Source organism: Anomaloglossus baeobatrachus, chromosome 4, assembly GCF_048569485.1.
Source record: "Anomaloglossus baeobatrachus isolate aAnoBae1 chromosome 4, aAnoBae1.hap1, whole genome shotgun sequence".
In the NCBI taxonomy this organism is placed as follows: Eukaryota; Metazoa; Chordata; class Amphibia; order Anura; family Aromobatidae; genus Anomaloglossus; species Anomaloglossus baeobatrachus.
The window spans coordinates 278,021,583-278,093,442 of NC_134356.1; the positions used below are offsets into that span (position 1 = coordinate 278,021,583).

General features: G+C 47.5%; 2 protein-coding genes across 3 annotated transcripts; one reads left to right on the forward strand and one right to left on the reverse strand.

Moving 5' to 3' along the window:
- Positions 1-6,543: 6,543 nt before the first annotated feature.
- Positions 6,544-31,852, reverse strand: LLPH (LLP homolog, long-term synaptic facilitation factor). 2 transcript variants are annotated; one of them, XM_075344868.1, is made up of 3 exons: positions 31,716-31,852; positions 28,122-28,333; positions 6,544-7,530 (listed from the first exon to the last, which is right to left on the reverse strand). In XM_075344868.1, the coding sequence occupies exons 2-3, from the start codon at positions 28,321-28,323 to the stop codon at positions 7,367-7,369; spliced, it is 366 nt and encodes a 121-aa protein (XP_075200983.1). In that variant the 5' UTR covers positions 28,324-28,333; positions 31,716-31,852; the 3' UTR covers positions 6,544-7,366. The 2 variants fall into 2 exon arrangements, with proteins under 2 accessions (XP_075200983.1, XP_075200981.1); XM_075344866.1 differs by having other exon boundaries at positions 28,122-28,330; positions 31,716-31,849.
- Positions 31,853-32,119: 267 nt separating this feature from the next.
- On the forward strand, positions 32,120-47,502 carry TMBIM4 (transmembrane BAX inhibitor motif containing 4). The gene is made up of 7 exons (XM_075344865.1): positions 32,120-32,378; positions 32,968-33,076; positions 33,789-33,894; positions 37,125-37,158; positions 37,246-37,363; positions 41,385-41,430; positions 47,206-47,502. Exons 1-7 carry the CDS (start codon positions 32,285-32,287, stop codon positions 47,407-47,409), a joined length of 711 nt encoding a protein of 236 aa, XP_075200980.1. The 5' UTR covers positions 32,120-32,284; the 3' UTR covers positions 47,410-47,502.
- Positions 47,503-71,860: the final 24,358 nt, after the last annotated feature.

The following is a 71,860-nucleotide window of genomic DNA, read 5'->3' on the forward strand; positions in this document are numbered from 1 at the left end:
GTATCATTTTGCTATTCTTCTGTTTTAATATCTGTTTGTTCCTCATGTTACATGCACAGCACTGTGGCCTTTCATCTCAAACATACTGAATCCGAAAAAAAATTTCTAGCTGTTGTTCATTACTCTCATTCTTCAATTTAATTGTACTTATGTTTGAAGCATTGTCCATTACAATAGGAAGAACCTGTTCTTTTTTTTAGTTCGTAATCTTGCAGAATTTTTTCCACTAAGGCCTGGAGAAACTGGTCGGTGTGATAAGCTTTAGTATCTGTTACTGCCAGTGTCTTACTAACAATTTCTTTGTCACAAACATATCGAACATTGATGGCAAAATAATTCAGTGAAATGCAGTGACTCTGGCATCCCAGCAAAGGTAATGGGTGAAAAGATAGGACATTCAGACACAGCGTTTTGTGAGGATCCATTTTTGGGCTCAAAAACAGATCCTCACAAAGAATCAGCATGTCAATTTGTGACGTTTTTCTAATCTGCTTTTGCTATTAGAAACATTATCTATGAGCTCAAAAACCTTTCAGGTGATGCGTTTTTTTTTAACCCCTTCACGACCGCGGGCCGTAAAATTACGTCCTATTTTAACGTGACTTAACGACCAGGGACGTAATTTTACGGCCTAAACTTCATTTGATTGCCGTGGCCATAGCAACGGCTTTCAAATGATGTCCCCTGCTGTTTCTTACAGCAGGGGACCTTTGCTTGACCCCAGGGGGGGCGGCATCGCCACCCCCTATCGACGATCGATGTGATTGGCTGTTCAAATCTGAACCGCCAACCACATCGATCGCACTAATTTCGGCAAAAATAATGCCCGAATTAGTGCGATCCTGTGAGATCCAGCTATGAGATGCCGCAGCTGCTGCAGCATATCATAGGTGGACCTCAAACATGCCGCCCCCAGCCCCTGCAGCACTGATTGGAGCGATCGTGCTATGACGCGCAATCGCTCCAATCAGTGTGCAGTGGGGCGGTCTGATCTGGAGGTGGCCGCCCTCCCCAGGCCTGTGTTGGTTTGGGAAGCCCTCCCCCAGCATGTTTGCGGCGTGCACTGGCTGGTACTTGTAGTACCACACAACGCTGCTGCCGCCGCCCGATCGCCGCTCCTGCCCCACTTGAGTATTGCGCGCCTGATAGCCCCTGCGCGCTCCTGTGATGGCCCTGCCCCCTGCCGATGTGTCCCCCCGATCTGCTCCCCGCCACGATCTGCCCCTCTGCTGCGATCTGCCCCCCTGCCACAATGTGCCCCCCTGCTGCAATCTGCTTCCTGCTGCGATCTGTCCTCTGCCATGATGTGCCCCACTGCTGCGATCTGCCTCCTGCCTCCATCTGCCCCCTGCTGCCATCTGCCTCCCTGCTGCGATATGCCCCCTGCCGCTGCGAGCCCTCCCCCAACATGTCTGCAGCGTGCAGTGGCTGGTACTTGTGGTACCACGCCGCCGCTGCTGCTGCCGCCGCTGCTGCTGCACGTGAGTACTGTGCTCACTTTGCAGCCCGTGCGCGCTCCCGTGGTGCCCCTGCGCGCTGCCGTGATAGCCCCTGCCGTGCCCCCCCCGCGATCTGCTCCCCCCAACCCCCCCCCCTCCCCCATTATCTCTGTTCTGCTTCTGCAGCTCCCTCTCCGGTCTCCCCCTCTGCTCTACCCCCTCCCCCTCTGCTCCCCCCCTCTGCTCTCAGCCCCCCCTCTGCTCTCACCCCCCCCCCTCTCCCCCTCTGCTCTCCCCCGACGTCCTCTTACCTGTCTTCACCGGCCTGATCACATCTGCGTCCATCGCTGGGTCCTTCCTGGGCATTCTGCTGATCTGCCTGCTGCTCCTGTAAAGCTGTCCATCTCTCTGCCATCTGTTCCTCTGCAGCTCTTCTGGTCAGTGATCCTCCTGCTAGTCCTGTGGGTACTGTGAGTATAACTTTTTTTTTTTTTTCCGTATCCCCTGTCCATTTTTACACCTCATCCGTCCGTGCGTCCCGCCAAGCGCTGATCAGGGATGCAGATAACGGATCGGCATCCCTGCTCAATTTTTGGCGTGACTTTTTTTTCCGTATCCCCGACGCTTTTTGTATCGCATCCGTCCGTGCGTCCCGCCAAGCGCTGATCAGGGATGCAGATAACGGATCGGCATCCATGGTCAATTTTTGGCGTGACTTTTTTCCGTATCCCCGACGCTTTTTGTATCGCATCCGTCCGTGCGTCCCGCCAAGCGCTGATCAGGGATGCACATAACGGATCGGCATCCATGGTCAATTTTTGGCGTGACTTTTTTCCGTATTCACGACGCTTTTTGTATCGCATCCGTCCGTGCGTCCCGCCGAGCGCTGATTAGGGATGCAGATAACGGATCGGCATCCCTGCTCAATTTTTGGCGTGACTTTTTTCCGTATTTGCGACGCTTTTTGTATCACATCCGTCCGTGCATCCCGCCAAGCGCTGATCAGGGATGCACATAACGTATCTGCATCCATGGTCAATTTTTGGCGTGACTTTTTTTTTTTTTACGTATCCCCGACGCTTTTTTTATCGCATCCGACCGTGCGTCCTGCAGCGACCGATCAGTGCACTGCGTCTGTGCGTTTGAAAAGTCAAATGGCGCTCCTTCTCTTCTGAGCCCCGCCATGCGCTCAAACAATTACTTTCCACCACATATGAGGTATCTGCGTACTCAGGAGAAATTGCACAATACGTTTTATGGTGCATTTTTTCCTGTTACCCTTGTGAAAAAAAAAGCTACCTAGTTGAAGCAACCGTTTTGTGGTAAAAAAAAATAAATTTCTTTTCACGGCTCAACGCTATAAACTTCTGTGAAGCCCCCAGGTGTTCAAAGTGCTCACCAAACATCTAGAAAAATTATTTGAGGGCTCTAGTTTCCAAAATGGTGTCACTTGTGGGGGAGCTCCACTGTTTAGGCACCATAGGGGGTCTCCAAACGTGACATGGCGTCCGCTAATGATTGCAACCAATTTTGCTGTCAAATGGCGCTCCTTCTCTTCTGAACCCCGCCATGCACCCAAACAATTACTTTCCACCACATATGAGGTATCTGCGTACTCAGGAGAAAATGCACAATACATTTTATGGTGCATTTTTTCCTGATAGCCTTGTGAAAAAAAAAGCTACCAAGTTGAAGCAACCGTTTTGTTGTAAAAAAAATTTTTTTTCTTTTCACGGCTCAACGCTATAAACTTCTGTGAAGCCCCCAGGTGTTCAAAGTGCTCACCAAACATCTAGAAAAATTATTTGAGGGCTCTAGTTTCCAAAATGGGGTCACTTGTGGGGGAGCTCCATTGTTTAGGCACCTCAGGGGGTCTTCAAACCCGACATGGCGTCCGCTAACAGGTGCAGCTAATTTTGCACTCAAAAATTCAAATGGCGCTCCTTGCCTTCCGAGCACTGCTGTGTGTCCAAACATTTGATTTCCACCACATATGAGGTATCTGCGTACTCAGGAGAAAATGCACAATACATTTTATGGTGCATTTTTTCCTGTTACCCTTGTGAAAAAAAAAGCTACCTAGTTGAAGCAACCGTTTTGTTGTAAAAAAAATTTTTTTTCTTTTCACGGCTCAACGCTATAAACTTCTGTGAAGCCCCCAGGTGTTCAAAGTGCTCACCAAACATCTAGAACAATTATTTGAGGGCTCTAGTTTCCAAAATGGGGTCACTTGTGGGGGAGCTCCATTGTTTAGGCACCTCAGGGGGTCTTCAAACCCGACATGGCGTCCGCTAATGAGTGCAGCTAATTTTGCGTTCAAAAATTCAAATGGCGCTCCTTCCCTTCCGAGCTCTGCCGTGCGCCCAAACAATTGATTTTTACCACATATGGGGTATCAGCGTACTCAGGAGAACATGCACAATAAATTGTATTGTGTACTTTCTCTTTTCTCCCTTGTAAAAATGAAAATTTTATGGCTAAAGTAACATTTTTGTGTTAAAAAGTAAAATTTTCATTTTTTCCTTCCACATTGCTTTGGTTCCTGTGAAGCACCTAAAGGGTTAATAAACTTATTGGATGTGGTTTTGAGCAGTGTGAGGGGTGTAGTTTTTAGAATGGGGTCACTTTTGGGTATTTTCTGTCACCTAGGCCTCTCAAAGTCACCTCAAATGTAATGTGGTCCCTAAAAAAAATTATTTTGTAAATTTTGTTGGAAAAATGAGAAATTGCTGATGACCTTTGACCCCTTCTAACTTCCTAACGGAAAAAAAATTTGTTTCGAAAATTGCGCTGATGTAAAGTACACAAGTGGGAAATGTTATTTAGTAACTATTTTGTGTGACATATCTCTCAGATTTATGGGCATAAATTTTCAAAGTTTGAAAATTGCGAAATTTTCAAAATTTTCGCCAAATTTCCTAAATTTTCACAAATAAACGCAAAAAATATCGGCCTAAATTTACAACTGACATGAAGTACAATATGTCACGAAAAAACAATCTCAGAATCGCCAGGATCCGTTGAAGCGTTCCAGAGTTATAACCTGTCAAAGTGACACTGGTCAGAATTGCAAAAAATGGCCCGGTCATTAGGGTGTTTTAGTGGCCGGGGGTGAAGGGGTTAAAAAGCTGATCTGCTTTTGCAGCTGAAAAACGTATCCTCAAAAAATGCAGCAAAAACGCTGTGTGTGAATGCAGCCTTAGATCAGGAATAGAACAGCCATTTATAGGACATTTCATAACTTTCCCAAATTCCTAAGAAAAAATATTCAACACATTCTGCTTTGAACTACTGTACCCAATTTATTATATAATTTTAGGAGTCTGAGTCGGTCCATTTTATACCGACTCAGACTCCACCAAAATGAACACAGACTGACTCCACAGCCCTGCTCATAAGTTAGTGTTCAAGGTCTGTGCACGGACACTAGGTATCCGGTATGGACACAAACTTTACAGTTTGGGTTCACCCATCACTACACTCAATCTTTTCAAAAAGAATAGCTGCAGTATTCTGTTTTCAAACAGCTAAGTCACAGAATCACATTACACAGTGCACAGAAAATCCATTTTTTTTTTTTGCTTGTAAAGTGCAAGAGAGCATTATAGGTCTGTCAAATCAGTAGCATATAATAGAAAAGTTACTTCCTATAAAAAAAAAATAATAAATAAAAAAAAAAAAAACAGGACCTACATGAAAATTTGAACACTGCCTGAGTAACGCCACTCATCTCTGTAGAATGGTCTTGGTATCAGAATGTGAGGTTCTGCTGTTAGATCTATACAGGCTGCTCTTTGTACACAAAAGGATTTTATATGATAGCTCAAAACAGAAGTCTGGTTTTGTAGATTAATATATTATAATATTTATAGTTGTAACTATCAAAAAACCCTTAAGTACCCAGCGGCGGTAGCTTTGAAATTAGACAGGATATAAAAAGGCCATAATTTGCACTCCCCTCTAGTGCCCCCTGAAGAAGACCGATTGAAACGCGCGTCAGGCTATAGCGGTACACGGGATATATGAACATTTTTAAGGTATAGTGCCCCCATACTATTGTTACATACTAGATCTGTTTTCATCTATTTTGCATGCTTTAAGCTTGGGGAACACCTTCTTAGGCCCCTTTCACACGTCAGTGATTCTGGTACGTTTGTGCTTTTTTTTTATATGTACCAGAATCACTGACATACGCAGACCCATTATAATCAATGGGTCTGCTCACACATCATTGATTTTTCACTGAACGTGTCTCCGTGCAGCATGCACTCTTGGCCGTGATTCTGCACGGAGACATGTCAGTGTTTGTCTGGCATCACTGATGACCCACGGACCACACTATGGTGTGATCCGTGTGTGATCAGTGAACTACGTACCAGAATATCATGGAAATATTAAAAATGTTCTACTTACCTTGCCTGCGATTCGCTGTGCCTGCTCCGCTCTCGGCAGCTCCTGCCTGGCTTATGAATATTCATGAAAGCAGGAACTACCGACCAGGAAGTAGGTGCTGAGAGCGGTGGGCGGATGCTGCAGAGCCGAGGAGATCAGCACCATGGACAGCAGCAGTGAAGGCAGGTGAGTAATGTCCATGTGCAATCACGGATTGCACATGGACAACCCACGTGTGCCATGAATCACGGAACACGGAGGGACATGTGCGTGTTTTACACATCAGTGAAGAACGTTAGTGGTTTTTCACTGACGTGTGAAACGGGCCTTACTAATATAAACATCTAGTTATATATGACTAACATAGTCACAGCACTAAGCACTTTGTTATATATAACTATTTATTATTATATGGTCATTGCACTAGGCACCTTATAACCTGTTAATCCGCTGCTAACATTTGGGAGCTTGATCCAGTCCAGTCTTTATTCCTTATATTTATTCACATAATGTTTTTAATGATTTAAAGATTAAATAAAATTTATATTTTATATTATGAATTTGTCACTATTCTCTTTTATTTGAATCTCTCTGGGTTCTTAAGGGTTTTTTGATAGTTATGAATGCATTACAGTGGCATTATACAGAATATTTTGATTACTCTTTATGATTTATAGTTGTTTGGAAAAAATAGGCATTGCATATGACAAGATATCCTAGCTTGAATTTATTTTTGTTGCAAAAGCTTTGCAAAGATTAAAGAGCAATTGTGTGAAATTACACTCAAATCGACATAAGGGCTTGTTCAAATATTGAATTCTTGCCATAGAAAAAAAAATGCAGCGTTTTACAGTACCACCAATGTGAATGAGATTTCTGAAATTTATTTTTTCTTGCAGATTTAAAAATTTTTTTTCCCAACTGTAGCATGTGAAATCAATTCTGTGTTTTTTCGCCCATTCATGTGAATGGGAGAAATAAATGCAAGTAAAAACGCATCAATACCGCTTGCTAGAAAACATATCCAATGTGTATATTTTAGGCAGCGTTTTTCCTGCCAACACACTTTCTGCAAAACGATTTACTGCAAATACTCAATGTGTGTACACACCATAACTATATATTTTATATACATACACATATTGTAAACTTGTTATTTGCTGTCCCGCGATTGTGATTCTTGAATGAAGACGAGACGTGTGGGACTACTACTCTACCGAGCCAGATCAGGTCAAAAATTAAATACATTTTTTAGGAAACTTCACAGCAAAATGTCTTTACAGAGTAAATACAAAGCACCCTTGGCCTGTTTTATTTTGTATTGTCAGACAACCTGTTCACATTCAGACAAAAGTCATTGATGAAGTGGTAAAGCTAAAAAGAAATTAGGTTTTTGTAGAAAAAGGGTTTTACTGTAAAAAGGAAAAATTAAATCCTTAAAAGAATTGACACATTTCGTCTCCATTTCCAGTGTCGCAGATATCTTCTCATGGGATATTATATACATACACGTCGTGAGAAAACTAGATCTGATTCTACCACGCCAGTCCTTTTGGGGTTTTAGATTTCCCTTTTTTTCCACGTTGCGTTTTCAGCTTCTTTCTTTGCCTCGGGTGCATCCATACAGGGTACTGCCCGTGCTCATCTCGGAGAGTTTTCTTGTTTCGTTTTCCATCGGTTTCCATCTTCATAGTGTCACCTGAATGAGTGCCATAAAGAGTGGGCAAGACGGATAAGGGAGAAAAAAAAAAAAAAAGATATTCGTCACAACATACAAAATATTTCAAGTCTTTCTCAAATAAAAATGTCATTTTCTTTATACCAACCTCCAGCTTTTATATTAGGATTTTCCTAATTAAACTCAAAATAGATATAAAATGTCATTATGGGACACTCAGTGATCCTACTAGCACAAACGCTAGTCTCTCCTCGGGAGCACATTCACTCCATACCGTTGTGTAAGGAAAACGGCATCAGCCATGCACCATGTGTAAGCTCCAAAAGTGTTGAGAGAGGCAAACACCAGGCCGCCAATCAGTTACAGGTGGGGGTTACTATTGGATGGGGACACTTACTATATGGAAGCCCAATGTGAGGACTATACCAATGAGGAAGCATAAAGGGGGGTAATATTACTGTATGGGGGTACTCGTAAAGGGAATCTGTCAACAGGCTTTTGCTATCTCATCTGAGAGCAGCATGCTGTAGGCAAAGAGATCCTGATTCCAATGATGTATTACTTAGATTACTGGGTGCAGCCATTTGGAGACAGAATTTTTAGATTTAGCCATGTAGAAGGGCTGAGAGAGCTGCCCCCGTCCACACCAGGCTCTCAATAGAGATTGACGCCTCTCTGTCATTGTACAATCAGAGGAGGGGTTTTTCCCAACGCGAAATGATAAGTCCTGCTGCTCAAACAAAAACAACAGATGGACCTTGACAAGACAGGCATGCCTGAACTTTGTTAACCCTTGTAGCTTGCAGGCTTCAGCTTACAGAGCAAAAACGTGCTGACAGATTCCCTTTAATATGTGAGGCACTACAGTTGGTTAGAGGACTATGCAAATTGTAACGGGAATGTAAATGACTTGTCAAAGAAAACACCACCTGTAGGTAACTGGTTTCATCAATGCTGTATTCACACATATGGTCTACAAAGTGCCTGAGTAGAACTTGTATCTACCACTACATAATCACTGTATGGCGATTTTTATTAATGATCTGAATGGTAATATTATTCAGTAACCACTATATCATGGTAATAGGTTGCCAAGGTATGGCGGTAGTTGTTGCTTATATAACAGTATTCGTTATAATATGGGTATTGGTATAGTGGTGTCAGTATGGTGGTATTTGGGCTTCATTTGGTCGTACTATAAGGTATTTTTTGGCCATTCTATAGCAATTTCAAGGCAGTATTGATCTTGCCATGTTGGGTTTTGTTCAGTAAAGGCATGGCGATAATATTGGTTACTTAGTGGTATTATTTGGTGACTATATTATATGGAGCCGAGTCATTATACAGAGAAAGAAAAATATCTTCGTTATGTTGGCGGAGTTTGGATTATTTTTTGATAAGATATCCTTATGGATCAAAGCAATACCCATTCATGTGAGCAGCATTCTGGTGGTAGTGGTGTTGAGGGCATCATGTCTTTGTAACAGGGCACCTTGGTATGGGCAATTAGGAGAAAAAAAGTGGCCTAGCTTGTTTTGTTTTTTTGAAGGAAAGAAAGTCACCACATGCGGTGCTATTTTTCCCGGTAGATACCACAGAACCTTTGAGGTTGATGGGCCCCCGAAGCAGATGTGAACATAGCCTTACGCTGTAATCAAAACATCTTGCCTTTTGTGGTAAAAAACAAATCAGATTTCCTTTCGACTTCTTTTGTAAAAGCCTCATAAAAACTAATTGGTATTCCACATTATATCATACTACACGGTACTTCACTAACTAGAAGAGACATGACTAAAGATGATGCAGTGTTAGTTTTGCAATTTACAACCCAGTACAATGCCCAGAAAATGTCAGATGAAATCCTCCAGAGGGGCAGAAGAATCAACGCACTCACAGCATGCCCCGGACCCACACAGGAAAATAAATCTGTCTTCAGTGGAGATGAAAACTGATACCATAAAAACAAAAGTCTTGAAGTAGACACAATGGAGTGTGTGCCAGGATCCCACATCACCTCCCGTCTGTACACAATCATGTGTGTTCACTTCAAAACAAAGGATTCCTTGCTGAAAAGGAAATGTATCACAGATACCATAGCTTTAAAGTCTGATCACACCAGCTGACCCCGGCCATTAAAATGCTTTTACAACTCTGCCAATATTCACATCTTTACTTTCCGTTTTTAACCCCCTCTGCACGTTCCAGATACTCGGATACTAAATTCAGGTACTTGGCTTAAATAGGGCCCATCAAGAGGAATTACATAATAGAAAAACAAGTGTCAAATGTTAGAGAATTGTATTTGGATACAGACTTTACAGATGCCAGGATCTTTATTTTTGATGTTTTAGTACTACGGCGCCATCTTATGGTTGACTGTTCTATAAACTCCGCATAGTAAGGGTTGGCACCCAAGGGCATATATTCTCTCATGTGACTAGAGTAATGACACTCGGCTCAAACTCTGATCAGAGATTAGCCGAGTGTCAGTTTATTGTGATCAGATTCTCTCAAACACAAGAATCAGAGCACTGGTGAGGAGAAGATGGAGACATTAAAGGGAACCTGTCACCACTTTTGTTTGTCCTGTAAGCTGCGGCCACCACCACCGGGCTCTTATATACACAGCATTCTAACATGCTGTGTATAAGAGCCCAGGCCGGGGGTATAACATAAAAAACACTTTATAATACTTACCTAACGGTCGCACTGTGGGCCTTATGGGCGTCTCCGTTCTCCGATGCCGGCACCTCCTCTTTTGGCCATCTTCGTCCTCTTTCTGAAGCCTGGGTGCATGACGCGGCTACGTTATGCACACTCGCCGGTCCTGCTCAGGCGCACTACAATACTTTGATCTCCCCTGCCCAGAACCTGAATGCCGACGTGGGTGTATGACGTCGGACCCGTCATGCACCGAGGCTAGAGAAGAAGGAGCACAAAGATGGCCAAAAGAGGAGGCGCCAGGACCAGAGACGCTCATAAAGGCCCACAGCGCGACCGTTAGGAAAGTATTATAAAGTGTTTTTTATGTTATACCCCCGGCCTGGGCTCTTATATACAGCATGTTAGAATGCTGCATATAAGAGCCCAGTGGTGGTGGCCACAGCTTGAGTAGGCCAAAAAAGTGGTGACAAGTTCCCTTTAATGTCTCCATCTTCTCCATTGTTTGTCTCGGCATATATCAGACTGAACTCAGATGACATTATCGAATGAGCATGCAGCGATACGTTTCTCATGCTGAATCAATATGAGGAAAAAAGCGCAAATCGGCACAGCCCCATAGTGTAACACTGGTCCAAGTGCTATCTGACAAAACATCAAATATCACTCGGCCTTGATATACGCTCATGTGAGCGAGCCCTAAGGGTCAGCACACATGGCGAGTAATATGGAGCGAGTGGAATACGATTAAAAAAAAAAAAAAATTGCATTCCACCCGCACGTTACTCTATGGACCCGCTCCCATTAATGATTTTTTTTTCTCAGCCCTAATGGGACAGAGAAAACAATTGCAGCATGTGGCGGGTGGTATTCGATCCTGTTTCACTCGCACCCATTCAAGTCTATGGGGTGAGAGAAACATCGCATTGCACTTGCATTACACTGGTGTGTGATGAGAATCTCGCATCAGCAGGAAGAAGGGAATTTTGTTTACTTACCGTAAATTCCTTTTCTTCTAGCTCCTATTGGGAGACCCAGACAATTGGGTGTATAGCTTCTGCCTCTGGAGGCCACACAAAGTAATTACACTTTAAAAAGTGTAACCCCTCCCCTCTGCTATACACCCTCCCGTGCATCACGGGCTCCTCAGTTTTGGTGCAAAAGCAGGAAGGAGGAAACTTATAAATTGGTCTAAGGTAAATTCAATCCGAAGGATGTTCGGAGAACTGAACCATTAACCAAAAGAACAATTGAACATGAACAACATGTGTACACAAAAGAACAACAGCCCGAAGGGAACAGGGGCGGGTGCTGGGTCTCCCAATAGGAGCTAGAAGAAAAGGAATTTACGGTAAACAAAATTCCCTTCTTCTTTGTCGCTCCATTGGGAGACCCAGACAATTGGGATGTCCAAAAGCAATCCCTGGGTGGGTAACAGAATACCTCGATAAAAAGAGCCGGAAACCGGCCCCCTCTTACAGGTGGGCAATTGCCGCCTGAAGGACTCGCCTACCTAGGCTAGCCTCTGCCGAAGCATAGGCATGCACCTGATAGTGTTTTGTGAAGGTGTGCAGACTCGACCAGGTAGCCGCCTGACACACCTGCTGAGCCGTAGCCTGGTGCCGCAAAGCCCAGGACGCGCCTACGGCCCTGGTAGAATGGGCTTTAAGCCCTGAAGGAATCTGAAGCCCCGATGAACGGTAGGCTTCAAGAATCGGTTCCTTGATCCACCTAGCCAAGGTTGACTTGGAAGCCTGAGACCCCTTACGCTGGCCAGCGACAAGGACAAAGAGCGCATCCGAACGGCGCAGGGGCGCCGTGCGAGAAATGTAGATTCTGAGTGCTCTCACGAGGTCTAACAAGTGCAAATCCTTTTCACATTGGTGAACTGGATGAGGGCAAAAAGAAGGCAAGGAGATATCCTGATTGAGATGAAAAGGGGATACCACCTTGGGGAGAAATTCCGGGACCGGACGCAGGACCACCTTATCCTGGTGAAAGACCAGGAAGGGGACTTTGCATGACAGTGCTGCTAGCTCAGACACTCTCCTAAGTGAAGTGACTGCCACTAGGAAGGCCACTTTCTGTGAAAGGCGAGATAGAGAGATCTCCCGCATCGGCTCGAAAGGTGGCTTCTGGAGAGCCGTCAGCACCTTGTTAAGATCCCAGGGTTCTAGCGGACGCTTGTAAGGTGGGACTATGTGGCAAACTCCCTGCAGGAATGTGCGGACCTGCGAGAGTCTGGCTAGACGCTTTTGAAAAAACACTGAAAGCGCCGACACTTGTCCCTTGAGAGAGGCGAGAGACAAACCCTTGTCCAATCCTGATTGAAGAAAGGAAAGAAAAGTGGGCAATGCAAACGGCCAGGGAGCAAAACCCCTATCCGAGCACCAGGCTAAGAAGATCTTCCAAGTCCTGTGGTAGATCTTGGCGGACGTTGATTTCCTGGCCTGTCTCATGGTGGCAATGACATCTTGAGATAACCCTGATGACGCTAGGAGCCAAGACTCAATGGCCACACAGTCAGGTTGAGGGCCGCAGAATTCAGATGGAAAAATGGCCCTTGAGACAGCAAGTCTGGTCGGTCTGGGAGTGCCCACGGTTGCCCCACCGTGAGGTGCCACAGATCCGGGTACCACGACCTCCTCGGCCAGTCTGGAGCGACGAGGATGGCGCGGCTGCAGTCGGACCTGATCTTGCGTAACACTCTGGGCAGTAGTGCCAGAGGGGGAAATACATAGGGTAGTCGAAACTGCGACCAGTCCTGAACTAACGCATCTGCCGCCAGCGCCCTGTGCTCCTAAAACCGTGCCATGAATGCCGGGACTTTGTTGTTGTGCCGAGACGCCATTAGATCGACGTCCGGCGTTCCCCAGCGGCAACAGATCTCTTGAAACACGTCCGGGTGAAGAGACCATTCCCCTGCGTCCATGCCCTGGCGACTGAGAAAGTCTGCTTCCCAGTTTTCTACGCCCGGGATGTGAACTGCGGAGATGGTGGAGGCTGTGGCTTCCGCCCACAGCAGAATCCGCCGAACTTCTTGGAATGCTTGACGACTGCGTGTGCCGCCCTGGTGGTTGATGTATGCGACCGCCGTGGCGTTGTCTGATTGTATTCGGATCTGTCTGCCCTCCAGCCACCGCTGGAACGCCTGTAGGGCTAGATACACTGCCCTTATCTCCAGAACATTGATCTTCAGGGAGGACTCCGTCGGAGTCCAGGTTCCCTGAGCCCTGTGGTGGAGGAAGACCGCTCCCCACCCTGACAGGCTCGCGTCTGTCGTGACCACAGCCCAGGATGGGGGCAGGAAGGATTTTCCCTTCGACAAAGAAGTGGGAAGAAGCCACCACTGAAGGGAGGTTTTGGCTGCTCTTGACAGGGAAACGTTCCTGTCTAGTGACGTCGACCTCTTGTCCCATTTGCGGAGAATGTCCCACTGAAGTGGACGCAGATGAAACTGCGCAAAGGGAACTGCTTCCATTGCTGCCACCATCTTCCCTAGGAAGTGCATAAGGCATCTCAAAGAGTGTGACTGACCCTGAAGAAGAGATTGGACCCCTGTCTGTAGTGAACGCTGTTTGTCCAGCGGAAGCTTCACTATCGCTGACAGAGTATGAAACTCCATCCCGAGGTAAGTCAGGGATTGGGTCGGTGTCAATTTTGACTTTGGGAAATTGATGATCCACCCGAACCTCTGGAGAGTCTCCAGGGCAATGGTCAGGCTGTGCTGGCAAGCCACCCAGGAGGGTGCCTTGACTAGGAAATCGTCTAAGTAAGGGATCACCGAGTGGCCCTGAGAGTGTAGGACCGCCACCACTGTTGCCATAATCTTGGTGAAGACCCGTGGGGCTGTCGCCAAGCCGAAAGGCAGTGCCACGAACTGAAGGTGTTCGTCCCCAATGGCGAAACGCAAGAAGCGTTGATGTTCGGGTGCGATCGGCACATGGAGATAAGCATCCTTGATGTCTATTGATGCTAGGAAGTCTCCTTGTGACATTGAGGCGATGACCGAGCGGAGAGATTCCATCCGAAACCTTCTGGTGCTGACATGCTTGTTGAGCAGTTTGAGGTCTAGAACGGGACGGAAAGATCCGTCCTTTTTTGGCACCACGAACAAGTTGGAGTAGAAGCCGTGACCATGTTCCTGAGGGGGAACGGGAATCACCACTCCTTCTGCCTTCAGAGCATTCACCGCCTGAAAAAGTGCAGCGGCTCGCTCTGGGGGCGGAGATGTTGTGAAGAAACGAGTTGGAGGACGAGAGCTGAACTCTATCCTGTAACCGTGAGACAGAATGTCTCTCACCCATCGGTCTTGGACATGTGGCCACCAGGCGTCGCAAAAGCGGGAGAGCCTGCCACCGACCGAGGATGCGGTTTGGGGAGGCCGAGAGTCATGAAGAGGCCGCCTTGGTGGCGGTGCCTCCGGCGGTCTTTTTAGGCCGTGACTTAGACCGCCATGCAGAAGGGTTCCTCTGGCCCTTCTCCGACCTGTTTGACGTGGAGGAATGTGACTTGGCCGAAGGCCGAAAGGACTGAAACCTCGATTGAAACTTTCGCTGTTTTGTTTAGACTGGGGTAAGGACGAGTCCTTTCCCTTGGATTGTTTAATAATTTCGTCCAATTGCTCGCCAAACAAACGGTCGCCAGAAAATGGCAAACCGGTTAAGAATTTCTTGGAGGCAGAGTCTGCCTTCCATTCACGTAGCCACATGGCTCTGCGGACTGCCACCGAATTGGCGGATGCTACCGCTGAACGGCTCACCGAGTCCAGGACGGCGTTCATGGCGTAGGACGAAAAAGCCGACGCCTGAGAAGTCAGAGACACAACCTGCGGAGTAGCGGTGCGTGTGACCGTAGTAATCTCAGACAGACAAGCTGAGATAGCTTGGAGCGCCCACACTGCCGCGAATGCCGGAGCAAAAGATGCTCCTATGGCTTCATAGATGGATTTCATCATGAGCTCTATCTGCCTGTCAGTGGCATCCTTGAGCGATGAGCCATCTGCCACTGAAACCACAGATCTGGCCGCCAGCCTAGAGACTGGAGGATCCACTTTTGGACACTGAGCCCAACCCTTCACTACTTCCGGGGGGGAAGGGATAACGTGTGTCATTAAGGCGCTTAGTAAAACGCTTGTCCGGGTATGCTCTGTGCTTCTGGACAGCATCCCTGAAATTAGAGTGATCGAAAAAGGCACTCCATGTACGTTTGGGAAACCGAAACTGGCGTTTCTCCTGCTGTGAAGCCGCCTCCTCTACAGTTGGAGTTGGAGGAGAAATTTCTAGCACCTGGTTGATGGACGCTATAAGGTCATTTACTATGGCGTCCCCTTCAGATGTATCTAGATTGAGAGCACCGTCAGGGTCTGAGCCCTGAGCTGCGCCTTCCTCTTCATCCTCTAGAGAGTCCTCATGCTGAGACCCTGAGCAGCGTGATGAAGTGGAGGAAGGTCCCCAGCGAGCCCGCTTCACCGGTCTGGGACTGCGGTCCGAGTCGGAGTCCTCACCGTGGGACCTATGTGTCACCTCAGGAGCAGATTGCTGCGCCAACTGAGGGGGACCTGGGGACGAAGAACGCACAGTGCCCTGCATCTGTGTTGTTGGTCTGGACTGCAAGGCTTCTAGTATCTTAGCAGACCATTTGTCCATAGCCTGAGCCATGGACTGTGAAAGCGACTCAGACAGTTTGTCAGCCAAAACTGCAAACTCTGTCCCTGTCACCTGGACAGTGGGAACCGGTGTCTCTACCTGAGCCGGGGGTCCCACCAGTGCCTGAGGCTCCGGCTGAGTGAGTGTCACAGGGGCCGAGCATTGCACACAATGAGGGTAGGTGGAACCTGCAGGTAGCATAGCCGCACATGAGGTACAGGTTGCAAAATAAGCCTGTGCCTTGGTACCCTTGCTCTTTGCGGACGACATGTTGTTGTCCTCCAAGAGATAAGTAAGGGATCACCGTGATCACTGAGGGATATATATAGCCTCAAGTTAACAGTACAGCCGAACCAGCAAATGTATACACAAAGAAGGGAATTTTGTTTACTTACCGTAAATTCCTTTTCTTCTAGCTCCAATTGGGAGACCCAGACAATTGGGTGTATAGCTATGCCTCCGGAGGCCACACAAAGTATTACACTAAAAGTGTAACGCCCCTCCCCTTCAGCCTATACACCCCCCGTGCTGCCACGGGCTCATTAGTTTTGGTGCAAAAGCCCGAAGGAGGAAAAAATTATAAACTGGTTTAAAGTAAATTCAATCCGAAGGAATATCGGAGAACTGAAACCATTTAACATGAACAACATGTGTATACAAAAACAGGGGCGGGTGCTGGGTCTCCCAATTGGAGCTAGAAGAAAAGGAATTTACGGTAAGTAAACAAAATTCCCTTCTTCTTTGTCGCTCCTTATTGGGAGACCCAGACAATTGGGACGTCCAAAAGCAGTCCCTGGGTGGGTAAATAATACCTCATAATAGAGCCGTAACGGCTCCGTCCTACAGGTGGGCAACTGCCGCCTGAAGGACTCGCCTACCTAGGCTGGCATCTGCCGAAGCATAGGTATGCACCTGATAGTGTTTCGTGAAAGTGTGCAGGCTCGACCAGGTAGCTGCCTGACACACCTGCTGAGCCGTAGCCTGGTGTCGCAAGGCCCAGGACGCTCCCACGGCCCTGGTAGAATGGGCCTTCAGTCCTGAGGGAACCGGAAGCCCCGAGGAACGGTAAGCTTCGAGAATTGGTTCCTTGATCCACCGAGCCAGGGTTGATTCCACGTCCTGTGGTAGATCTTGGCGGACGTTGGTTTCCTAGCCTGTCTCATAGTGGCAATGACCTCTTGAGATAATCCTGAAGACGCTAGGATCCAGGACTCAATGGCCACACAGTCAGGTTGAGGGCCGCAGAATTCAGATGGAAAAACGGCCCTTGAGACAGCAAATCTGGTCGGTCTGGCAGTGCCCACGGTTCGCCGACCGTGAGATGCCACAGATCCGGGTACCACGACCTCCTCGGCCAGTCTGGAGCGACGAGGATGACGCGGCGGCAGTTGGCCCTGATCTTGCGTAACACTCTGGGCAACAGTGCCAGAGGAGGAAACACATAAGGAAGCCGAAACTGCGACCAATCCTGAACTAAGGCGTCTGCCGCCAGAGCTCTGTGATCTTGAGATCGAGCCATGAATGTTGGGACCTTGTTGTTGTGCCGTGACGCCATTAGGTCGACGTCCGGCATCCCCCAGCGGCAACAGATCTCCTGAAACACACCCGGGTGAAGGGACCATTCCCCTGCGTCCATGCCCTGGCGACTGAGAAAGTCTGCTTCCCAGTTTTCTACGCCCGGGATGTGAACTGCGGATATGGTGGATGCTGTGGCTTCCACCCACAGCAGAATCCGCCGGACTTCCTGGAAGGCTTGCCGACTGCGTGTCCCACCTTGGTGGTTGATGTAAGCCACCGCTGTGGAGTTGTCCGACTGAATTCGGATCTGCTTGCCTTCCAGCCACTGCTGGAACGCTTTTAGGGCAAGATACACTGCCCTGATCTCCAGAACATTGATCTGAAGTGAGGACTCTTGCTGAGTCCACGTACCCTGAGCCCTGTGGTGGAGAAAAACTGCTCCCCACCCTGACAGACTCGCGTCTGTCGTGACCACCGCCCAGGATGGGGGTAGGAAGGATTTCCCCTTCGATAATGAGGTGGGAAGAAGCCACCACCGAAGGGAAGCTTTGGTTGCCTGAGAGAGGGAGACGTTCCTGTCTAGGGACGTCGGCATCCTGTCCCACTTGCGTAGGATGTCCCATTGAAGTGGACGCAGGTGAAACTGCGCGAAAGGGACTGCTTCCATTGCTGCCACCATCTTCCCCAGGAAGTGCATGAGGCGCCTCAAGGGGTGTGACCGACCTTGAAGGAGAGATTGCACCCCTGTCTGTAGTGAACGCTGTTTGTCCAGCGGAAGCTTCACTATCGCTGGAAGAGTATGAAACTCCATGCCAAGATATGTCAGCGATTGGACCGGTGTCAGATTTGACTTTGGAAAATTGATGATCCACCCGAAACTCTGGAGAATTTCCAGAGTAACGTTGATGCTGTGTTGGCATGCCTCTTGAGAGGGTGCCTTGACCAGCAGATCGTCTAAGTAAGGTATCACTGAGTGACCCTGAGAGTGGAGGACCGCAACTACTGTAGCCATGACCTTGGTGAAAACCCTTGGGGCTGTCGCCAGGCCGAACGGCAGTGCCGCGAACTGAAGGAGTTCGTCTCCTATGGCGAAGCGCAAGAAGCGCTGATGCTCTGGAGCAATTGGTACGTGGAGATAAGCATCCTTGATATCGATCGATGCTAGGAAATCTCCTTGGGACATTGAGGCGATGACGGAGCGGAGGGATTCCATCTGGAACCGCCTGGTCCTTACGTGTTTGTTGAGCAGTTTTAGGTCCAAAACAGGACGGAAGGACCCGTCCTTCTTTGGAACCACAAACAGGTTGGAGTAGAAACCGTGACCCTGTTGCTGAAGAGGAACCGGGACCACCACTCCTTCTGCCTTCAGAATGCCCACCGCCTGTAGAAGAGCCTCGGCTCGCTCGGGAGGCGGAGATGTTCTGAAGAATCGAGTCGGAGGACGAGAGCTGAACTCTATCCTGTAACCGTGAGACAAAATGTCTCTCACCCAACGGTCTTTTACTTGTGGCAGCCAGGTGTCGCAAAAGCGGGAGAGCCTGCCACAGACCGAGGATGCGGTGTGAGGAGGCCGTAAGTCATGAGGAAGCCGCCTTAGTAGCGGCACCTCCGGCGGTCTTTTTAGGGCGTGATTTAGACCGCCATGCGTCGGAGTTCCTCTGATCCTTCTGCGGCCTTTTGGACGAGGAGAATTGGGACCTGCCCGCACCCCGAAAGGACCGAAACCTCGACTGTCCCCTCCTCTGTTGGGGTGTTTTTGGTTTGGCCTGGGGTAAGGATGTTTCCTTTCCCTTGGATTGTTTGATGATTTCATCCAATCTCTCACCAAACAAACGGTCGCCAGAAAATGGCAATCCAGTTAAGCACTTTTTGGAAGCCGAATCTGCCTTCCATTCCCGCAGCCACAAGGCCCTGCGTATTGCCACCGAATTGTCGGCTGCAACCGCCGTACGGCTCGCAGAGTCCAGGACAGCATTAATAGCGTAGGACGCAAATGCCGACGTTTGAGAGGTTATGGACGCCACCTGCGGCGCAGACGTACGTGTGAGTGCGTCAATTTGCGCCTGACCAGCTGAGATAGCTTGGAGTGCCCATACGGCTGCGAATGCTGGAGCAAAAGACGCGCCGATAGCTTCATAGATGGATTTCAACCAGAGCTCCATCTGTCTGTCAGTGGCATCCTTGAGTGAAGCTCCATCTTCCACTGCAACTATGGATCTAGCCGCCAGTCTGGAGATTGGAGGATCCACCTTGGGACACCGAGTCCAGCCCTTGACCACGTCAGGGGGGAAAGGGTAACGTGTATCCTTAAGGCGCTTGGAAAAACGCTTATCTGGACAAGCTCGGTGTTTCTGGACTGCCTCTCTGAAGTCAGAGTGGTCCAGAAACATACTCTTTGTACGCTTGGGAAACCTGAAACGGAATTTCTCCTGCTGAGAGGCTGACTCCTCCACTGGAGGAGCTGAGGGAGAAATATCCAACATTTCATTGATGGACGCAATAAGATCATTCACTATGGCGTCCCCATCAGGAGTATCAAGGTTGAGAGCGGCTTCAGGATCAGAATCCTGATCAGCTACCTCCGCTTCATCATACAGAGAGTCCTCTCGCTGAGACCCTGAACATTGTGATGATGTCGAGGGGATATCATAGCGAGCTCGCTTAATCGGTCTGGGGCTGCGGTCCGTGTCAGAGACCTCACCCTGGGATCCATGAGACACCCCGGGAGGACATTGCTGTTCCAACTGAGGGGGACCAAAGGGCAATGATTCCACAGTGCCCCTGGCTTGAGATGCCGGCCTGGACTGCAAGGCTTCTAATATCTTAGCCATAGTCTCAGAAAGTCTTTCAGTAAAAACTGCAAACTCCGTCCCTGTCACCTGGACAGTGTTAACAGGTGGTTCTCCCTGGGCCACCCTTAGCAGAGGCTCCGGCTGAGAAAGTGCCACAGGGGCCGAGCATTGCACAGAATGAGGGTCAGTGGAACCTGCCGGCAGTATAGCCGTACATGCTGCACAGGCAGCATAGTAAGTCTGTGCTTTGGCACCCTTGCTATTTGTGGACGACATGCTGTTGTCTCCTCTGAGCAATACAGGAGGGTATATAGACAAAAATCAACAGTGCACCATACAGTGTAAAGTATAGTCTATAATCATATAACCTATAAGTACACTTCTGCACTAGTGGGGCCAGCACCGCAGGTGCTGCTTACCGCCTGCGCAAAGCGGTTGTGTGGGCACCAGAAATCCTGCCTGGGTCTCCCTGAGCTTGTCTCTCCTCTCCAGCGTTAGCAGAGCTGAGAGGAATGGCTGCCGGCGTCCTGAGGAGAGGAGGGAGCCGTGGGCGTGACCCAGAAAAGTGCGGGAACTGGTGCCCCACTGTGCAGAGTGAGGGGGGTGGAGTATGCAAAGCATGCTCCAGCCCTCAGTGCTGCCGTCCTGTACAGCGTCCCGCCCTTCCCCTGATTGGCAGGGCTGGGGGCGGGAAGAAAACGAGACTAGGCCGCAAAAGCCGGGGACTCGAGTTATAAGCGCGGCCGCCGTATAAGCGCGGTCGGCGCAGAAGTCCCCGGCGCACTAACAGTCCCAGCCGCGCCGCAGTGATAACCATGGCAGCGGCGGTCAGCGCGGCAGTCCCCCTACACGAACACACTCAGCGATGCTGAAGTGTGTAATGGCACAAACGCAGTCAGCGCTGCTGTCCCCGGTGCACTAGCACACCCAGCAATGCTGGAGTGTTGCTGTGCGCGGTCCCCACGGGGACACAGAGTACCTCAAAGTAGCAGGGCCATGTCCCTGAACGATACTCGGCTCCTATCCAGCATGGTCCTCAGGAGCTGTGGATGGAGCACGGTCTCCTGTGCCTGGAGACCGAAAGGATCCCACTTCACCCAGAGCCCTAATTGAGCGATGGGGAAGGAAAGCAGCATGTGGGCTCCAGCCTCCGTACCCGCAATGGATACCTCAACCTTAACAACACCGCCGACAAGAGTGGGGTGAGAAGGGAGCATGCTGGGGGCCCTGTTATGGGCCCTCTTTTCTTCCATCCGACATAGTCAGCAGCTGCTGCTGACTAAGCTGTGGAGCTATGCGTGCATGTCTGACCTCCTTCGCACAAAGCATAAAAACTGATGAGCCCGTGGCAGCACGGGGGGTGTATAGGCTGAAGGGGAGGGGCATTACACTTTTAGTGTAATACTTTGTGTGGCCTCCGGAGGCATAGCTATACACCCAATTGTCTGGGTCTCCCAATAAGGAGCGACAAAGATAGAGATATATATATATATATATATATATATATATATATATATATATATATATATATATATACACAGTTCGGCACTCTGGGGGGTCCAGCACCGGCAGACCGGTGTGGCTTACCAACCGCTCTGTGTGGCCACCAGATTCCCTGCCCCGGGTCTCCCTCAGCTGCAGCCAGAAGTTCTCCACCGCAGAATGTGCTGAAAAAATGGCTGACGGCGTTCTCAGAGGAGAAGGGAGGCGTGGGCGTAGTCACAAAAGTGCGGGAATCTGGTGCCCCAGCGTGAGTAGTGAGGGGTGCGGAGGACAGCTCAGTGTACTCCAGCCCTCACTGTCGGCGTCATACCGACCGTCCCGCCCTTTTCCCTGACTGGCAGGCCTGGGGGCGGGAGAATACTATACTAGGCCGCAAAAGCCGGGGACTAAAGTTAAAACCGCGGCCGGCCGGCAGTGCACGGTCGGCGCGGTAGTCCCGGACCCATACCCACGCCGCAGTCGCTGCAGCGTCTGGGCCCAAGGTGCTTTATGCGCCGTCCCAACGGGGACACAGAGTACCTGTGGATGCAGGGCCATGTCCCTGACGATACTCCGTCTCCTGTCCGGCAGATTCCCCCAGGGGCTGCGGAGGGAGACCGGTCCCAGTGTCTGGATGACCGGATAGGATCCCACTTCCCCAGAGCCCCTAAGGGATGGGGAAGGAAAGCGGCATGTGGCTCCAGCCTGTGTACCCGCAATGGGTACCTCAACCTTAACAACACCGCCGACTTGAGTGGGGTGAGAAGGGAGCATGCCGGGGGCCCCATAGGGGCCCTCTTTTCTTCCATCCGATAAAGTCAGCAGCTGCTGCTGACTAAAACGTGGAGCTTGCGTGAATGTGTGCCTCCTTCAACACAAAGCAAAAAACTGAGGGGCCCGTGATGCACGGGAGGGTGTATAGCAGAGGGGAGGGGTTACACTTTTTAAAGTGTAATTACTTTGTGTGGCCTCCAGAGGCAGAAGCTATACACCCAATTGTCTGGGTCTCCCAATCGAGCGACAAAGAAACAGAGGAGATATGGAGAAAAATCTCTCCCTCTCCTCCACAGCGCCGACCCTCCTCTCCACAACGGTGTTCTGATCGCACTGTGCTGCAAGCGTGAGCCGAGCGTCATGCAAGAACTTGCACAAATCCCCGTGTGGCCTCAGCCTTAGGCTATGTGCGCACGTTGCGTACAGTCACTGCAGAAATTTCTGCAGCGATCTGAAGAGCACATGTGCGCTTTAAATCGCTGCAGAAATGTCCGTAGTGAAAAAAAAAAAAAAGCCGATTCCATGCGCTCTGCCTGCAGCTCCTGCCGTAAACAGAGCAGGAGCTGCCGGCAAAGCGCAGGAAAGAAGTGACATGTCACTTCTTAGAACGCAGCGCTTCGGCAGTAGCCGAAGCGCTGCGCTCTAAAACGCCACGTGCGCACGGCCCCTGCACAATCTCCATAGACTGTGCAGGGGACGCAGGACGCATGCAGTTACGCTGCGCTACAAAGCGCAGCGTAACTGCATGTATTTACGCAATGTGCGCACATAGACTTAAGCTTCCATCCCAGTGATGTCCAAATGTACATGCCAGTCTGTCATCCTGCTGTAAGGGGTTATGCTCCCTGCTCCGAACCACTGCACAATATTCTCAAAGAAGATCCAAAACAAAGTTTCCCATCTTCGCTTGTACTATATGTCAAGGGAATCTGTTACATTGCGAGTTTTTCCCATTGACCTTCATTGCACACACTATTCGGAATGAATACTCTAGTATTAGACAGTACTCGTTATGAGTATAGTGAGTACGAATACTTAGGTACTCGCTCAACTCTAGCAGTGGATCCTCCTCTTCCTTCTTTACCATACAACTTTATGTATAGGCAAAGTGTTAGACACCTGACCGGAAAAGGAAGATCACTTCCAAATTTAACCAAGTAGCATATTGAAATAAGTCAATTACAATATGGTGTTAAAGGACAGAAAAGAACATCTGAAATTTCCCCATTCTGCAGCTTACAGCACTGAATAACAGAGGGCATAGTGCAGTCATTTAGCGGATAACTCAGGTACCCGGGGTACCTAGAAATAGAGATGCTGTAAGAAAGCAAAGGCTGTTCAAGACGTATAGGCGTGAGCAGGCTGCAATGCGGAAGAAGCCAAAAGAAGAAAGTATAAAAAGGAACAGTCCTCTAACACCACTACACTGCAGAGTTTCTCTTTTTTTTTTTTTTTTTTAATATATTTAGGTTTTAGTTAACACTTGAGCAAGCACCCAATTTTTCTCCCAGGGAGCCAATGCCAGATACAATTGGAAATCCCTTTGTGAAATTTCGGGAGAGCATGATAAATTGGAGTGATGGGATAATCCACTTTTAAATAATCATATATTCTTTGCGGAAAAAATGCCCTCCACGAGTCCCTCATCTAGGAGTTTGTCTATTTTGGTCTTGTAGAACTAGTGTTCATTTTGAAATATAGAGGAGGAGTCTAGAACAACAACAGCACCCCCCCCCCCCCCTTTATCGGCCTCCCTGATAATCAATTGGGAATTGGATTGTAATTCCTTCAAAGCCAGGATTTCAGAAGGATTGAGGTTGTTATTTTTAATACTCGCTGTTTTATCCAAAGCAATACCGTGTTTCCCTGAAAATAGGACCTCCCCCGAAAATAAGATCTCCCAGGAGTTTACAGGGAAGCTTTAATATAAGACATCCCCTGAAAATAAGACCTAGCCGCGGTCAATAATGAAGTGTCATGCAGCGGTGAAAGAGTTAAAGACACTGCAGGACACTTCATTATATGCAGCGGACACCCCCAGAAAAGAGAAGACAGAAGAAAGAAGAAGACCCCCGATCATACTCACCAGACACCGACCGGGAGCAGGTGAGTGCATCAAGGTCCTGCAGCGGAACACACACACATCAGATCACACTTACTCACACACACACACACTACAGTTCGCATCCACACACTCAACATCCGGCGATAACGCTTGCTTCTCGGCGGCGATACTGTGCGTGCAGTGACCTTCCAGGACCTGCCGGAGGATCACATGGCCGGAATCATGTGGTATGTTGTGAGAGTGTGCGCGCGCGTATGTGTGATAGTGTGCGTGTGTGTGTGTGTGTGTGTGTGTGTGTGTGTGTGTGTGTGTGTGTTCTGATGTCTGCCAGATGCAGGGGAGGCATGCAGCACACATGCTGGGAGATCACAGGAGGATCTGGGAGCCATACGGACGCCCTGGGCTGGTAAGTATGACGATCCTGGGATGGGGGGGGGGGGGGGGGGGTTCTGCTTTTTGTGGAGGTAAACTTACCCCCAACCATGTCTCATCGAGAATAAGACACCCCCTGAAAATAAGACCTATATTTTTTTTTTTGCCCTGAAAAAAGTGCTAAGAGTGTCTTATTTTCGGGGAAACAGGGTAAGTGGTTAGTAAAAAAAATATTAATACTCCCAAAAGCTGGTTATCATGCATGGGCTTTTTTTGTTATATAGTTACATAGTTACTTAGGATGAAAAAAAGACCTAGGTCCATCTAGTTCAACCTTCCTCCACCAATTCTACATTTGGTCACTAAGTCATTTATAACCAACAATGTTGTGTGTACTGAGGAAATCATCCAGCCCTTTTTTAAAAGCTGTTATAGTATCTGCCATTACTACTTCTTGTGGTAGGGCATTCCACAGTCTGACTGCTCTAACTGTAAAGAACCCTTTCCTATTTAGCTGCCTAAATCGCTTTTCTTCCACTCGCAGTGAGTGCCCCCTGGTCCTTAGTACTGTCTTTGGAAGAAAAGTCATGTGCCAGTCCTTTGTATTGACCACACGTGTATTTATACATATAGATGAGATCTCCTCTGAGACGTCTTTTTTTCTAAGCTAAACATATCTAACTTTTTCAACCTGTCCTCATATGGGAAGCCTTCCATTCCTTGTAGTAGTCTAGTTAGCCACCTTTGAACTGACTTTAACTTCTGAATGTCTTTTTTAAAATGTGGAGCCCAAAACTGGATCCCGTATTCCAGATGTGGCCTTACAAGTGATTTATAGAGGGGTAACAATACGTTGGGATCTAATCTCTCTTTTTATACACCCTAAAATCTTGTTTGCTTTAGCAGCTGCTGCTTGACATTGAGTGCTGCTGCTCAGCTTATTTGTAATGAGAATACCCAAGTCCTTCTCCTGTTCTGTAGTCACGAGTTTACTTTCATTTAATGTATACGCAGTTATAGGATTACTCCATCCTAGGTGCATTACTTTACATTTATCAACATTAAATCTCATTTGCCAAGTATTTGCCCATTCTGACATCCTATCCAGATCTTTTTGTAATATTGTACTATCAAGATCAGTTTTTAATATCCTACATAGTTTGGTGTCATCAGCAAAGACTGACACTTTACTATTAATCCCATCCACAAGGTCATTAATAAAGAGATTAAAAAGAATTGGTCCTAGCACAGATCCCTGCGGCACCCCACTGCTGACTTTAGCCCATTTAGAGAATGTACCATTTATGACTACTCTTTGTTTCCTATCTTTTAGCCAATTCCTTACCCAGTTACATATAGTTTCCCCCAGTCCTTGCTTCTGGAGCTTTAGTATAAGGCTATTATGTGGTACAGTATCAAATGCCGTTGCAAAGTCCAAATAAATCACATCAGCTGCATTACCAATATCCAGGTTTGCACTTACCCCCTCATAGAACCCCAACAGGTTGGTTAGACATGACTTCTCTTTCATGAATCCATGCTGTCTGTCAGTTATTATATTATTTTCTGCAATATATTTTTGCATGTCATCCCTTAAAATGCCCTCAAAAACTTTGCATACTACTGATGTCAGGCTTACTGGACGGTAGTTGCCTGGATCTACCCTCTTACCTTTCTTAAATATCGGTACATCAGCAATCATGAGGCACCAACCCTGTTACAAGTGAGTCTAAAAAGATGAGATACAGCGGTCTGTCAATTATGGAGCTCAATTCCCTCAATATTCGTGGATGAATGCCATCTGGCCCTGGGGATTTGTCAATGTTTAATTTACTCAGATGCAGGCGTACTTCTTGTGTTATAATTAATTATATCGGGTGGTGAACTTTGATTTTTCACTTGTTGAATGATCCCTGGTACAGTCAGTTCCTTGGTGAACACAGATGAGAAATGCCTATTTAATATCTCAGTCTTTTGTTTGTCCTCTATAACTAACTTGTTATTATATTTTAAGGGGCCAATACTATCCTTTGTTTTCCTTTTGGCATTAATGTATTTATAAAAGATTTTGGGATTTATTTTAAGGTCATTAGCGATTTTTGTTTCAGGAGCTAATTTTGCTTGCTTGATTTCTTTTTTGCATTTCCTATTGATATCTTTATACTCCTGAAATGCTATATCTGTATTCTCAGCCTTTAAGATTTTAAACGCCCTTTGTTTTTGTTTTATTATACTTTGTTCTCGTTTTTTGCGAGACAAGATGTAGTTGTCAGTAATATCATTTTTGTTTATGTTCAACTTTTTGATGGCATTTTATTCCACTTTATTTCTGCAATATGATGAAAAATCATTTTTTGATGCATTTTTTTTAAAAAAACTGTTCACTGAAGGGGTTAAATAGTGTGACAGTTTTATAGATCAGGTTGGGCCGGATGCGGCGATACCAAATACGTGTACATTTTTTGTTTATTTTTGTTTTTATATAAATAAATGTGTTTTTGGGTATATTTTTTTTGTCTTTTATTTTTACATTTTGCAGGGTTTTTTTTTTTTTTTTTATCTTTTCTTTGCATTTTACCTGGTCCCTATATTGGACTTTCAGTTTCACCTTTCTAAGTCTTATCACTGGTATAATGCATTACCATGCAGCAGCAATGCATTATACTGACAGTGTCAGGGTGCACTGCAGAATGCCTATCACATCCAGCTGCAGGTTGGATCTCACAAGCCACCATAGATTTCAGACCCCGGAGAGGTAAGAGAAGCAGCTCTCTGTACCTCTGAAACTTCTATGTGCTGTGATCACTATTGACCACAGCAGACAGACGATCGCAAAAGGGTTAACATCACCAGGACCTGATCCAATCAGATCCTGGTGATGTCTCCGGGCAGAACTATTGTTCTGCACCGGAAATCAGATGATGGCAGCATGCAGGGGGTCGCGATCCCCTCCTAAATGCAGACCGTTGATAAACATCAGTTCTGCACAAAGCCCAGCAGATGCGGACGTTTATCTACCATCGGCGGGCCTGAAGCGGTTAATGCCCACAGCAGGGGCAGACATACCATTGACACAACCGCAGAAGGGCCCAAAAAGTAAAGGGGCCCATTACCACCTCCAAAGCAGCACATAAATGGGTACATTATGATGTGATAATGGCTGCAAATGGCCCACATACGATTCTTGCACAGGGGCCTTCTGTTTCCCGCCCCCGGGCCACAGCGTCCATGTGCACTAGATTTTTGCAACTCTCATATTTTAGGCAATGCAGCAAAAAGGTTGACAAAGGAGACTCTCACCTTCTGCGGCTTCCACAGTAGCCTTCTCCTTCACTTTCTCAGCTGTCACAACCGTTGTTATGTCTTTCACATCCTCCATCAGCACGTCTACATTTGCTTTTGCTAAAACATTTTTCAAGCGGGCTAGTTCTTTTGGGGCATTTTTTTTCCGCTTCTCGGCCCGCATCTTCCTCTTCCACTTGCTTCTTAAACTTTTAGCCATTTTATCTCTGCTGGCAATAATGGAAAACTGATTGTTACTGTATTGAACATTGTCATTTTAGACTACTAAGTAGTGAAGGTTCAGGAGATGCTGTAACGGGAAAAAGAGCACACAATAGAGTGACCTTCATAGAGAAGAAAAACCAGTGTTGCTCACCTAGAAAGTAATAGGGTAACCACCATAAGACACAGTTGCTGCTGCCCCTCTCTTGTCTGGAGAGCGAGGTTGAAACTAGACTTTTCTGGACATTGTAGTTCTTGTGTGGTATTACAATACTTCTATATTTTCCACGCCCCTCTTTTCACTTGACAGTTAATCTATGTCTATTACAGATACGTACGTACCATCATCTCTTATTTTCTCTTCATTGAGCCTGTGTGTTTCTTCCAAACTACTCCACACAGGTAGGCAAGCCTCACATTACTTTCATTCCTCCTATCAGCTACATATATCATTTTATATACGCCTCCTTCTCTTTAACCCCTAATCCCCCTTTCCCACCCTTCACTATGTAATTTGCTACATACAAAAAATATTTTTCCGAATAAATTGTAATTTTCAATTAATATGCGACAAATTGTCTAAATCTTCATCACTCTGTATATGTGAAATTTTATTTCATGACGGACAGTCAATTTTTTTTGTTAATTCTCTATATACTTGTATGTGTTTTTGCATTTACTAGTTCATCTGATGAAGGTCAGCTTGATGACCGAAACGTTACTGAACAGTTTACTGTGAAATACAAAAATAATTTTTTCTTTTCAATTCTAACATTGGAGTGCCTGGCTTAAATTATTTTTGTCTGTACAGGGTTGGACCCTCCCAGAGCACACATTCTTTTTCACAGAAGTGCCGTGTTATCTTTTTTTTTTTTTATAATCACTATGTGACTGTACTCTCTTATTCCTCAAAGTGTGTGAATTTGAATACATACCGCCACATGATGGTGAAGCGTACGTGCATTGGACAATACAATTATATTGAGTGATTCCAGATAAGTCTAGTTGGAATGTGGCCGGAAACACGCTAATCGCATACCTGCGGTCACATTGCCCCCTGCTCCCGACACTGGAGAATCCTCACTGAGGATTCACAAGTCTGCAGTCACAGAGACTAACAGCAGACTTGTAGCTTAAGGATGGACAACTCCTTTAAACATTTATTTTTCCCCTTCAGGCTGTTTTCGGAGCTAACTCACTCCAAACTTGGTCTGAAAAAAGATGAATTGTGAACATACTTCTATAATGGGGTTTACCAGATCCTGAAAAACCCTCTACCTTGGTTAAAGTTTATTGTAAAAAAAGAAACAAAAAAAAAAAAAAACCCTCTGTTTTACTCACCCTTCCTGGGGACAGCACAGAGTTTCCACCATTGCTATTGCTGTCTGTTATCGTCTGCTGCACTGAAGTCACATCTACAGCACTCCAGCCAGTGAGCTCAGCAGCTCTGCCTACGTTGCCAGCTCAAGATGCCAGCTCACTGATTAGCCGCAGCGATGTCTGCATGATGTCAGCGCTGCACACAAACACCGGAAGCAGCAGCAGAGATTCAGCACTGGACACGGGGAGGGCGAGTAAAAACATAGTTGGGGAGATAGGGGTTTTATTAAAAGGGACAAGCCCTTTAACAATGGATCAGTGAAAAAAAACAATAAAATAAGATTGGAACACTGAAAGCATCACTCTAGCATTTTGCTTTAAGCCCTGGAGTAAAAGCTTTCAATCTAAGCCCGTGTCATATGCTCACCATCCAGTACCTTCACCTTTTACTAACACTGATCAGATCCCACAGTGTCACCTTGTGCCTGTAACGTCTCACTGGCCGAAAGGTAGAAGTCAGTCACAAGCTCTCAATAGAAGTCTATGAGAGCCAGAATGAGGCCCTCATAGAATTGTATTGAGGTCTGACCTCTGGCACGCTTCATGAAATACTGGAGCTGCCGTCAGGTCACAAATCACAGCGACTCACTAGAGTGGCAGTGACCGAAGATGAAGCCACTGGAAGGTGAGTATCCGACAGGGCTCAGGAGGCTTACATTTAAAGCCCCACTCTAGCGGTGCAATAAGAAAAACCATTGGAGGGGTGCTAGAAGCAAAAAGTATATCTTGATGGGAGAGCTGGAGATGGCTTGGAAGGTCTTTGGCAGTCCCATAATAATGAATGGAGCGGCAGTGACTATAATCACCCACCAATGCATTCACACATGGTCACACACTGAGATAGGTGACGAGCCGTGCGGTTGGATCCCTACCCCATTGATAGACGATAACTTCCAAACTTAGAGAGGTTGTCCACTACTTTTACATTGATGGTATAACCTTAGGATAGGCCATCAATGTCTGACCGGCCGGGTGCAGAGTGGCCATCAGATGTTCCTGAACCTGGCTGCAGCAGCAGGCAATGATCAGTTCTAGAGCTGCCCCGTCAACTGATAGCGGCCACGGCTGGGTACTGCATATCCGCCTCCCATCCAAATCAAAAGGAGGCAGATGTGCAATACCCTGCCACAGCCAATATCAGAAAACGGGGCATCTCCGGAACCGAGCATTTCCAGCTGCACCGACAACAGCTGATCGGCTAGGGTGCGGGGTGTCAGACCCCGGCTGATTAGACATTGGCCTATCCTTATGATATACCATGAATGTAAAGTATTGAACAACCCCTTTAAGTCCCTTTATACAAATAACAGACAAACCAAGATGGCACATGGACGGCGTCCGTGAGCTACACACTTTCTTCCCACTTGAGTGGGCGAGCATGAGACACAAACAAGCTCTTTTCTTTTTTGGCACTATCTTAAATCCAAAATAAACCCAGACATGTGAGCAGCCCCATAGACTATAAGCAGCTGCTCCAGTCACATAAAACAGAACTCGGGAGACTTGAGGCCTCAAATACGTTTCTGTACAGATTTCGAGGAAACAATCCTGCCGTATGTCTCCATGACACTAATGATAAAAAAAATTTGTTTAAAAGAACTGAGAGTCCTCAGTGGTTGATACCTTTTAATGGCTAACTGACAAGATGGTAATAATTGCAAGCTTTCGAGACTACTCAGGTCTCTTCATCAGGCATGGTATAAACACAAAATCTGAAGAGTCACATATGACATGTGTGACTCTTCAGATTTTGTGTTATACCATGCCTGATGAAGAGACCTGAGCAGTCTCGAAAGCTTGCAATTATTACCATCTTTTCAGTTAGCCATTAAAAGGTATCAACCACTGAGGACTCAGTTCTTTTAAACAAATTTTTTTTATCTCTACTGGCTAACACGGTACAAAGATATATTTTACTTGTATCATGACACTAATGGCGAGTTTAGAGGTCACGAGAACCCCAGCATTTCTCACATGAACACATACAGCCTAATAATACAGGTAATATACCAGCACGGCGCACTTCTCACGACACGCTGCAGGTCCCACGCTGACGCCACAAGGTGGACGGACGGCCCCGGATACGCTCAATCCTGGGGAAAGCTGCACTCTCGCGGACACTAGAGGAAAAAATGTGTAAAACACTGTCTTCTGCAGAGCGGCGCCGCCATTTTCCTGGAGACCATCCCTGACACTCATTACAGAGCACGTACACTGAGCAGTATAATTTTCAGAAGACATCACGTGACTCGTAGACGCCATTTGGCGACGTCCGGGGTCGCTCACTGCCTGTACCGCTGACGTTTGATCCGTACACCGTCCTAGTGCATGTTACTAGATACCACGTGCACAAACCTGCCGTTTTCATTGGGCTAGGTCATCGTGCACTCTTCTCGGCTAGTGTGCGGGTCGTTAAGTCATCACCTCCGCTGCTCTAGACTTTAGTCAGCTGAGCTTGGCAATCATTGAGGTCACGTGGCAGACTAGAGCCACTCACAGGATGAGGACGGGTAGCTACGTAGCGTCAGCACAGTGACCAGGAAGTGTCGCAGAAGCAGTAGAGCGACACTTTAGGGATAATGGCGGCTGCAGATCGCTACCCCCGATCCTCCATCGAGGATGACTTTAATTATGGGACCAACGTGGCTTCGGCCAGTCTCCAGATCCGTATGGGTAAGCACGGGGTTGGTATTTCACAGGCTGTGATCGTCCCTCCTTTATTGCCCGTCTCCTGGGATCCTATATGAAGTTTATACCTTGAAGGGGTCAGCAGACGGGGGAGTTCAGTAGTGGAGAGCCCCTTTAATGGAAATGTTCAGCTGTCCTGGCTCCACGTCTCCATAATGTAATCACCCTATTGTCATTTCATGTTCCCCCTGATGCCATTGCTGGATATCGCTGTGACGCCCTGATCTTGGGGTCCTATATGAAGTCTATACTTTAGAGGGGTCAGCAGACGGGGCGTTCAGCAGTGGAGAGCCCCTTTAATGGAAATGTCCATTTGTGTCACGTCGGTCGCTGGTTGCACAGATCGCAGTCACGTGATCTCCACCATCGCTCTTGTTTTGGGCACCCTATTGCGGTTTCATGTTCCCCCGATAGTATTGCCGGGTATCCCCGTGAAGCCCTGATCTTGGGACATTTATGTAATCACTGTTTGGATATAATGCCGTAATCTATCGGCCCTTTTGTGAAGGGTGATCGTTTCTGGCGCAGGACGCCTGTGTTCCTCTGAATGACGTCCTCTTTCTCTTCTCCCCAGATTTCCTCCGGAAGGTCTATACCATTCTGACAGTGCAGGTTCTTCTGACCACCATCACAGCGGGAACGTTCCTGTATTTCGATACTGTCCGGACGTTTGTTCATGAGAGGTGGGTTTGGTTTATGGCTGCTGTGGGGATACTGCAGGGAGGGAGACTTACCATGTATTGCTTGCTCTGGCTGTCATAAACTTGTATTGAGAGCTTTTGACGTAACGTCTGGCCAGTTAGAGGTTGCGGGACTGGAGTGGCGTCTGTAAAAGGTGAAGACGCTGAAGGGGGAGCATAAGACGGGGCTTAGATTTAAACCACCACTCTTGTAGAAAAAGAGTCCTCTACCCCCCCACACCTCCCACCTATTTAGGAGTCAAGATGAGCACTCCATGAACACACCTATCCTCCTAGGTCATTGATTGAGAGTTACTGACTGCACTGGAATGGGTGCACGGAATGGCATCACAGGCCATATATTGGCCCTAGAACGCCCCCCGCCCCCATGGTCGCTTTAGGCTAACATCGGGGCCAATATCTAGTCTATCTGGCAGTCTGTGTATGAGGCCGCCTGGTAGATGATTATCCGGGAGATAACAAGCCAGGGTGTCCAGTATGAGTACTGATCCTTTTGTTCTCCTTGAGATAAGCCATCACTAGAAATGGCTAGAAGTAGAGAACACAGTAGCTCTTTGCAGAGTGGTCCTGTATGTGGACAGACAGCCAAGATGGGTGCCAGACGAGCCAACAACTATTTACTGTGTGTGTGGTCTACCGTTGATCTACCATACATCAGCGGCACTGTCACATCCTATTTTCTCTTGTTTTCCAGCCCAGGTTTGCTGTTGATCTCTGCCCTTGGATCCTTGGGAACCATCATCGCTCTGACAGTTTACAGACATCAGCACCCTGTGAACCTGTACCTGCTGTTGGGATTTGTGAGCATGATTTCTTATCCTATACAAATCTATTACATACAGTAAATCGTGTGTATTCCCTGTCACTTGGCACACATGGAGTGGGTGAAGCTCCAATACATTTGTGAGGGGCGGCCATGACAGCTGTATGGAGAGAAGCTGATATATCTGTTCCAGTATTACATGCAGAGTGGTTCTTTTTTTAGAGACATTTAAAGCCCATACCTCCACGTGGCACTACCATTGCTAATGCTCAGTAGATGGCACTGAGCCACAAACAGGAGCTTAAATGTCAGGATCCGACAACCTTTAATGGGGGTCTAATCCTGCACGGTACAACACTCATTCTTTACTTTTTCTTAAACATTAGGAATAATTGTCATTAACCCATTAAGGACCAATCAGCTATCTGTGTTTGCTTTATTTATTTATTTTCTACCATTCTTCCAAGAGCCAGAACATTTTTGATTTTTTTTTCTTCAGCGAGCCCCAGTTCCATCGGCACTCCACAACTGGTGCATTTCAATAGCACTGTCAGAGATCGATAGCAGCATCTAAATGGTTAAATAGCAGCGATCAGAACAAGCTTCTGTTGCTAGTGTTAGCATCTGATGTCTATGGAGTGGGCTCGGCTATGGAGCAGTTAGCTCACAAATCCCTAGAACTTTCACTGTTATGTTGCAATGTGAAGCCATGATTTGAGAGTGGACAGCTTGTATTTGTTGTTGTGGGTTTTTTTTGTTTTTTTTGCATGCATTTATGGGCAAAAATCATTTGTTGCAGTTGGGTTTCATAACAAATGTTTCACTGTTTGGATTTTACACGCTATTTGTTTCCCTGTACTGTCAACTTTTTTTAATCGTAGATGTACAGAGTAATCTTTGGGCTCTTAAGCAAAAGTCCTAATTAGGTGGGGGTCACAGAAGGGCATTCCTCTCAACTTGTAAAGACTGGGATATGTATAGTGACATTTACATAGTAGTTCTGTCTCCATATTTAAGACCCTTACGGTTCTCACCTACAATACTTGCTTCTAGCCCACTGTATGATGACCCCGCAGTGCCCTCAGCACAGTATGAGGTTTTTTTTTTTACAGTTCCCTGCCATGTATTATGAGATCACTAGGTGACCTCCACTCCAGAGTATTATTCCCCCACACATATTGAGGGCCCCCAGTGAGCCACACTATAGTATGATGTTACCACAGCTTCGCATGCAGTGTGGTGTCCTCCCACAGCCACTAAAGCCTGCTTTACACCTTACGATCCAGCATATGATATTGTATGCGATCGTAACCGCCTGCATCGTATGTGTGGTACGTTCAATTTGTTGACCGTGTCGCACAAACGATTAACCCCCGTCACACGTATTTACCCTTCCATACGGCCTCGATGTGGGCGGTGAACGTTCACTTCCTGGAGTGGGAGGGACGTTCGGCGTCACATCGACGTCACGCGGCAGCCGGCCAATAGAAGCGGAGGGGCGGAGATGAGCGGGACGTAAACATCCCGCCCACCTCCTTCCTTCCGAATTGTGGGCCGGGAGCCGCAGGACGTAGGTAAGATCTGTTCATCGTTCCCGGGGTGTCACACACTGCGATGTGCGCTACCCCGGGTACGATGAACAATCTGACGTGCAATTCTAGAGAAAGGTACGATGTGTATGCGATGAACGTTTTACCGTTCAATCGCAATCGCACGTACCTGTCACACACTGCAATGTACTTACAATGCCGGATGTGCGTCACTTACGACGTGACCCCGCCGACACATTGTAAGATACATTGCAGCGTGTAAAGCGGACTTAACAAGCAGTGACTTGTTTTTTAAAAAAAAAAAAAAACCTACTTTCCTCACCCCCATTCTTTTGATGCAATGTGCAGCAGGCGTGATGTGGTGGCATCAATGTACCAGCTGGACTAGGATCCATGCCAATCTTGTAAGCTTGCTAAGGATGCCAGATACTGTTGAAATTGTGATCCTGAGCAAAAGGACGGGGTGGTGCCTAATGGAATCGGGCCCCCATTACTCACAGACCCCATAGCGATCGTGTGGTCTGCTGCTTTGAGCAGTACGTCCATTACTTTAGTGTAGTCTGTGGCCATTAATCAGCTGACGGATGCTCCAAATAAAGAGTTACATCCTTTCCTGTCAGAACGAGTTAATTGGTGGATTATCGTGTCAGCCATTTTCTCTTGTCAGTGCAACCTTCTTCCCAAACTGACCAGCCCTTCTGTCCATAAAATGTCTGCTGGTGGAAGAGCATGTCGCGAGTCGAGGCTATCGGCCTCCTCCAGTTGGTAAACTCCTCACAGGGAAAAGCTGCTTTTCTAATAGAGGAGGCTGATGGACTGGTCTAGTCACATACTTCACCACCAGCAGCCATTTTATGGACAGCAGTGCTTGTCAGTTTGTGAGGAAGGTTATTACACTAACAAGCGAAAGCAGCCGACGTCTTGACAGAGACATGAGCTCTTCCTGACAGTTTTACAGGAAAGTTTGTAACACCTTCTTCTATTCTTTATTTAATCTTTTTCTGGGCTTTTCGCAGCTGAATAATGGCCACATACAGATTAAAGTTGAATGTACAGGGAGGATAATGAGCCTAAGAAACCCAAACTATGTACAATTTGCAATGAAACCCAATTACAAAAATTATTTTTAGCCCAAAATACATGAATTTAGGTTAGAAAACAAAATGTCCCCAAATGTGTCGTCCGCACAATACTTCCCAGCATCGGGCAGCTGCACTGTTCTGCCTTGTATACAGCAGCCCCTCTCCATACTCAGCTGGTGAGTGAGGTGCTGCAAAATGACTCGCCGATTATTTATAGGGGTTTCCTACTGATAACTGATCAATGGCCGTCCGAGCACTGGGACTCGAACTTATCGATGGAACGGGGGGGACTTTGTATCCCTGATGTCAGACGACCGACCTCCACCCTTTTTATTCTCTATGGGGCTGACAGAAAAAGCCAAGTGTAGCATTCAACAGCCCCATAAAGAGTGAATGGAGTGACAGTGAAGCATGCACTGGGCCGCCATTCTAGCAGAGATAATAGCTCCCCGTTCTGCTGATCGGTGAGGGTCCCAGCGATCAGTACCCCACTAATCTGTGAGTACGTGATAACTTGTTCTCACCAGACTCCTCTCATTAATGATCTAAGTTTCTCAGATACAGTGAAAAAAACTAATACGTGCTCTAAATTTGCACACAGGATTTAATAAACTGCTTTCTCTTTTTATTTGCAGACCCTCTTAGAAGCCATAACCGTTGGCATTGCAGGTATCTCGATGTTACCTCTCTCAATAGTCAACAACCATTAATTTTGTTTTATGTCTTCAATAATGTAGTGTTTGTTTTGCCTTTTAGTGACTTTCTATGATGTGGCAGTGGTTCTTCAGGCTTTCATACTGACCACCGCTGTTTTCTGTGGTCTCACGGCATACACCTTCCAGTCAAAGAGAGACTTTAGCAAGTTTGGAGCTGGGTATGTTTGTCTTCCTGCACTATTGAAGTACACCCTTACCAAAATAAGGTGGATGTATGTAAACATTGGTGTCTGTGTGATCCGAGGAGTGATAGGAAGGGGTAAACTGGTCACTACACGTGTAATGAAACGTTCTGTTGTGACTTGCGCTATGACCGCACCCAGCTTATTTACATGTGTTGTTTTTTTTATGCAAATAAGTTGCATCTTTCAGTAGAGTTAAAACTATGAGTTGTCTGAAATCTCATGCACAGACTTGGGGAGGCGGGAGCACATCTTACTCTAGTCCATATTGGAGTAAGGTTTCTATTGGCGTTTTCAATGTGGCACGTTCTTTTTACTTTATAAAGGATTTTCAACTTTTCTCGCTAAAAAAATAAACAAATTTTAAATTTTCTGCTAAAATTTTAGATATTTTGTAACCAAATACCGCAAAAAAGATAAATGACTTCACTGAATCACAAACGATGAATCAGGCCCATTGTGCCATTTGTTTTATTTGTGCAGTTTGTTTATATGGTCACTTCCTCGTTTAAAGGGTTAACATCTCAGCCTTTCAAAGCCATGGAGGTGGAGCGACAGCCGAGCGGCAGAGCTATGCTAATAGTACCTGCACAGATGAATAGGTGTTAGGGAACGGATTAATACAGTCAGCTATGTTGTTTGCTGTGGTACTCGGAGCCTGGATGGAGTGGATTCCAACTCTGAAAAGGCTGAGAGCAATAATGCTTTAAGTATTTTATAGTTTTAAGGGATCGTCTGGTACCACATGATGTTTCATAAATATGAAATGAGTCCAACGTCTAGGACCCCCACCATGCTGCTCTTATTTGCTCGGCCACTGCACATTGAATGAAGGTGCACTTTGCAACTCCATTCTAACTGTTTATATCTGATGGCTGCCAGAGCAAATTACATCTGATCAGTGGGGGTGCCGGGTGTCAACCCCCCTACCCATCTCATATTGATGACCTGGCAGCCCCTTTAACCTCTTAATGACCCATGACGTACTGGGTACGTCATGGATCGTATGAGGTTAATTCCCGCCCCCTGCCGTGGGCAGGCGGCGATCCGCGCACATATCAGCTGTTTTCAACAGCTGACAAGTGTGCCTGCTAGTCGCGGGTGGAATCTCTTCCACCCGCGACCATTAACCCCTTACATCTCGCTGCCAAAATCTGTCAGAGAGATGTATATGCGCGCCGCCATGACAGTGACTTACCCCACCCCCATCGGAAGTCATGTGACATGATCATGTGACTTTCGGTGGTTGCCATAGTAGCACAGGGTCATGTGATGACGCCTGTAGTTAACATGAGTCACTTCCTCTCAGTACCGGAATACAGCCGGCATTGAAAGTAAAGCACCGTATCAGCAGTTCTCAGCTCTGTAGCTGTGATCTGCAGATAGTGCAGAGCGATCGGATTGCTGATCACTATAGCCCCGTAGGGGGACTAGTAAAATAAAAAAAAAGTTTAAAAAAAAGTTTTAAAAAATTAAAAAAAAAAAATAAAACTTAAAAGTTCAAATCACCCCCCTTTCACCCCATTGAAAATTAAAGGGTTAAAAAAATAAAAAATATACACATTTGGTATCACCGCGTTCAGAAATGCCCGATTTATCAAAATATAAAATCAATTAATCTGATCAGTAAACGGCGTAGCGGCAAGAAAATTCCAAACGCCAAAATTATGTTTTTTGGTCGCCGCAAATTTTGCGCAAAATGCATTAACAGGCGATCAAAACGTACCATCTGCACAAAAATGGTACCGTTAAAAAACGTCAGCTCGAGACGCAAAAAATAAGCCGTCACTGAGCCTCAGATCCCGAAAAATGAGAACACTATCGGTTTTGGAAAATGGCGCAAAACGTGCGCCACTTTTTTTGGACAAGTTTGTGAATTTTTTTTAACCCCTTAAATACAAGTAAACCTATTCATGTTTGCTGTCTACAAACTCGCACCGACCTCAGGCATCACACCCACATATCAGTTTTACCATATAGTGAATACGGTGAATAAAAGATACCAAAAACTATTGTGCGATCACACTTTTTTTTGCAATTTTTCCGCTCTTGGAATTTTTTTGCCGTTTTCCAGTATACTATATGGTAAAATTGATGGTTTCATTTAAAAGTACAACCCGTCCCGCAAAAAACAAGCCCTCATATGGCAAGATTGACAGAAAAATAAAAAAGTTACGGCTCTCGGAAGAAAGAGAGGAAAAAAAACAAAACGTAAAAACACAAAATGCCCGGGGGCTGAAGGGGTTAAAGCACCCATAACCTAAATTGCCCACAGATTCCTTACAGTCCAAAATTGGGGGGGGGGGGGGGAGAGTCCTAATGCCAATTAAGGGAAAATAATGCTGATCCCTATGATTGACACCATCTCCAGAGTCTGTATCTGATCCTTTTCTCTGTTCTCGTCCAGTCATTGCTTTCATAAATAAATGATAAACACAAACGAGTCAGTGATGATATATTGAAGGGGATTGCCCTTTGGCAATATAGGCACATTCTCCAGGTTTGTATCCGAAGCCTGCTATACAAAGGATAGATCAAGACAACAGTAGGCCGAGGGTGCGGGGCTCACAGCTCTCCTCTGTGCAGGGTAGTGCTGTACACTGACCTCTAGTAAGTGGTTGGGCAGAAGCAAGGATATGCCAAGTAGAAGATGATACCTTGGAAAGTGACGTGCAATAACAATCTAAGATGGGCTTGCCCCTTTAAATTCTGGAGTTGCCTAATTATTGTAATGCTTAAAGGTAGACAATCCTTTTAGATCACTGATTCCCCCCCCCCCAACCTTTCTTACCGTAACCCCATTATGCTTTAAGATTTACAAGTGCCTGTGTTATTCTCACACCAAGCGCTCCCACCACACTGACACCCAGTGTCAAGCCCCTCCTGGCATCATCCCATCTCCAGCTTACAATATATCCCTCCACCAGTATACGGGCATCCAGATCCACTCCAGTGTGGGGCAACTCAGAAAGTCCCCATCAGTAGAGTCGCTCATCACAGCTGTGTGCTAGACCTGATGGTAATGTAGCTGGCAGATGGGCACACATGAACACATGAGATACATGTGGCTGCTGAGCTATAGTTATGGACCCCTGATTTAGATGGGGCTTTATCATTTAGTAAATATGTACCTTATGTTTTTTCATCCTTTGTTTACGTTACATCATAATATGTGCCTCCTTTTTTTAAATGACTAGTTAAATTCTATTAATCTTAATAATAATCCGCCATTATGCTGCTTAGTACACATTTGATCAGGGAGTGACACCACAGATGTCTGTGATCGTATGCTTTCAAGCGTATCTATCACCAGGTTTTTGCTCCCTCATCTGAGAGCAGAATAATGTAGAGACATAAATCATGATTCCACCGATGTGTCACTCACTGAGCTGTTTGCTGTCATTTTGATTACATCCATCTTTTCTCTGCTGCAGCTCTAGCAGTTGTACAGAGCTCATGAATATGCTGGACTACCTGGCAGCACACCAAGTAGTCCTCTAATGATAATCTCCTGCTGATTAATCAGTGATTTTATCAAAACTACACTAAGCAGCCCAGTAAGTAACACATCGCTGGAATCAGGGTCTCTGTCCTGATGTTATGCTGCTCTCAGATTAGGTGGCAAAAACCTGGTGATAGATTCCCTTTAATCATTTATTAAACATTTCAACTGCATTTTAAGGGCAGTATTAGGATGTGTATGAATAAAGTGCGAGCACTTCCAACTCTTGTAAGGCTTGTTGTGATGTAGAATATATGCTTTCTGCCACCTTATTGGCCCACCAGATATTCTAGGAAAATCTGAGATGAAGTCAGTACATACTGTATACTATATGCAATATTTCACTAATATGTTTTATGTTTTTTTTTTAGTTTGTAATCATATTTAGTTTGCGATATGGGGTGTTTGTCTGTATTTTCGTTAAATATAAGCATCTTAAGATTTATATATATTTTACAACTATCCAAAATCAATGGATGTAATTAATTTTTGCAGGCTCTTTGCTGGTTTGTGGATCTTGATCATAGCTGGATTTTTAAGGGTAAGTGAAGAGGCCACGGGTGTGATATCGCCTTGTAAATTTATCTCGATACTCTCTGTTCACATTTCAGTCCTGTTTACTTCAATGGAGCTTAGTTGCTCCAGCAAAACAACATTTAGACTGGTGTGACACTGATTTGGGAAGAAACCAGATGTGATTTGTTCTGTGGAATCAGAGGTTCACCCCCAAAATAATTTAAATGGACATGTTGGTCTTCAAACATCAATCCAGTAATGCCACTACAAAGCCAGTCCATTCCTCCATTACTGAGAAATCATTGGTTGAATTTATATGCAAATGAGGCTGAAGAGCTCCTCCTGCTTGACCGATGTCTCCTTCACCTGAAGTCACACAGCATAGAGTCTGTTGGATAATCTGGAGGAGGCAGCGCTGGACATGAACTAAAGCTGCAGTCATTTCCAATACTGATTTCTCAGTAACAGAGGAACGGACTGGCCATGTAAAGGTATTATTAGACCGGGAGGTTTTCACTCGCATGCTTCTCTAATGTGTTGTCATTCATTTGGGGACCTACTTTGCAGATAGCTTCCCCATGTCCAAATGTTCATTGATAATGACACAAACACGTTCACATGAAATCCCCATGATGTCTGCTATTGCTTTAGCCGAAATTCATAGATTCTCCAGTATGAGGCTGTGTATAGCATCGACAATCTCCAGAACAACCACCAATCTCGATTGTCCAGAACGTTCTTCATCATTGGTGCGGAAGTGGCCCCTTTTAAATTTGGCAACCCAGTTCTTAACTGTACAATATGAAGGGCATTGATTCCCCAATGTCTGTAACATATCACCATGAATATCCTTCAGGGACTTTCCTTGCAGAAACAAGAATTTTATCATTCCTCTGCTCTCAGTTGCTGTGACTATTGTATTAGACACCGCCATTTTGTTTCCCGCGTGCGTAGAACACTGTTGCCATAAGCAACAAACACAAAATTTTTAAAACATATAGTAGACACATAAGACTTTCATGTGATGTAACATTCGCTACCATAGAACCATAGAAACAAAAAAAGATCACAAAGCCAAAGACTTATCAGCAGCCCCATATATATATATATATATATATATATATATATATATATATATATATATATATAATATAATGTTATAGTGTGTGTGTGTGTGTGTGCGCACATGTATGGTTAGAGGGTGAAATCTTTTTCATTAACAGATTTCCTTTAAGGCTATGTGCGCACTTACCGGATTTTTCGCGGATTTTGCCGCGGATTTGCTGCATGTTTCGCTGCAGAAAATGTTCATAACATCTCTGCAGTGAATCACCAGCAAATCCTATGGAGAAAAAAAATCCTGTGCGCACTGGGCGGAATTTGACAGCTGCGTGTTTTGCTGCGGAAATCCCGCAGCAAAAACAAGTGCATGTCGCTTCTTTTCCGCACATCGCTGCGGGATTTCACTCCATTGACTCAATGTTAATCATGAAATCCCGCAGGGAATAACGCAGGCAGCAAATTCTGTGCGGTTCACTGCGTTTTGCTGCGTTATTCCCTGCGGTATTTCGCGGTTTACCTCCGGTAATGTACATCACTTGCTTGCGGTTTTGCAGGGAAGTGATGTCATTACAGGAACAGGAAGTCGTGCAGAGAGTAAACACACACACATCACAGACATAGAACACATCACAGACATAGAACACATAGACACAGACACATAGAACACACATAGAAAGAAAACGGAAATATAGAAAAAAAAGAACGTGGGCTCCGCTGCATATTTACCTTCCAGCCGAGGTAAGCACACAGCGGCGGCCCGGTATTCTCAGGCTGGGGAGGGAGAGGGGCAGGGGTAATGTCCCCCGCCTCACTCCCCCTCCCGCAGCCGAGAATATCAGCCGCAGCTGCCCCGGCACTGTCGCATGCAATATGCGGCACTGCCGGCGTGTCCTCGGCTCTTCTTGCCACCGTGTAGCAGTGGTGGCAAGGTAATACAAGGGTTAATGATGATGGGGGACCACCGCCATTAACCCCAGGCTTGATCATGGCAGCGTCTATGTGACAGCTGACATGATCAACCCGTAAGTAAAGTGAAGAAAACACAGACACCAAAAATTCTTTATTTTAAATAAAACAAACAAGCCTCGTTCACCAGTTTATTAACCCCTCCCGCACCAAAGCTCCGGCGTAATCCACACAGCTCCGACTCCGGCGTCCTGCACTGCTGACATCCAGCCGCGATGTGTCACAGACACAGGCTGAATGCAGCAGACAGGAGAGGTAATTATCGGTCATTTCCCACGGCCGGTAATGTGAACTCACTGCCGACCGTGGGAAATGCAGCGATCTGTCCTCTATCTATCTATCTATCCCTCTATCTATTCTTCTGTCTATCTATCTACTCAGAATTAAATGACTTTTTTTTTTTTTTTTTTTTTTAATGTGCTTTATTGCAGTGAATGCAATAAAGCACATCCCAACCCGCACGCTGCAAAACCGCGGCAATACCGCGAACAATACCGCGGTAAAACCGCGGCAAACCGCATGCGGTTTTCGGGTGCGGTTTCCCGCGGTTTTTTACCGCGAGTGCGGTAATCTTTGAGAGGATGCGGAATTTTCTCAAGAAAATTCCATTTCCCAGTGCGCACAGAGCCTAAGGGCTTGCTCACACGAGTGTATATGTCTGACGTTTCGTCGGATTGCACTCGCTCCAATGTTATACTAAGGGGCTGTGCTGACCAGGGCAGTCTGATATATGCCAACATGGTTGATGTGCAAATAATATCTTAATTTCTCCGTGTGACTCCAGGCTGAAGCAGATTTTCCAAGGGTAAAGTTAATCCCTTTACAACCAAGAACGTACAGGTACATCCTTTGTCGTAACTTGGTAACCACCATTGCCTGCTGCGGTGAGCCAGCAGTGATCCCTGCACATGTCTGCTGATTTCAACAGCAGACATGTGGGGCTAACAGGCGCCAGTACATCCGCAATCCACTCACAACTGCTTGCCACTTAGATTGCGCTGTTAAAATGTGACAACAAAATTTAAATGGCCACAGTCGGGACCGCGCTGTTCCCCGACGCCATCGGCATCCCAATGATGTGATCACAGGGAGCTGAAAGTTGCCATGGTAGCGATGGGTCATGTCATGACCTCTATAAATATAGAAAATGACTGACCTGCACATCCAAGAAGTGTGAACAGGTGCTAGCCGAAAACACATAGCTACAAAACATATACGTCTGGACACTAAAATTCTAACAATGAATAAGGGAACTCTGGTATTGCATTACTGCTATAGGAATATTTGATAAAAAGAGATATTTATGATATGTATAGGCCAATGTATGTGAGCCCGGTCACCACGGCAAGGTAATCTCTGTAAACTGGGAACCTAACCTGAATGCCACTATCTGGATTAAAAACCTCAATGTCCGGGCGCTATCATGACGTATTTCCTGATGGCGTTGGCTCTGACAGGAGCACTGCATTTCTGCTGATCAGGGCTGATCAACAGAAATGCACAAGCGATCAGAATGTGCAGTGATTAAAGTCCATAAGGGGGACTAGTAAAATAAATTAAAAATGTAAAAATATATATATATATATATATATATATATATATATATATATATATATATATATATATATATATATATATATATATATATATATATATATATATATATATATATATATATATATATATAATAAATAAAAAAATCTAAAAGTTTAAATTGCCCCCTATACGCCCTATTGGAAATAAAGCAGTTACCAAATATGTGTATATTTATATTTTATCGCCGCATTCAGAAATGCCCGATATATCAAAACAATTAATCTGATTGTTAAACCGCGTGGTGAGAAAAAAAATTCCAAATGCCCGCAAAAAATTTTTTAAATGCAGTAAAAGGCGATCAAAACATCCCATCTACACAAAAGTGGTATCATTTAAAACGTAAGCTCAAGACGCAAAAATAAGCTGTCACTGAGCCCCAGATCCCGACAAATGAGAAAACTATGGGTCTCAAAAAATGATGCAAAAAGCGCAATTTTTTTCTTTTTTTTGGGACAAACTTCTGAATTTAGATAAAAGTAAAGGTATACATGTTTGGTATCTATGAACTCGTACACACCTGAGGCATCATACTTGCACATTAGTTTTACCATATAGTGAACACAGTGAATAAAATATCCCAAACACTATTGTGCAGTTACTTTTTTTGCAATTTCACCGCACTTGGCATTTTTTTCCCCGTTTTCCAGTACACTATATGATAAAACTAATGGGTTAATTCAAAATTACAACTTGTCCTGCAAAAAATAAGCCCTTGTATGCCAAGATTGATGGAAACATATAAACGTTATGCCTCTTGGAAGAAAGAGAGCAAAAAACGTAAAATTGCCCGGGGTTAAAGGGGACCTGATAGTTTATACATGGTGACCGATCCACAGACAGCATGTATTAAGCACTGGCTGTATGAGCTCAGCCAGGTATGTTTGGGGCAAAGTAATGGGAACAAGATCCGAATACCAGTGATTGTAGCATGGTAGTTATCCTCACCTGGTTAGGTTATGTATAATAAAACGTCACAAGAAATAGTGGATTCCCAATTGCTGCAGTGCCATGGGTTAAAATAACCACATAATCTCTGTTAGATAAAGGAGGAGATGGGTGTCCTGTACGGCTGTTATGGAGCCAAATGGTGAAACCTGGATAATGTCAATGCAGTTTATTTTCGAGGTGTTTTGAAGATTGCCACAAGAATGCTGCGGCGTTTTAGAGAAAACCATACTTTAATAGCTGCCGGTGACAGCCACACAGGAGAATAGTCGGTGAGGCAGATCTCTAACAGCTTATCCCCGCCTGCTGCCATTGACAGCTCTATGCCTATATGCGCACGCAGGAAGAGACCTGTCATCCCAGGTCAGCTATCAGGCATGTTATTAAAGTGTGTTTTTCTCTGAAACGCTGCTGTCAAACATCCCTAGCTGAGATCATACAGTAAAGCGGGCTTTACATGCTGTGACATCACCCGCACACGTCGGTGGCGCGTCAAGGGGTGATCACTGCCGTAGCAAACAATATCGCTATGGCAGTGTCACACGCAATTACCTCTTCACCGACGTCGCTGTGGCCGCCAAACAATCTCTCCTTTAAGGGGGAGGTTCCTTCGGCGTCACTAAGCGGCCGCCCAATAGAAGCGGAGGGGCGGAGATGAGCAGGCGGAACTTCCCGCCCACCTCCTTCCTTCCTCATTGCGGGCGGCCGCAGGTACAGTGATGTTCCTGTGGTGTCACACATAGCAATGTGTGCTACCGCAGGAACGACGAACAACCTGCAACAGCAACGATAATTGGGATTAGAACGACGTATCAACGATTAGGTGAGTAACTTTGATCGTTAACGGTCGTTCGTGCGTTTCACACGCAACAACGTCGTTAACAAGGCCAGATGTGCGTCACGAATTCCGTAACTCCAATGACCTCTCGTTAGCGATGTCGTTGCATGTAAAGCCCACTTAACAGTCTGATACATGCTGCTCGTGCATTGTATTACCGTCACGGTCCCTTTAATAGAGTGAAGAGGTCACAGCAGCCCCTATTGCTTGTGTGGGCTCTATGATAGGTTTTGCATGGGTGGGGACTGCACAAAACCACTTCTTAAATTTCTGCATATTGATATCTCAACTATTGTTCCCTTCTGGATTAATGTCTGTAATGGGAATATAGATATGTGTTGCATAGATAATTTTTGGAAGAATGTTAACAATATCTGAATTATGTCTTCATAGGTTTTCTTTTATAGCGAGACTATTGAATTAGTCATGGCTGCCGGTGGAGCATTACTCTTCTGTGGGTTCATCATCTATGATACACATCTGCTAATGCATAAACTGTCTCCAGAGGAGCATATCCTAGCTTCTATCAACCTCTATCTTGATATTATTAATCTCTTCTTACATCTGCTCCGTTTGCTGCAGGCTCTTAAGAAGTAAACCACAGTATTCTGGTGTTGCAATTAGCCATCTACAGAGTTCTATTATTTCCAGTATTTTTCAGAACACTTTCATTAAAAAATACATAGGATCCTTTTCTGGAGTGGTCATCGCAAAGAAAATGTATACAGAATGCTGGATAAGGTATAGCAGCAATCATGTACAGTACACGAATAATCAGAAAAAAAAATGAACCCCGCCACCCCCCGCCATCAAAAAAAGACAGAACTGTATTTGATTACTTCTCTGCAGCTAGGAAGTATTGCCCTGTCTGCAACAAGTCCAATAACATGTAAACCCAAATATCCAGATAGTATACAGCAGTGTTCTTCTTACCTGAGACGTCTTAGAATTCCATACATCACCACCATTGCTTTCTTCTCCTCATGCCCAAACATGGGTCTCCCAAAATTTGGCTTCGTCAACTAGGGACATGTTGTCTTGCTTTGGCACAGATAGTTTTCTATTCATGTGCAGTGTGATATTGGCTATCCTCCGTGGCATCCTCCCGCCTTCTTCTCAGTAGTACATTACTCCTCCCATGCAACATTCAATCTGGATGCATTATCATAGTGATGGTGGGAGTAAGAGAGATTTACAGCTTGGTAGCTGCCTCAGATCCTTTGACTCTCTTCTACCCTCTGCTAGGCTTTGGTGTCCCACGTTGCATTTAATATCATGAGACAAAGCACTGCAAAATGAGGTCTAGGTTTTGAGCAATGTCATCCTTAGAAATTGGTCTGGTCTGTAAGGGAGGTGGTCGTCTCAATGAGGTGATCTAGGGATGTTTCACTTATTTATCTTCAGCAGGAGCCGACCAATCCCCACCTATGTGCTTGCTCTGGTTTACTAATGCTTGATTGACAGTTGGGCTGGGGCCACATGGGGCACTACTGCGATGCTCGCATGAGACTCGGCTCACGCTGGCAGCACAGCAGGAGCCGAGTGTCATACGAGTGTGCCTGCATCTGAGGTCCGATCATGTGAGCAGACCTCAGCTGCGGGGAGCGGGCTGGCACGGAGGAGAGGAGGGAGGGTTTTCTCTCCTTCTCTCCTCCGTAGTCGGCTATTGCCATTCTCGCACTGCACTGGCAGTACACCAGTGTACTGCGAGTGCAATGCTATTTTTCTCTCGCCCCATTCACTTGAATGGGTGCGAGAGAAAGAGTCTCAGCTTACAATCGCAGCATGCTGCGATTGTTTTCTCGGTCCGATTAGGGCTGAGAAAATAATTGCTCATGGGTGCTGACACACAGGCTAGAATTGGTCCGAGGGGAATGCGATGTTTTATCGCACTCCACTCGCACCGATTTTACACGCCGCGTGGCTTAGGCCTTAGGCCATTGCTGCACCAGTATTCCAAAAGATACATGTGCCAAGAGGTATTAAGTCGTGTCTGGGTGCTCTGTACTCATAACGAGTAGTTAGATGCTTAGATAAGCATGACACAAGCACCAGAGAATAATGGAAATCTTTGGGGCACTCAAGCTTTTTTTTTTTTTACCAGGAAATTTTCAGGAAAAATGCTAGAGCTCCCCACTGACCTCTATTATGTTCGAGTTGCGCCCATCCGATCATCCAGCTGCTCTTAATGAGTACCAAGCAAGGTAGTGCTCGCTCATCAATAGTAGTAAGGTTACTATCTGTCCCATAAGTCACACACTCCATCATAGAGTGCTCACCATCCTGAGACACATAAACAGTCTCAACATGGATAAATTGTTGTGCACAGCTCTTCCTTCATAACATTTGTCCCCCTTCACCTAGTATGTCCCATCCTGAGTCTCTTGCAGTAATGTCACAGGAGCTGACATTGGCCGCACAGAGTTCAGTGTTCTGAAGGTGAGCAGTAAGTTGGATAATATATTGGAATGTAACCTAGGACTTTGGAATGCCCTCTGGCCACTAGTTCATTAGATTTCTTGTTGTCTCTGAAATCTGTAATTCCTCTTTGTCTTCTCTCTTTCCCTCTCTGTGCACATCCCTGGTCACTAATAACTTGCGGAGGATCACAGGACATCCCCATCCAGAGCACACTGCTATGAGAGCTCCTGGATAAGTCCTGCCCCCTGTATGCAGGGCTTTACTGGTAGACTACCTTCTGGCTGGCTGTCACATCACTACATGTGATAGCTCAGGAACACCGCAGCGTTGTAATAGCAAGTAAATAGTGACGTTTCTTCATCTCTCATTAGCTTTACACTACTGTTTTTTAATAATCAGAGTTCCTAGAAAGCCCCTTATTAGTTCTCTACTGTTTTCTATCTTTCATTTGTGTTTAGAGGGGGTTCCCACTACTCTTTGACCCCCTAACTTATGTTGTAATTGTTCATAACAATAGCTTTTCTAATCTACATTAATTATCTTTTCTTTATCGTTCCTTTATGGGAGACCCAGACCATGGGGTGTATGCTACTGCCCCCCGGAGGACACACAAAGTTACTACACTCAAAAACGTGTAGCTCCTCCCTCCTAGCATATACACCCCATGCCAGCCAGATCTAGCCAGTTTTTTGCTTTGTGTCAGGAGGCACACACATGCATTCTCTTTGATTTTTTTTTTTTTTTTTTTTCTAAAGATTTGGAAGAAAAGCGGGTCCACTGGACTCCCGGCATGTCCCTTCACACTCCCCTGGCGGCAGTGCTGTTAAGGTTGATTCAGGGCAGGAGCCCTTCATGCCGCGCTCCTTCACCATCCCTAGTGGCTCTGGCTTGAAGTTGGAGCCAACACGGTTCTCTCTGCTATTGCAGGAGACCGGCCTCCATCCGCAGCCCTTGTGCAGGACCCTGCTGGAAGGAGCACTGGACCCCCACCCCACCAGGGACTGGACCCTGCGTCTCAAAGCTAAGTATAGAGACGTTATTCAGAGGGTCCTTTCTGCAATGTGGGGCACTTTTAATGTGGGGGACAGTGATGCTTGATAATGCTGCTTTTACTGTGTTTCCGGCCGGTTCCACGGTTTTTTACTGGGAACCGCGCCGATGTTGCCTGATTCTCGGCCGCATGTATAACTCTAGGCCCCGGCTTCAGCCGCGGCCTAGTTTCGTTTCGTTCCCCTGCATGTCAGACATGCAGGGGGACGCTGCAGAGCCGCCCGCCGGCCGCTCTGCACAGGGGAGGACACTCCTATCTGAGGAGATGATTCCCTCCCCTGTACATCTCCTTCGCCCTCCGATTCCCGCTTCTGGGTTAACCCCCGCCCCCCCCCCCCTCGCTCTGGCGCCATTTTCTCAGCGTCTTAGTACACTGGACGGCGCTGGCTGCTCTGCAGCAGAGGGAGGGAATATCTGGCTAGGGGTCCAGGCTTGGAATCTGGAGGGCACTCATAATAGCGGCCTGATAAGTCACAACCTCTGGTTGTGCACTTTTATTCACTCTCAGGGCATGAAGGAGTTAATTCTTTATCATAGAATTTCCTCCTCAGCAGCATGTCTCACTCTAGCAGCAAAGCTCCCAGGCTGTACACTACATGCTCTGCATGTAACCTTATATTTGACCAATATTGCCAAAACACAAGGGAAAATATATCAATATTTCAATGGATCCCAAACATGAGAAACTGAAGAGCAGGATAGCCCAGGCTACCTACACAACGTAAACTAGAATAACCAAAATGCAAAAGAGGTAGCCGATAAAATGTAATAAATTTTATTGAGATGAATTAAAAAGTATTAAAACAAGGTGAACAACAAGTGGCTGATATGAACCAGCAAAACAGCAGCAGGAAGGAGGGTTAACAATAAATAAGGGGTGGTTGTAAAGAGTATCTGTTGCCCAACTCAAATACTACCGAGGGTTAGATAGAGCTATTCAATGTTAATTACAAGTATGCATAAGAAGCTCTAATATAAGGGGAGTAGGGCAAGACAATACAATGTAATCACATTTTATGAGAGATAAACAAGCCAAATCTATTGTTTAACTTACCCAGTGGCATCTCCTCCTGCTGGCGCTGGCGTCCGTCCCTACACGTGTTTCAGCATAAGAAGCCTTGACGAAGGCTTCTTATGCTGAAACACGTGTAGGGACGGACGCCAGCGCCAGCAGGAGGAGATGCCACTGGGTAAGTTAAACAATAGATTTGGCTTGTTTATCTCTCATAAAATGTGATTACATTGTATTGTCTTGCCCTACTCCCCTTATATTAGAGCTTCTTATGCATACTTGTAATTAACATTGAATAGCTCTATCTAACCCTCGGTAGTATTTGAGTTGGGCAACAGATACTCTTTACAACCACCCCTTATTTATTGTTAACCCTCCTTCCTGCTGCTGTTTTGCTGGTTCATATCAGCCACTTGTTGTTCACCTTGTTTTAATACTTTTTAATTCATCTCAATAAAATTTATTACATTTTATCGGCTACCTCTTTTGCATTTTGGTTATTCTCATGTAACCTTATATGCCTGAACCGACACACTGTAACGGTTCTTATGTGGTGGATAGTGGCAAGATGCCTCAGCCGGGATTCTCCCCAGGCTGAACCTCTGTCTTGGGTATTCTAGCCATTCCAGACAGAGCCCCCACCTCTGCAGCATGTCACAGAGCGAGACTGCAGGCTGTTTTTATTATCCCCTGCAGGTAGTCTCGTACGGCTATACATGGGAGCTCATTAATGGTCCCTCCAGCTGCTCCGGTTCGGTGGCTGACCCCCGTAGGAATCTCCAGGGGTCGGCTGTCCCGGCATCTGCTGAGCATGCAGCCCCCTTCTCAGGGCGTTTTCTGCTTCGCTCAGCAAAGCTCACAAGGGACTCTTGGACTCAGACCCCGTCCTCCTGACAGGGAGACGCAGGGTCCCCTGTCCTCCCCGTCCCGCAGCTCCGATTACGAGCTGACTCGCTGGACGAGGAGGATGTCTCTACCACGGGCTCGGACGATCCGTCCGTAGGTGACGCAGATGCGAATGATTGGATTACGTCCATTATTCTTTTACTGGACCTCCATCCGCCTGATCAGGGAAGTGTTCCCCGCTGGCAGAAATGCATCAGTATGCTTTTAACATGACGAGGAGTGTGTTCTTTCACCACTCCAGTTTTCAGCCCGCTGCGTCCAAGCCCACAGCCAATCCTGCAGACCCCACAGCGGAGTTCTGCTGCCTGTCTCCCCCCTCCCATCTGAGGTGGTCTAGGAGTGTACTCATTCACCAGGGGTAGCCACTCCGGTATCTGGACTTCAGCCCGGATACATGTATCAGTGGCGGACGGCACCTCTATGTGGATCCTACGGTACATTAATTTTGTACTGGACCTCAATCCGCCGGTGTTACCTTATCTAGGTGAACACAACGTGTGTTCCTTAACCTCTCCAGTTTTCAGGCCCCTGGGACCAGCCAGGGTCCGCTCTGATCGCTTCCCATGAAGCGTGATTCTGAGGACTGGAGTTCCCCTGTCCACCAACGGTGGTCAAGTAGTGGGCTCATTCACCTCAGGTGGCTCAGCCCGGGCCGTTATGTCAGTGCCTGATGGCTCCTCACTTACGGTTCTGCGGTCCGCCCGGTTGTCCTTTGGGCCAAGTCGGTATGGGGACGGCAGGAGCTTTGTTCCCCTCAGCTTACAGCAGTGCGGTTTTTTTGTACCTTCTCTGCTTCTCTGGAGGAGATGCATCCTCCCACAGGGACTCTATGCCAAAACGGTTGCCTGAACTTACAGGCTTCAGTTCTTTCATCCTATACCAGGTCTGCCATGCTGGACGCCGCACGGCGGTGATCTGGGCTCCCTTCCTCGCTATCCGCAGGCTCCTGTGGCTTCGGATTTGGAAGGCAGATGCCTCTATGGAGGTTCCCTGCTGGGCTCCCACTTGGTGAGACCAGTTTCCTCGGAACCAACTGAGTGAAATTAAGGAAGCTCTTGGCGGGAAGTGTTCTTCCTTGCCACAAACCTAAACCAGGGCACCTGTCCAGGACAGGAATCAGTTGAGGTTTCGGTGGTTTCCGTTCCTCCGTCTGATCGTCCTCTAGCTCAGCCTAGGTCCATAGAACCAAATAGCTCGAAGCTGCGTCTTCAGAAGGCCGCAGGAGATGCTGTCACTAAGTCAGCTTTCTCCGAGCTATTTAGCCACGCCAACAAGCTCCTTGGTCGGTGGCAGGCTCTCTCCACTGGCGACGTAGGGTTCTAACACGTCTCCGTTCAGTTGGGGGCGAGACTTTATCTCCCTTGGCTACAGGATGGACTTCTGTCCACCCGCCAAACAGTTTTTCTCTGTCATCTCCTCCCTGCTCCAAGGCCGCCGCCTTCTCACAGGCCGTGGCATTTCTGGCAGGCCAATGGAGTAATTGTACCGGTTCCCGTCTGGGAACGGTTCTGAGATTTTTGCTTAAATCTATTCCTAGTCCCCGAAGAGGGCGGTGCTTCCGACCTGGATCTTTAGCTTTTCAAGCATAGCCAGGTGTGGCGTTTTCTCATGAGTCTTGGTTTTGTTCCGTGTGTTTTTTTCACCGGATCAATCAAGACTCCATGGAGATTCCCTAGCAAACATTGGCATCAGAGATGCCTATCGGCAGGAGTCAATCGCAGTTTCACACCAGCGTTGACTGCGTTTTGACAATCGGAGTGGTCCAATTCGTGGCTTCCCTTGGGGTCAGCCAAGGCTCCTCGAGTATCCTCATTGGGGCAGCTGTGATCAGGGTCCTGCTCCCCTAGGGTTTGGCAGTGATCTTTGGCCCTGGACGGTTTTTTTTTGTTGGGTTTTTCATCCAGTGCTGACTCTTAGCAGAGTGCTTCGTTCACTCTCGCCACTCTGACCTATCGGGTGGCTTGTCTTTCTGTCCAAGTCCACTCTGACCTCGAACCAGAGGTTCTCAGGGCGTCAATGGAAGCGGTTCCTTGCCCAGCTTTTTCTGCGTCCTCTGAGACTGGATATTTTCCGCTGTACTAGCGAACTCACTCCTCCCACGGGGTGGTGGCTTCGCCACTGACCAGGGGCTCGTTTCAGTGGTGGCTTCGGCCACTCTGTCTCAGGGGCGCTCTTTTTCTGGTCCGTTCCGGGTGATCCTCACCAGGATGCTAGCCTATCCGCCTTGGGAACAGTATATCTCCACCGTGGAGCGCAGGGCGCTTGGACTCTGTCCGAATCAGCCCTCTGGATCAATGTGCTGGAAATCAGGGCTGTATTTCTCGCCCTCTAAGCCTTCACCATCTGTGGGCGGCTAGGCACATTCGAGTCCAGTCGGACAACGTGACAGCGTTTTCCTACACCAGCTTCCAAGGCGGGACACTCAGCCGCCTGGCAATCATGGCGGCTCAACATACTTCAGTGGACAAGGGACTCCTAGTCCACCGTATCCGCAGTCCACATGCTAAATGTGAAAACTAGGAGGCAGGCTATTTCAGCTGTCCTACCGTGGTCCACAACCCTCAGGTTTTGCGGTAGCCACACTGGTTCATGTTTGATCCCAGCTTTGTCTCTTTACGAATTTCCCCCTCTACCTCTTGTCCAGAGTCCTGCGCAAGATCGGTAACGGGGGCCGTCGGGTCATTCTCCAGATTGACCCAAGCAGGTTTCGTACTCTGACCTGCTCCTTCTGTCCGTTGGGTTGCCTTCGTATCTTCCGGACCGTTCAGACCTTTTCTCAAAAGGTCCGTTTTTTCCCCGTCAGAATTCTGGATTCTCAGAATGACGGCGTAGGTCTTGAGTCCTGGATCTTAGCGACTTCTGATATCCTTCCTGAAGTCATCTCCACTATGACTCGAGCTCCAAAGTGTCCTTTGACCTTTTTTTGGCCTTGCCGACCCTCCTGTCCCTTCCACAGTCCGGTCTACAGCTAGGACTATCCCTCTTTAAGGGACAGGTCTCGGCTCTGTCAGTATGTGCCAGCAGCGAATCGTCTGGCTGGCTCCGGTGCGCTCCTTTAAGGGCGCATCCCACATCATTCCGCCTTCCGGCGGCCTATGGAGACCTCGGACCTTAATCCGGTCCTCCCGGTTCCTGGAAACCCCCCTTTGCGCCATCTTCGGGAGGTTTCTTTGTTGTGTTTTTCACAGAAAGTACTCTTTCTAGTGGCTATAATTTCACGCCAGAGAGTTCTGGCTGCACTCCCTCGGAGTCACCCCCTTTTTTTTTTTGGTCTTTTGCATCAAGACAAGGTGGTCTTCATCCGACTCCGGACTTTTTCCCTAAGGCGGTTACTGCTTCCACCTTATTTGGGGCAATTTTCCTGCCTTCCTTTTGTCCGGCTCCTATTCATCGCTTAAGGAAGCGTTGCATATCCTGGCGCCTGAGCGGCCGCTCCGGATCTATGTGTCTCGCACCGCCGTTATTAGGCGGTGCACCTCTCTGGTGCTGACTGTTTGTCAGCGTAGCGGTCTCTCGGCATCTATGCCGACCCTGGTTCGTTGGCTTAGGTCGGCCATTTCCGAGACCTACAAGTGTACTCAAGTGCCTTCCCCGCGGGGATCAGAGCACATTTGATCAGACCTGTCGGCGCCTTTTTGGGCTTTCAGGCACCAGGTTACGGCTCAGTAGGTCTGTCAGACTCCAGCTCGAATTAGTCTGCATACTTTTTCGAAGCACTACCCAAGGCATGCATGCTTTGGCAGACGCGGGCTTGGGCAGACGCATTTTTCCGGCGTCTGTCGCCCATTTGTGAAGTTAGGTTTGCCTGCTTCTCAGTGTCTGTTTATTCCCACCCATGGACTGCTTTGGAACGTCCCATGGTCTGGGTCTCCCATAAAGGAACGATAAAGAAAAAGAGAATTTTGTTTACTTACCGTAAATTCTTTTTCTTATAGTTCCGACATGGGAGACCCAGCACCCTCCCTATTGCCTGTTGGCAGGTTTCTTGTTCCGTGTGTCTTCACCGGCTGTTATTGTTGTAGACAGAGGTTCCGGTTCTGCCGGATTTTACTCCGTCTCTTCTTGTGGGTGGATGTCCTCCTTCAGCTTTTGCACTAAACTGGCTAGATCTGGCTGGCAGGGGGTGTATATGCTAGGAGGGAGGAGCTACACGTTTTTGAGTGTAGTAACTTTGTGTGTCCTCCGGGGGGCAGTAGCATACACCCCATGGTCTGGGTCTCCCATGTCGGAACTATAAGAAAAAGAATTTACGGTAAGTAAACAAAATTCTCTTTATTTATCTGCACTTTTAAGAGTGAATTTTGTTGGGGGTTTCTTGATCCTTTGAGATGTGGGCACTACTTCATGCTGTATTTTGTCAGATTTCACCCCTCCACCCCTTAACTGAATACTGGATTTTGAAGGAATAAGAGGTGCATGTCTCTGTGCCTGACATGGGAGGAGCTGCCTTAAAATGATTGACAGTGTGTCAGAACATACAAGCTCAGATCATGTTACGTTCTTCACTATTCTCTGCACTGACTCTGCTGATGCTTTGCAGCTGGTCCAATAAGTGATAAGCATTGTCATGTGATTGTCATTAGACACATCGTAGGTCTTGTAAGTTAAAATGGCTGTCACTCCAAATGAATGGTAGGGTCACTGCAGAGAACAGTGCCAATGCTTTGGAGCATATGCAGCAGCTCTCTCAATTTCCAAACGCTACAGTTTGTCATGTAATGACAATCCCACAACGCTTGTCTGAAAAGACGCTCTAAAGCTTCAAAAGGGTCAGTCTTCAGCTGGTTGGTTGTTGTACTGCAGCTCAGCCACCATTCACTTAAATGGATCTGAACTATAATCCTTGACATAGCTTCTGGACAGGTGATGGATGATTTTCTAGACAGATTCTATTCATTGTAACTTAAAAAAAATGATCAGTCAGGATAGGGTAATAAGTGCTAAAAGCACTAGCCCAAAGTTGAAACTAGTAATAATGGAGTGCCAGATAGAAAAAAATAATAAAATGATGATGGTTACAGAAAACAGGATAAAGTCATAGATAATAATAGACCCAACTTGCAGGACACAATTGACACATGTTGGTAGGTGAATTAAAGGGAAAAACAGCCCTGATGTATGCTTTGTGAAACGCGCGTCGGGTGTGACTGGTGGGTGAGCCTCTATCTTGGCTGTCATGATGTAGTTTGCTGTATCCAAACATGGATTTTAATTTTATCATTAATATAGTTTTCTCTTGGCATGGTATGTTTGCTCTTAGTTTCACCCACCAACACATATTAATAAGCAAGAAATGAGATTTACAAATATAAACACAATTTAAAGCAGTGATCAACATGCATCTCAATGAATCAAATAATCAGGTGTTAAAACCCTACAAAGTCCAAGAGGTTAAAAAAAAAACCATGTACATTCTGAAGTACAAGAATACATTACAATGACATATGTATATAGGAATTAAAAGAATATATTCCTGGACATTTACATCTAGAACAAATAACTAACATATTTTAAAGAGGACCTGTTTTTTTGCTTTTATTTTTGCTCCCCTGTTACTGAGATTGGGCCATCTGTACCCTGTATATAACTCTAACCCCTAATTCAGCAAGCAGGTTCCTGACATAAGACTGCTTGAAATGCCCCACATTTGTGCAAAAAAAAAGTTTTTTTAAATGCTTGTCCTTGCTAACTCCTCTACCTTTATTGTAGAATGGGTTTCTAATGGCAGCCAGAGATCAAATAATCATCTCAGGGCCTGTTACTCCCTGCCAGAAATAGGATCAATAGACGTGGTAATTGCTAACAGGCGTGATATATTGCAATGCATGAGTATTGCAATGCATTAGACCAGTGATTGGATAAATAAAAGTTAAAGTCCCATAGAAGGACTAAGTAAAAAAGAAAATACAAAAGTTTTTATTTTGTCAAAACAAAAATCTAGTGTGCATATTTGCCATTGCCAAGTCCGAAACAACCAGATCTATAAAACTGTCATTATTTAACCCCTACACTGAACAGCAGGGGAAAAAAAGCTGTAACTTCCAGACAATGGCAATGCCAAAACATATTTCTTCCTATTAAATTGTATTTTTAGTGTAAAAGTAGAAAAAACATAAAAATATCGCTAAAATCATACTGACCCAATGAATAAAGAAAGCTGTCATGTCACTTTTACTAGACTGTGAATGGCACAAGAAAACAAGTATCGTACATTGCTGTTTTTTTGTTTGTTCTGCTGTCAAAAAATCAGACTAGAAAGCAATAATAAGTTTAAAGCCCCAAATGGATCCAATAAAAATTGAATTTATTCCACAAAACACAAATCCCACATGACTCTTCCCATAGAAACATTAATGTTGTCAAAATATGGAGATGCTAAAAACTTTTTTCCTGTAATCACACTGAACTGAAGAATAAAGCTGTCTTCTATCACACTGTGAAGGTAAAAAATAAATAATTAAAAGCAATTCTGGAACTGCTGTTGATTTGTGTATTTTGATTTCCCAATATAAGGCTCAGTTCACATTTATTTTGGGATCTATGATGAGCACTTACACCGGACTTTATGAAAAATGTGGTTCACCTAAAACTCCCATAAGAACAGTCACTTTGGACTTCATAGCCTTTGATCTGTCAATGTCCTTTTTAAGCATGCACAAACACCGCTGAACAGCTGCCAGAGTCCAGTTTAACTCGGCCTGTCTGAATAGTGAATGGATCTGTTGTTGTTTTTTGTTTTTAATCATATGTTTTGGAGATTTAGATGAAAACCCTAATGTGAGTACTCAATGTAGGGCACAGGATAAATGTTATCTGAGTTTTGAAAGTGATCCACAATGTGTTGCAAAATTGTACCAATGAAAGCTTCAACTCAATTCACAAAAAAACAAGCCCACACTGAGGTCCATAATCTGTTAACAGAAATATAGGGGGTGTCCCAGTCAGTGGTAATAAAAAAGGCACTGGAAAAACATGGCATCCCCAAAAAGAAGTACACCAAAATCTTCACTTCCCATTTGTGCCCCTAACCCCAAATGCTGCACTTCCTTCTTAGCCCTACAGTGTGCCTAAACTGCCTATATGACTACATGTTTGGCATTTTAGGAAAATCTGCTCTCCAAAAGGCAAATTGCTCTTCCCTCCGTTTGGCCAAACAGTACTGTACAGCCACATGTGGGATATTGTCACAATCAGGAGAACTTGTATAAGAAAATTTGGTGCCATTTTTAACTATTTACCATTGTGAAAAAGGAACATCTTGGGCTAAAACAACATTTCTCTATCGTTTCATTGGGGGACACAGGACCATGGGTGTATGCTGCTGTGATTAGGAGGCTGACACTTAAGTAGACATAAAAAAAGTTAGCTCCTCCCTAGCAGTGTACACCCTGAGCCGGAGGCGGATCTATGCCAGTTTTTTGCTTAGTGTCGTAGGAGGCTGAAGTGGGCCAACCTCAGCCTAGGCTATTCCTTTTTTCCGTTTTTTTGCCATTACGGCGCCGCTCAGCCCTCTCTCATCTTCTAGCCTTTGTCTCTTCTGCAGGAACCCTCGCCTTCTCCTTCCCTCCGGGGTACCGTCCCCAGGGTTGTTTGAGGCTCGAGACTCCAGGCTCTCTCCCCCTCCTGCCCCATGGTACCGTCCCAGGGGCTGCTTGGGGTCGAACATTTTGTTTAAGGGCACACTCCCCGTCCTCCCCTATGGTACCGTCCCAAGGGGTGTTTCTGGTGGAGGTGGCGATTAATCTCTGCAACCCGTGGCTTCCCCATCCAGGACCCGGTGACAGGATCGCAGGCTCTGCAGCGCAGGAGCGCTCAGCAGCACCAGGCCTCCCCCAGCGTTTCCCTTCTACCCTGGGCCCAGGCAGAGGATTCGGTCACTGCAGCGCAGGAGCGCTCTGCAGTGTTCTCCACAGCTCCCCAGCATTCCCCCCTGGTGTCTCCCAGGGGCAGACTGGACTCACCGGCAGCCGCAGCAGGCAAGGATGGGGCCGAGGATCAGAGCGACACCGCCGGGACGCAGGTAAGATCTTTTCCACGCGCAGCGCTGCGCTCCCGGCGGCCGCTCACTAATTTAGCCCCTGGCTTCGGGCCTACCTCCGGCCGGAGCGCTCCGCCCCCCTGTTTGCGCGCGCGCGCGCGCTTTTCCGGCCACTCCCCCCGCTTCTCCTGCCCGGAGACAGTCAGCTCAGTCCTTTGGCACGCCCCCATCCTCCCCAGCGTCCCCTGCAATTCAGGACCCAGGGAGAGGATCGCAGCTGCAGCACAGGAGCGCTCTGCAACACCAGGCTTCCCCAGCGTGCACTTCTACACGGGGCCCAGGCAGGGGATCGTGGTCACTGCAGCGCAGGAGTGCTCTGCAGTTTTCCCCAGCTCCCCCAGTGTACAGCAACTCAAGAAAGAAATGGGCAGGCTCCAGCAGGCAGGATGGGGCCAAGGATCGCAGCGACGCCAGCAGGACGCAGATAAGACTTCTTTGCGCTCAGCGCTGCGCTCCCGGCGGGCCGCCCACTAATCTAGTCCCCGTCTTCGACCTACCTCCCCCTGCACGCCCTCCAAGCCGGGCCCCTTTATAGCGGACTCTGCATGCACAGCCTGCAAGGAAAATTCTCCCTAGCCAGGCTTCGCCCCCCGCTCGGCTTGCGCCCCAGACCAACTGCCATGCAGATTGCCCCAGTCACCGCCAGTATCCCCGTCGCTGTCGCTACTGCAGCATTATAGGACACCCCGAGCTCCACTGCGCTCCCTCCCCCGGAGTGGTAGACTCCTCTGTCCCAGTCTGTGGACTCTCTTCCAAGGGCGTCTCTGACCATCGCGCAGGCATTGCAGTCGCTCCCTACGCCCAACCATGCTCCCCCGGTCCAGCTGGCTCTGGACAGTCGGTCTGATCCAGACCCTACTACTGGAGCACAGAAGCGGACCTGCTGGGCCTCCTCTCAAGTTCCTCCCAGAGGTCTCTTATCACCTCCAGGGCCCGAGTGCCACTCGTCCCCGGCCGACCTTTTTTCAGGAGAAGAGTCGGATGCAGCCTCGCTGCTGGATCCAGATCAGACGGCCGATGTCAGAGGTATGGTGGATAGTCTGGTCTAAGCGGTAAGTCATACGCGAAAGCTCCAGACGGACTCTGTGGCTACCCAGTGCTCGCATGTCTCTTCCAAACAGGTTAAGCGGGCGCACAGGCAATTCGGTGACCATCCAGAATTTGCTGAAATTCTATGCAAGCACAGGCGACAACCAATCAGGATATTCAACAATGGTAAGTCGCTTGATTTACATTACCCCTTCCCTGAGGCTCTCAGGAAGAAATGGGCAGGCTCTCCTGTGGTCGACACGCCACGGATCGAGATACAGAGAGATTTGCCCGTTCAGCTCTTAAGACGGCGGGCACGGTACTCCTCCTGCTTTCGCCGCCATCTGACTGGCAAGATCCATGATGTCCTGGGTCGGTAACTTCCACAGCGGTCTTCGCGCGGGATCGAGCACTCCGGAGTTCACAACACTGCTACACAGATTGCTCTAGCGGGTGAGTACATACTCAACGCGTCTCTGTCAGCAGCCTACGGCGCAGCGCAAGCGGCTAGCAATACGGTGGCCATCTGTCGGGCGATCTGACCCAGTGCCTGGAATGCGGACGCGGCTTCTAGGAAATCACTTACAGCCCTCCCCTTTGCAGGAGGTTGCCTGGTTGGGGACTGGCGGGATCAGATTATCCCTGAGATCACAGGAGCTTCAGTTCCCCAGCACACAAGAAAAACAGGCCCCCGCAGAGGAACAGGAAGATTCTGTCCTTCAAGACATGCCCTTCCCGGCGTTCTAAGCCACGCCAGCCATCAAGGACGACATCCGGATCACAGCACTACCCCGCTAGATGACTCGTGGTCATCGCGCGCTGGCGTAGATCAGGTGGAGGGGGGGGCGCCCATCTCCTTCCAATCACGTCTGGCGGACTTTGATCACGGACGCCCTGGTCGAAGAGATGCCGGGCTCAGGTTACATATTAGAGTTTGCATCAATTCTATCATCGGACATACAGGATGCACATCCCGAAGTTCCCAGCAGCACAGATGTTCCTGCGTTTCGCAATAGCAGAAGATCATTTTTGGTGATTCCGTTCCTGGACGTCTTGTTGATCAGGAGGTCTTCTTTTGACGACTGTCCTAAGTGTTGAGGTCACCATCGACATCCTATCCCAACTCGGCTAGCTCATCAATTCGGACGGAGCCCTCTCTGACCCCGGCCAGCAGAATTACATGTCTAGGCATGGAGTTCGATACCATCCAAAGACGCGGGTCCCTTCTGCTAGTGAAGATCGTCTCCCTCCGAAGAGACCTCCAGATCATCCGTCACTCCCAGGCAAAGAGTCCTCAGTCGGATGGGGGCGACAATAGAGGCGGTTCCGTTCGCCCGCTGCCACCTTCGTCTCCTTCAGCTGACTCGGCCGAACAGATGGGTCAATTTACTCTATCCACCTTGAATCGCAGGATCCAATTGACTCCGGTCCCGCCGCTCGCTTCTATGGTGGACCAGCGGCCCTCATCGGTCCAGAGGAATGTCTTCCATACCAGGACACTGGCAGGCAGTCACCACCGATGCCAGTCTTCTGACTGGGGAGCGGTGTTCCGAAACACAGGGCTCACGGTCGATGGCCCTCCCAGGAGAGCCGTCTGCCTATCAATTTTTTTTTTTTTAGGGATCAGAGCCTTTCTCCGAGCCCTACAGAATTTTCAGCCCCTCATACAGGAATCGCCATCCAGTCAAACATCGCCACAGCAGTGGCATACATCAATCACCTGGGCGGAACAAGGAGCGTCATGGCGATGACATAGGTGAATAAGATCTTACAGTGGGCATAGCCTCATCACTCCAGTTTTTCCACAGTACATTTCCCTGCCGTGGAGAATTGGACAGCAGATTTCATCAGCAGGCAGGGCCTGGCGGCAGGCTTGATCCCCCAACAGAGAGGCTTTCGAATGGATCGGCCTCAGATGAGGGATTCCGGTTGTGGACCTGTTGGCCTCTCTGTTCAACAATCAAGTCTCACGGTTCGTTTCCCTTTACCATGACCGGCGAACGCCAGGAATCTATGCTTTTCATACGTCCGTGGAAGCAGTTCTGGTTCCCTTTCATATTTCCCCGCTTCCACTGATCCCAAGAGTCATCAAGGAAATCAAAGCCGAAGGCATCCCAGTGACTCTCATTGCCATGGATTGGCCCAGGCAAGCGTTGTTCGCAGAGCTCACGCAGCTCTTCAGACACCCCAAGGTGGCTCCCAGATCGTCTGAACCTGCTGTCGCAAAGTCCTCTCGCCCATCAAAATTCAGAGATTCTCAATTTGACCGCACGGCTGTTGAATCCTGGCTGCTGGCCCAGGCAGCCTTTACCCCACAGGTGATACAGACTATGGTCAGAGCTCAGACGCCTCCGTCTTCAAACATCTACTACCGCACTTGAAAGGCCTTCTTTCAATGGTGTGAGGTCAACTGCAACTCATCTCCACCGGTTCTGTCACTCCGTGTTACTGGCCTTCCTTCAGTCAGGCTTACAGGCGGGTCTTTCGCTAGTAACCCTCAAAGGGCAGGTGTCAGGTCTATTTGTTATTTCCAGAGAAATCTAGCATCTCGGCCACAAGCCTGGACGTTCATCCAGGGAGTCGCCCTTCTGGCACCGCCAGATCGTTCCCCGCTAGAACCATGGGACCTCAATCTGGGCTAGGGTCTCTTCAATTAGCCCAGTTCAAACCTCTAAAAGGAATCCTCAATGTCACGCTTATCCGGGAAGGTGGATTTGTTGGTGACAGTCACTTCAATCAGAAGAAGGTCTGAACTGGCAGCCCTCTCATGCCGGTCACTTTTCTTGTTTTCCACCACGACAAGGTTGATCTGCGCCCATCTCCTGCTTTCCCATCGAAAGTAGTGTCTGAGGAGATTGTGCCTCCATCCTTCGATCCAACCTCCATTCGATCCTTGGAAAGGTCACGGCTTACGGCTTATACTGGATCTAGTGCGAGCTTTTAGGAGTTACGTTTCGAGACCCACACCCTTCTGCAACTCAGACGGCCTATTCGTCCTGTCTACTGGGCCAAGGGGGGGCATCCCGGCGTCCAAGGCTACCATTGCAAGTTGGATCCGGCCGACCATATCAGAGGCCTACAGGATTAGAGACAGGTCTCCTCCGAGGGGTGTAAAAGCCATTCCACCTGTGTAATTGGGGCGTCTTGGTCAATCAGACGCCAGGCGTCAGCCGAGCAAGTCCGCATAGCCGCCACGTGGTCAAGCCTTCATACCTTTCCCAGGGTTTACAAGATACAGCAGACGGCTGTCGCACACTTATGATAAGGCGGTATTCTTTTGCACCGAGCATTCTTACAGAGTTTTGGATATGTTATGAATCTGTGTGATTGCTCCTGTACCCACCCAGGGACTGCTTTTGGACGTCCCATGGTCCTGTATCCCCCCAATGAAACGATATAGAAAGAAGGATTTTTGTGTACTCACCGTAAAATCTCTTTCTCTGAGTCTTCATTGGGGGACACCGCACCCACCCTGTTTGGATATTGGGTTGCTCTTAGTTTGCCGGATGCTACTGGTTCTTAATGGGAACACGTTTTTTCTGTACCCGGCTTATTTATATTTTGTATATATCTATATTGATATACAGTATAGGTTTAGATAAGATATTTGTGTTTTCTTGTTTATTACCTTGATTAGTTATGGTTGTTCAGGTTTCTCTTACTACTGCTTGTACACTAAACTGGCATAGATCCGCCTCCGGCTCAGGGTGTACACTGCTAGGGAGGAGCTAACTTTTTTATGTCTACTTAGTGTCAGTCTCCTAGTCACAGCAGCATACACCCATCGTCCTGTGTCCCCCAATGAAGACTCAGAGAAAGATTTTACGGTGAGTACACAAAATCCTTCTATTAGTGGTATGTAGTTATTTTTTCTTCACCGCCTAATAGTGTAAAACTCTGTGAAACACCTATGGTGTCAATATGCTCACTGCACCCCTATATGAATTAATTAAGGGGTGTAGTTTGTAAAATTGGGTCACTTGTGGGATAGTTCTCCTGCTCTGGCATCCTAGGAGCTCAGCAATTTGACATGGCGCCGGCAAAACGTTCCAGCAAAATCGGAGCAATAATGTGGCACGGCTTCCCTTCTGAGGTTTGTACTGTGGTGAAGAAGTAGCTTCCAACCACATCATATCTATGAACTGAGGAGAAATGGACAACATAATTTGTTAGGTAATTTTTGCTATTAGCCCTTTTAAAAATTAAACACTAGGGGCTAAAATTAAAATTTTTAGTGGAAAAAAAATATTTTTTTTATTTCCATAGCCCAATGTTCTAAAATATGTATGAATCACCTGTGGGTTTAAAATACTCACTACACCCCTAGATTAATTCCTCAAGAGATTTAGTTTCCACAATTAAGGTCACTTGTGGGGGATTCTGCTTTTTTGGCATCTTGCGCTTTCCTAATATGATAGGGCGTTCACAATTTGTTCTACCAAAAATTTATTTTCAAAGTCAAATGACACTTCTTTCAGTCTGAGCCTTTCCATTACCCCAAAGCGTACATTCTGATCACATTTGATTTGAGGTATTGGTGTCCCTGAGAGAAATTGTGGGATCCATTTTTTACCTTAGTGACAATTTGGGACTAATTTTACATTTCCGTGGAAAAAAAATGTAATATTTCATTTTCACATACCCATTATTAAAAAATTCTGTGAAACACTCATGGGTTCAAGATTTGAATCATACCCCTAGATTAATTCCATGAGGGGTAGTTGCCATAATGGCATCACTTCTTGTCAAGTTTCTACTTGTTTTGGCACCTTGGGGGGGCTCTGCAAACGCAACATGGTGTCTGAAATAAATTCCAGACAAATTTGCTCTCCAAGAATCTAAACGGTATTTCTTCAGCGCTCTATTGGGAGACCCAGACGATTGGGGTATAGCTACTGCCCTCTGGAGGCCACACAAAGCACTACACTAAAAGTGCAAGGCCCCTCCCCCTCTGGCTATACCCCCCCGTGGTATCACGGGTTCTCCTGTTTTAGCTTTGTGTGCGAAGGAGGTCAGACATTCCATGCATAGCTCCACAGATTTTAGTCAGCAGTAGCTGCTGACTGTTTCGGATGGAAGAAAAGAGGACACATATAGTGTCCCCAGCATGCTCCCTTCTCACCCCTGGATGGTGTTGTAAGGTTGAGGTACCTATTGCTGGTACAGGGCTGGAGCCTGACATGCTGTTTTCCTTCCACATCCCCTTGTAGGGCTCTGTGGAAGTGGGATCCTGCCGGCCTCTCAGCTCTGATGCCGGGCTCCATCCACAGACCCATTAGAACCTGATGGATTCGGAGCAGGAGTACGATCAGGGACAGGGCCCTGCATCTTACAGGTACTCTGTGTCCCCGGCAGGCACAGACACACTCCGGGCTGGCTGGGTGTTGTAGTGCGCCGGGGACCGCAACGTGGAGTTGGTGTCCCTACAGATTACTGGGGGATTGTTTGTGTTTGGGAACGCAGCGCCGACCCCCTCTGGACCGGGCGGCGCTGCTGTGACTTGTGGTGCGCCGGGGATCCGCCGTCCGCGCTTTTACGGCGGCGGCGGTTATAACTTTAGTCCCCGGCTTTTTGGGCCTAGGACGCCGGCAGCTCCGTTTCGTTCCCGCCCCCACCCTGTCATTCAGGGTAGGGGAGAGACGCTGTTCGCAAGCAGCGACGAGGGCTGGAGCCTGATTTACATGCTCCAGCCCTCTCACTTGGCACAGAGGGAAGCAGGCTTCCCGCTCTTGGCCAGGAACGCCCAGGGCCCGCCCCCCTTCCTCTCTCGAGACGCCGGCAGCCATTACATGCATGCCTGGCTGGAGGAAGGACGCAAGGCTCTGGGAGACCTGGACTAGGGGCTATCTGGCGACCACACACCCGCTTTTTAAGCGGGCGGTAAGCGATTTTTCTGTGCTGGTCCCTCTAGTGCCTCACTGTGTATCAGTGTACTGGATACAGTTATATAGATATTGTATTTCTTGCACTGTGAGGTGCGCTTCTGGCTGCATATCCCAGATCGCTCTGTGGAAGCAGCAACATGTCATCCTCAAAACGCAAGGCGGCCAAGGCAAAAAGGGCTGTGTATACTGCGTGTGCTGCATGTGGGGCTAATCTACCAGCAGGCTCTGATGACCCCCATTGTGTGCAATGCTCCGACCCGGTGCTGCTTCGCCAGCCGGAGTCAGGAGAGGTAGCGACCCAGGCTGAGACGCTTGTAAGTTCTGCCCCGGTGACAGGGACGGACTTTGCAGTTTTTGCAGATAATATGTCTGTATCTATGGCAAAAATCCTTGAGACCTTGCAATCTATGCATGGGGCTCAGTCTCTGGGCACGGCGAGGCCTCTGTCCTCAGGTCCCCCTTACTTGGAATGTATCCAGCCCACAGGGGGGTCCCCGGCTTCACAGGCCGAGGATTATGACTCAGATGATGGCCCCAGCCACCCTAAGCGAGCTCGCTGGGAAAGACCCTCGACGTCTTCACACTGCTCAGGGTCTCAGCGCAATCAGTCTCCCTGTGATGTGTCTGATGAGAGTGATCAGGAATCCACTCCTGGAACCCCTCTCAACCTGGATACCCCGGATGGGGATGCCATGGTAGACGACCTTATCTCAGCCATCAATAGGCTGTTGGATATTTCTCCCCCAGCCCCTTCAGCAGAAGAGGCGGCGGCGGAGCAGGAAAAGTTTCGTTTCCTTTATCCCAAGCGTAAATTGAGTGCTTTGTTAGATCACTCTGACTTCAGAGAATCAATCCAGAAGCACGACGCTCACCCAGAAAGGCGTTTCTCTAAACGATCTAAAGATACGCGTTTCCCTTTCCCCCCTGAGGTGGTCAAGCGCTGGACACAGTGTCCAAAGGTAGACCCCCCGATTTCCAAACTTGCAGCTAGATCCATAGTTGCAGTGGAGGATGGCGCTTCACTTAAAGATGCCAATGACAGACAGATGGACCTTTGGTTAAAATCTGTCTATGAAGCTATAGGCGCGTCGTTTGCTCCGGCATTCGCAGCCGTATGGGCACTCCAGGCTATTTCAGCTGGCTTAGCAAAAGTGGATGCTATCATGCATCCAGCAGTGCCGCAAGTGGCGCACCTTACCACGCAGATGTCGGCGTTTGCGTCTTACGCTATCAATGCGGTCCTAGAATCTACCAGTCGCACCTCAATGGCGTCCGCCAATTCGGTAGTTTTGCGCAGAGCCTTGTGGTTAAAGGACTGGAAAGCAGATGCTGGTTCCAAAAAATGTTTAACCAGTTTGCCTTTGTCTAGAGAGAGACTGTTTGGCGAGCCATTGGCTGACATCATTAAGCAGTCCAAGGGTAAAGACTCCTCTTTACCACAACCCAGAACACCCAAACCTCAGCAGAAAAAGTGGCAGCAGAGGTTTCAGTCCTTTCGAGGTTCGGGCAAGACACCATTTACCTCGTCCAAAGGGACTCAGAGGACGCAAAGAAACTCAGATTCGTGGCGGACTCACACACGCCCCAAGAAAGCAAATGGAGGTACCGCTTCCAAAGCGGCTACCTCATGACTTCCAGCCCCCCCCCCTCCGCATCGCCGGTCGGGGGCAGGCTCTCCCGCTTTTCCGGCATTTGGATGTCACAGGTCAAAGACCGGTGGGTGACGGACATTTTGTCTCGCGGGTACAGAATCGAGTTCAATTCTCGTCCTCCAGCTCGGTTCTTCAGAACCTCCCCACGTCCAGACCGAGCAGATGCTCTGCTGCAGGCGGTGGATTCCCTAAAAGCGGAAGGAGTGGTTATCCCAGTCCCTCCTCAGGAACAAGGGCAAGGGTTTTACTCCAATCTCTTTGTGGTTCCAAAAAAGGACGGCTCGTTCCGTCCTGTTCTGGACCTAAAACGGCTCAACAAACAGGTGCATGCCAGGAGGTTCCGGATGGAAACCCTCCGCTCTGTCATTGCCTCAATGTCCAGAGGAGACATCCTTGCCTCAATAGACATCAAAGATGCTTATCTCCACGTGCCAATTGCTACAGAACATCAACGTTTTCTACGTTTTGTGATAGGAGACGACCATTTTCAGTTCGTAGCTCTTCCATTTGGTCTGGCGACAGCCCCACGGGTCTTCACCAAGGTCATGGCGGCGGTGGTAGCAGTCTTGCACTCTCAGGGACACTCGGTGATTCCTTACCTAGACGACTTATTGGTCAAAGCTCCCTCTCAGGAGGCATGCCAACTCAGCCTGAATGCTACGCTGGAGACTCTACAGTCTTTCGGATGGATCATCAACTTTCCAAAGTCGATCCTATCACCGACTCAGTCACTAACGTATCTTGGCATGGAGTTTCATACTCTAGCAGCGATAGTGAAGCTTCCGCTGGACAAGCAGCGGTCACTACAGACAGGGGTGCAATCTCTCCTGCAGGGCCAGTTGCATCCCTTGCGGCGCCTCATGCATTTCCTAGGGAAGATGGTGGCAGCCATGGAAGCAGTTCCCTTTGCGCAGTTTCATCTGCGCCCACTTCAATGGGACATTCTCCGCCAATGGGACGGGAAGTCAACGTCCCTGGACAGGAAAGTCTCGCTTTCCCAGACGGCCAAAGACTCTCTACAATGGTGGCTCCTTCCCACATCATTGTCTCAGGGAAGATCCTTCCTGCCCCCATCCTGGGCAGTAGTCACGACAGATGCGAGTCTGTCAGGGTGGGGAGCAGTATTTCTCCACCACAGGGCTCAGGGGACGTGGACTCCGCAGGAGTCCACCCTTCAGATCAATGTTCTGGAGATCAGAGCAGTGTATCTTGCTCTACTGGCCTTCCAACAGTGGCTGGAAGGAAAGCAGATCCGAATCCAATCGGACAACTCCACAGCGGTGGCATGCATCAACCACCAAGGAGGGACGCGCAGTCGGCAAGCCTTCCAAGAAGTCCGGCGCATTCTAATGTGGGTGGAGGACAGAGCATCCACCATATCCGCGGTTCACATCCCAGGCGTAGAAAACTGGGAAGCAGACTTCCTCAGTCGCCAGGGCATGGACGCAGGGGAATGGTCCCTTCACCCGGACGTGTTTCAGGAAATCTGTCGCCGCTGGGGAGTGCCGGACGTCGACCTAATGGCATCCCGGCACAACAACAAGGTCCCGGCATTCATGGCGAGGTCGCGCGATCAAAGAGCTCTGGCGGCAGACGCCTTGGTTCAAGATTGGTCGCAGTTTCAGCTCCCATACGTGTTTCCGCCTCTGGCGCTCTTGCCCAGAGTGCTACGCAAGATCAGATCCGAGTGCAGCCGCGTCATACTCGTCGCTCCAGACTGGCCGAGGAGGTCGTGGTATCCGGATCTGTGGCATCTCACGATCGGTCGACCGTGGTCACTGCCAGACCGACCAGACTTACTGTCCCAAGGGCCGTTTTTCCATCAGAATTCTGCGGCCCTGAACCTGACTGTGTGGCCATTGAGTCCTGGATCCTAGCATCTGCTGGATTATCTCAGGGAGTCATTGCCACAATGAGACAAGCTAGAAAGTCGAATTCGGCTAAGATCTACCACAGAACGTGGAAGATTTTCTTGTCCTGGTGCTCTGCTCAGGGAGTGTCTCCCTGGCCATTTGCATTGCCCAAGTTTCTTTCCTTCCTGCAATCGGGGTTAGAAAAGGGCTTGTCGCTCAGCTCCCTTAAAGGGCAAGTTTCGGCACTATCCGTGTTTTTTCAGAAGCGTCTAGCACGTCTTCCTAAGGTGCGCACGTTCCTGCAGGGGGTCTGTCATATTGTGCCCCCGTACAAGCGACCGTTAGATCCATGGGATCTGAACAGGGTACTAGTTGCTCTCCAGAAACCGCCCTTCGAGCCTCTGAAGGAAGTTTCCTTTTCTCGGCTGTCGCAGAAAGTGGCGTTTCTTGTTGCAATCACATCGCTTCGGCGAGTGTCTGAGCTGGCAGCTCTGTCATCTAAGGCTCCCTTCCTGGTGTTCCACCAGGACAAGGTTGTGCTGCGCCCCATTCCGGAGTTTCTCCCTAAGGTCGTATCCTCTTTTCATCTTAATCAGGATATTTCCTTGCCTTCTTTTTGCCCTCATCCGGTTCACCGGTATGAAAAGGCCTTACGTTTGCTAGATCTGGTGAGAGCACTCAGAATCTACATTTCCCGCACGGCGCCCATACGCCGTGCCGATGCACTTTTCGTCCTTGTCGCTGGTCCGCGCAAGGGGTTGCAGGCTTCTAAAGCCACCCTGGCTCGATGGATCAAAGAACCAATTCTAGAGGCCTACCGTTCTGCGGGGCTTCCGGTTCCTTCAGGGCTAAAAGCCCACTCCACCAGAGCCGTGGGTGCGTCCTGGGCATTACGTCACCAGGCTTCGGCTCAACAGGTGTGCCAGGCAGCTACCTGGTCCAGTCTGCACACTTTCACCAAGCATTATCAGGTGCATACCTATGCTTCGGCGGATGCCAGCTTAGGTAGAAGAGTCCTGCAGGCGGCAGTGACACCCCCGTAGGGGAGGGCTGTTTTGCAGCTCTAACATGAGGTATTTATTTACCCACCCAGGGACAGCTTTTGGACGTCCCAATCGTCTGGGTCTCCCAATAGAGCGCTGAAGAAGAAGGGAATTTTGTTACTTACCGTAAATTCCTTTTCTTCTAGCTCTTATTGGGAG

Bases quoted from the DNA above. Each gene is read 5' to 3' on its own strand.
- LLPH (XM_075344868.1), bottom strand. From the start codon at position 28,323: ATGGCTAAAAGTTTAAGAAGCAAGTGGAAGAGGAAGATGCGGGCCGAG. The intron at 7,531-28,121 runs GTGAGAGTCTCC...GCACTCATTCAG, and splicing joins TACTGTGGAAGCCGCAGAAG to GTGACACTATGAAGATGGAA.
- TMBIM4 (XM_075344865.1), top strand. From the start codon at position 32,285: ATGGCGGCTGCAGATCGCTACCCCCGATCCTCCATCGAGGATGACTTT. The intron at 33,077-33,788 runs GTGGGTTTGGTT...CTTGTTTTCCAG, and splicing joins CGGACGTTTGTTCATGAGAG to CCCAGGTTTGCTGTTGATCT. The intron at 37,159-37,245 runs GTATCTCGATGT...TTTGCCTTTTAG, and splicing joins CATAACCGTTGGCATTGCAG to TGACTTTCTATGATGTGGCA.